Source organism: Carassius carassius, chromosome 34 (assembly GCF_963082965.1).
Source record: "Carassius carassius chromosome 34, fCarCar2.1, whole genome shotgun sequence".
NCBI classification, from domain to species: Eukaryota; Metazoa; Chordata; class Actinopteri; order Cypriniformes; family Cyprinidae; genus Carassius; species Carassius carassius.
This window is the reverse complement of record NC_081788.1, coordinates 13,086,121-13,153,237: the sequence shown is the minus strand read 5'-3', so window position 1 is coordinate 13,153,237 and position 67,117 is coordinate 13,086,121. Positions and strand designations below refer to the sequence as shown.

General features: G+C 39.7%; 42 non-coding genes across 42 annotated transcripts; all 42 read right to left on the bottom strand.

The window, feature by feature from the left end:
* Positions 1-24,170: 24,170 nt before the first annotated feature.
* trnai-uau (transfer RNA isoleucine (anticodon UAU)) lies at positions 24,171-24,264 on the bottom strand. Its single transcript has 2 exons — positions 24,227-24,264; positions 24,171-24,206 (listed from the first exon to the last, which is right to left on the bottom strand). It is a non-coding gene; the product is annotated as a tRNA-Ile (tRNA).
* A 909-nt stretch (positions 24,265-25,173) lies between these two features.
* On the bottom strand, positions 25,174-25,267 carry trnai-uau (transfer RNA isoleucine (anticodon UAU)). The gene is made up of 2 exons: positions 25,230-25,267; positions 25,174-25,209 (listed from the first exon to the last, which is right to left on the bottom strand). It is a non-coding gene; the product is annotated as a tRNA-Ile (tRNA).
* A 1,580-nt stretch (positions 25,268-26,847) lies between these two features.
* trnai-uau (transfer RNA isoleucine (anticodon UAU)) lies at positions 26,848-26,941 on the bottom strand. Its single transcript has 2 exons — positions 26,904-26,941; positions 26,848-26,883 (listed from the first exon to the last, which is right to left on the bottom strand). It is a non-coding gene; the product is annotated as a tRNA-Ile (tRNA).
* A 3,480-nt stretch (positions 26,942-30,421) lies between these two features.
* On the bottom strand, positions 30,422-30,515 carry trnai-uau (transfer RNA isoleucine (anticodon UAU)). The gene is made up of 2 exons: positions 30,478-30,515; positions 30,422-30,457 (listed from the first exon to the last, which is right to left on the bottom strand). It is a non-coding gene; the product is annotated as a tRNA-Ile (tRNA).
* Positions 30,516-31,134: 619 nt separating this feature from the next.
* On the bottom strand, positions 31,135-31,228 carry trnai-uau (transfer RNA isoleucine (anticodon UAU)). The gene is made up of 2 exons: positions 31,191-31,228; positions 31,135-31,170 (listed from the first exon to the last, which is right to left on the bottom strand). It is a non-coding gene; the product is annotated as a tRNA-Ile (tRNA).
* A 682-nt stretch (positions 31,229-31,910) lies between these two features.
* trnai-uau (transfer RNA isoleucine (anticodon UAU)) lies at positions 31,911-32,004 on the bottom strand. The gene is made up of 2 exons: positions 31,967-32,004; positions 31,911-31,946 (listed from the first exon to the last, which is right to left on the bottom strand). It is a non-coding gene; the product is annotated as a tRNA-Ile (tRNA).
* Positions 32,005-32,362: 358 nt separating this feature from the next.
* Positions 32,363-32,456, bottom strand: trnai-uau (transfer RNA isoleucine (anticodon UAU)). The gene is made up of 2 exons: positions 32,419-32,456; positions 32,363-32,398 (listed from the first exon to the last, which is right to left on the bottom strand). It is a non-coding gene; the product is annotated as a tRNA-Ile (tRNA).
* A 2,598-nt stretch (positions 32,457-35,054) lies between these two features.
* Positions 35,055-35,148, bottom strand: trnai-uau (transfer RNA isoleucine (anticodon UAU)). The gene is made up of 2 exons: positions 35,111-35,148; positions 35,055-35,090 (listed from the first exon to the last, which is right to left on the bottom strand). It is a non-coding gene; the product is annotated as a tRNA-Ile (tRNA).
* A 1,626-nt stretch (positions 35,149-36,774) lies between these two features.
* Positions 36,775-36,868, bottom strand: trnai-uau (transfer RNA isoleucine (anticodon UAU)). Its single transcript has 2 exons — positions 36,831-36,868; positions 36,775-36,810 (listed from the first exon to the last, which is right to left on the bottom strand). It is a non-coding gene; the product is annotated as a tRNA-Ile (tRNA).
* A 426-nt stretch (positions 36,869-37,294) lies between these two features.
* trnai-uau (transfer RNA isoleucine (anticodon UAU)) lies at positions 37,295-37,388 on the bottom strand. The gene is made up of 2 exons: positions 37,351-37,388; positions 37,295-37,330 (listed from the first exon to the last, which is right to left on the bottom strand). It is a non-coding gene; the product is annotated as a tRNA-Ile (tRNA).
* A 271-nt stretch (positions 37,389-37,659) lies between these two features.
* On the bottom strand, positions 37,660-37,753 carry trnai-uau (transfer RNA isoleucine (anticodon UAU)). The gene is made up of 2 exons: positions 37,716-37,753; positions 37,660-37,695 (listed from the first exon to the last, which is right to left on the bottom strand). It is a non-coding gene; the product is annotated as a tRNA-Ile (tRNA).
* Positions 37,754-38,228: 475 nt separating this feature from the next.
* On the bottom strand, positions 38,229-38,322 carry trnai-uau (transfer RNA isoleucine (anticodon UAU)). Its single transcript has 2 exons — positions 38,285-38,322; positions 38,229-38,264 (listed from the first exon to the last, which is right to left on the bottom strand). It is a non-coding gene; the product is annotated as a tRNA-Ile (tRNA).
* Positions 38,323-39,525: 1,203 nt separating this feature from the next.
* trnai-uau (transfer RNA isoleucine (anticodon UAU)) lies at positions 39,526-39,619 on the bottom strand. The gene is made up of 2 exons: positions 39,582-39,619; positions 39,526-39,561 (listed from the first exon to the last, which is right to left on the bottom strand). It is a non-coding gene; the product is annotated as a tRNA-Ile (tRNA).
* A 426-nt stretch (positions 39,620-40,045) lies between these two features.
* trnai-uau (transfer RNA isoleucine (anticodon UAU)) lies at positions 40,046-40,139 on the bottom strand. Its single transcript has 2 exons — positions 40,102-40,139; positions 40,046-40,081 (listed from the first exon to the last, which is right to left on the bottom strand). It is a non-coding gene; the product is annotated as a tRNA-Ile (tRNA).
* Positions 40,140-40,410: 271 nt separating this feature from the next.
* On the bottom strand, positions 40,411-40,504 carry trnai-uau (transfer RNA isoleucine (anticodon UAU)). The gene is made up of 2 exons: positions 40,467-40,504; positions 40,411-40,446 (listed from the first exon to the last, which is right to left on the bottom strand). It is a non-coding gene; the product is annotated as a tRNA-Ile (tRNA).
* A 995-nt stretch (positions 40,505-41,499) lies between these two features.
* On the bottom strand, positions 41,500-41,593 carry trnai-uau (transfer RNA isoleucine (anticodon UAU)). The gene is made up of 2 exons: positions 41,556-41,593; positions 41,500-41,535 (listed from the first exon to the last, which is right to left on the bottom strand). It is a non-coding gene; the product is annotated as a tRNA-Ile (tRNA).
* Positions 41,594-41,864: 271 nt separating this feature from the next.
* Positions 41,865-41,958, bottom strand: trnai-uau (transfer RNA isoleucine (anticodon UAU)). Its single transcript has 2 exons — positions 41,921-41,958; positions 41,865-41,900 (listed from the first exon to the last, which is right to left on the bottom strand). It is a non-coding gene; the product is annotated as a tRNA-Ile (tRNA).
* A 271-nt stretch (positions 41,959-42,229) lies between these two features.
* On the bottom strand, positions 42,230-42,323 carry trnai-uau (transfer RNA isoleucine (anticodon UAU)). Its single transcript has 2 exons — positions 42,286-42,323; positions 42,230-42,265 (listed from the first exon to the last, which is right to left on the bottom strand). It is a non-coding gene; the product is annotated as a tRNA-Ile (tRNA).
* Positions 42,324-43,666: 1,343 nt separating this feature from the next.
* trnai-uau (transfer RNA isoleucine (anticodon UAU)) lies at positions 43,667-43,760 on the bottom strand. Its single transcript has 2 exons — positions 43,723-43,760; positions 43,667-43,702 (listed from the first exon to the last, which is right to left on the bottom strand). It is a non-coding gene; the product is annotated as a tRNA-Ile (tRNA).
* A 426-nt stretch (positions 43,761-44,186) lies between these two features.
* On the bottom strand, positions 44,187-44,280 carry trnai-uau (transfer RNA isoleucine (anticodon UAU)). Its single transcript has 2 exons — positions 44,243-44,280; positions 44,187-44,222 (listed from the first exon to the last, which is right to left on the bottom strand). It is a non-coding gene; the product is annotated as a tRNA-Ile (tRNA).
* A 271-nt stretch (positions 44,281-44,551) lies between these two features.
* trnai-uau (transfer RNA isoleucine (anticodon UAU)) lies at positions 44,552-44,645 on the bottom strand. The gene is made up of 2 exons: positions 44,608-44,645; positions 44,552-44,587 (listed from the first exon to the last, which is right to left on the bottom strand). It is a non-coding gene; the product is annotated as a tRNA-Ile (tRNA).
* A 475-nt stretch (positions 44,646-45,120) lies between these two features.
* trnai-uau (transfer RNA isoleucine (anticodon UAU)) lies at positions 45,121-45,214 on the bottom strand. The gene is made up of 2 exons: positions 45,177-45,214; positions 45,121-45,156 (listed from the first exon to the last, which is right to left on the bottom strand). It is a non-coding gene; the product is annotated as a tRNA-Ile (tRNA).
* A 1,203-nt stretch (positions 45,215-46,417) lies between these two features.
* Positions 46,418-46,511, bottom strand: trnai-uau (transfer RNA isoleucine (anticodon UAU)). The gene is made up of 2 exons: positions 46,474-46,511; positions 46,418-46,453 (listed from the first exon to the last, which is right to left on the bottom strand). It is a non-coding gene; the product is annotated as a tRNA-Ile (tRNA).
* A 426-nt stretch (positions 46,512-46,937) lies between these two features.
* Positions 46,938-47,031, bottom strand: trnai-uau (transfer RNA isoleucine (anticodon UAU)). Its single transcript has 2 exons — positions 46,994-47,031; positions 46,938-46,973 (listed from the first exon to the last, which is right to left on the bottom strand). It is a non-coding gene; the product is annotated as a tRNA-Ile (tRNA).
* Positions 47,032-47,302: 271 nt separating this feature from the next.
* trnai-uau (transfer RNA isoleucine (anticodon UAU)) lies at positions 47,303-47,396 on the bottom strand. Its single transcript has 2 exons — positions 47,359-47,396; positions 47,303-47,338 (listed from the first exon to the last, which is right to left on the bottom strand). It is a non-coding gene; the product is annotated as a tRNA-Ile (tRNA).
* A 995-nt stretch (positions 47,397-48,391) lies between these two features.
* trnai-uau (transfer RNA isoleucine (anticodon UAU)) lies at positions 48,392-48,485 on the bottom strand. The gene is made up of 2 exons: positions 48,448-48,485; positions 48,392-48,427 (listed from the first exon to the last, which is right to left on the bottom strand). It is a non-coding gene; the product is annotated as a tRNA-Ile (tRNA).
* A 271-nt stretch (positions 48,486-48,756) lies between these two features.
* trnai-uau (transfer RNA isoleucine (anticodon UAU)) lies at positions 48,757-48,850 on the bottom strand. The gene is made up of 2 exons: positions 48,813-48,850; positions 48,757-48,792 (listed from the first exon to the last, which is right to left on the bottom strand). It is a non-coding gene; the product is annotated as a tRNA-Ile (tRNA).
* Positions 48,851-49,121: 271 nt separating this feature from the next.
* trnai-uau (transfer RNA isoleucine (anticodon UAU)) lies at positions 49,122-49,215 on the bottom strand. Its single transcript has 2 exons — positions 49,178-49,215; positions 49,122-49,157 (listed from the first exon to the last, which is right to left on the bottom strand). It is a non-coding gene; the product is annotated as a tRNA-Ile (tRNA).
* A 271-nt stretch (positions 49,216-49,486) lies between these two features.
* Positions 49,487-49,580, bottom strand: trnai-uau (transfer RNA isoleucine (anticodon UAU)). Its single transcript has 2 exons — positions 49,543-49,580; positions 49,487-49,522 (listed from the first exon to the last, which is right to left on the bottom strand). It is a non-coding gene; the product is annotated as a tRNA-Ile (tRNA).
* Positions 49,581-49,851: 271 nt separating this feature from the next.
* trnai-uau (transfer RNA isoleucine (anticodon UAU)) lies at positions 49,852-49,945 on the bottom strand. The gene is made up of 2 exons: positions 49,908-49,945; positions 49,852-49,887 (listed from the first exon to the last, which is right to left on the bottom strand). It is a non-coding gene; the product is annotated as a tRNA-Ile (tRNA).
* A 475-nt stretch (positions 49,946-50,420) lies between these two features.
* trnai-uau (transfer RNA isoleucine (anticodon UAU)) lies at positions 50,421-50,514 on the bottom strand. Its single transcript has 2 exons — positions 50,477-50,514; positions 50,421-50,456 (listed from the first exon to the last, which is right to left on the bottom strand). It is a non-coding gene; the product is annotated as a tRNA-Ile (tRNA).
* Positions 50,515-50,785: 271 nt separating this feature from the next.
* trnai-uau (transfer RNA isoleucine (anticodon UAU)) lies at positions 50,786-50,879 on the bottom strand. Its single transcript has 2 exons — positions 50,842-50,879; positions 50,786-50,821 (listed from the first exon to the last, which is right to left on the bottom strand). It is a non-coding gene; the product is annotated as a tRNA-Ile (tRNA).
* A 1,343-nt stretch (positions 50,880-52,222) lies between these two features.
* trnai-uau (transfer RNA isoleucine (anticodon UAU)) lies at positions 52,223-52,316 on the bottom strand. The gene is made up of 2 exons: positions 52,279-52,316; positions 52,223-52,258 (listed from the first exon to the last, which is right to left on the bottom strand). It is a non-coding gene; the product is annotated as a tRNA-Ile (tRNA).
* Positions 52,317-52,587: 271 nt separating this feature from the next.
* Positions 52,588-52,681, bottom strand: trnai-uau (transfer RNA isoleucine (anticodon UAU)). Its single transcript has 2 exons — positions 52,644-52,681; positions 52,588-52,623 (listed from the first exon to the last, which is right to left on the bottom strand). It is a non-coding gene; the product is annotated as a tRNA-Ile (tRNA).
* A 2,992-nt stretch (positions 52,682-55,673) lies between these two features.
* trnai-uau (transfer RNA isoleucine (anticodon UAU)) lies at positions 55,674-55,767 on the bottom strand. Its single transcript has 2 exons — positions 55,730-55,767; positions 55,674-55,709 (listed from the first exon to the last, which is right to left on the bottom strand). It is a non-coding gene; the product is annotated as a tRNA-Ile (tRNA).
* A 271-nt stretch (positions 55,768-56,038) lies between these two features.
* On the bottom strand, positions 56,039-56,132 carry trnai-uau (transfer RNA isoleucine (anticodon UAU)). The gene is made up of 2 exons: positions 56,095-56,132; positions 56,039-56,074 (listed from the first exon to the last, which is right to left on the bottom strand). It is a non-coding gene; the product is annotated as a tRNA-Ile (tRNA).
* A 271-nt stretch (positions 56,133-56,403) lies between these two features.
* Positions 56,404-56,497, bottom strand: trnai-uau (transfer RNA isoleucine (anticodon UAU)). Its single transcript has 2 exons — positions 56,460-56,497; positions 56,404-56,439 (listed from the first exon to the last, which is right to left on the bottom strand). It is a non-coding gene; the product is annotated as a tRNA-Ile (tRNA).
* Positions 56,498-56,768: 271 nt separating this feature from the next.
* Positions 56,769-56,862, bottom strand: trnai-uau (transfer RNA isoleucine (anticodon UAU)). Its single transcript has 2 exons — positions 56,825-56,862; positions 56,769-56,804 (listed from the first exon to the last, which is right to left on the bottom strand). It is a non-coding gene; the product is annotated as a tRNA-Ile (tRNA).
* Positions 56,863-57,337: 475 nt separating this feature from the next.
* trnai-uau (transfer RNA isoleucine (anticodon UAU)) lies at positions 57,338-57,431 on the bottom strand. Its single transcript has 2 exons — positions 57,394-57,431; positions 57,338-57,373 (listed from the first exon to the last, which is right to left on the bottom strand). It is a non-coding gene; the product is annotated as a tRNA-Ile (tRNA).
* Positions 57,432-57,702: 271 nt separating this feature from the next.
* On the bottom strand, positions 57,703-57,796 carry trnai-uau (transfer RNA isoleucine (anticodon UAU)). The gene is made up of 2 exons: positions 57,759-57,796; positions 57,703-57,738 (listed from the first exon to the last, which is right to left on the bottom strand). It is a non-coding gene; the product is annotated as a tRNA-Ile (tRNA).
* Positions 57,797-59,139: 1,343 nt separating this feature from the next.
* trnai-uau (transfer RNA isoleucine (anticodon UAU)) lies at positions 59,140-59,233 on the bottom strand. Its single transcript has 2 exons — positions 59,196-59,233; positions 59,140-59,175 (listed from the first exon to the last, which is right to left on the bottom strand). It is a non-coding gene; the product is annotated as a tRNA-Ile (tRNA).
* Positions 59,234-59,504: 271 nt separating this feature from the next.
* On the bottom strand, positions 59,505-59,598 carry trnai-uau (transfer RNA isoleucine (anticodon UAU)). The gene is made up of 2 exons: positions 59,561-59,598; positions 59,505-59,540 (listed from the first exon to the last, which is right to left on the bottom strand). It is a non-coding gene; the product is annotated as a tRNA-Ile (tRNA).
* Between the last annotated feature and the right edge of the window lie 7,519 nt (positions 59,599-67,117).

Below are 67,117 nucleotides of genomic sequence, written 5' to 3'. Positions count from 1 at the left end.
TGTCAGTCTGTAATGTTGGGAAGCTTTGCTCTTCGAAATAGGGAGAGTCATGAGGTGGAATATAGATTGCACAGAGATAAAGATTAGACTGATATATGATGGATTTCACTTCAAGCCAAATGGATGATTTTCCACTTTTAGCAACTTTAATCGATGTTTTAATCGAAATTTAAGACGATGTTTTAAATCGTCTTTGTGCCATATAAGTATTCCACCTGAGTCTCGGCCACATTTAATTTTAGAATTTTTTGATGAAGGAACCATAATTTCCTTGTATCCTATTGGACAATGTAAGGTCTCATTACTACGACACCACGTCTCATGAAAGATACAGATGTCCATGTCTGTTACACTGCTGAGTAAGTCTTGGTCTGCAGTCTTATTACCAAAAGTAGAAGAGTGCAGACCTTGTATATTCCAACAACTGATTTTAAATGATTTCATAAATAGGTGTGTGTGTGTGTGTGTGTGTGTGTGTGTGTGTGTGTGTGTGTGTGTGTGTGTGTGTGTGTGTGTGTGTGCTATGCAGGTTATGTCCTCAGCCTGGAGCAGATGACGTTGAGCAAATCAGGTCGGATCTGGTTGAGTTTAGCGGCTGCAGGGTTCTGTGTTTGTTGAGCGGCCGCTGCGTAGCTCTTGTGTTGGGATGGAGGTCCGGTGGTCCGTCTGGGCTCTGCTGGAGGACGAGGGCTTCTCTGTGTTGTGTAGCTCTTGTGTTGGGGTGGAGGTCCGGTGGTCCGTCTGGGCTCTGCTGGAGGACGAGGGCTTCTCTGTGTTGTGTAGCTCTTGTGTTGGGGTGGAGGTCTGGTGGTCCGTCTGGGCTCTGCTGGAGGACGAGGGCTTCTCTGTGTTGTGTAGCTCTTGTGTTGGGGTGGAGGTCTGGTGGTCCGTCTGGGCTCTGCTGGAGGATGAGGGCTTCTCTGTGGTGTGTAGCTCTTGTGTTGGGGTGGAGGTCTGGTGGTCCGTCTGGGCTCTGCTGGAGGACGAGGGCTTCGCCTGTTATCGGAGTTTCTGTTGTTTCTTGCTGTGTTTCCAAGGGCTGTGCTTTTCAGCACTCTGGCGAAGACTTTCACTCCTTGCTAATTGAGATGTATGTGGTCATACATATGATGAGGCTGTATGTGTTTGTGATGGGCGAGATGAACATTAGGAATGAGTGCGCAGCTTCTGGAGAGTTCCACATTATTCCCGTGGATGACGTGGAAAGGCACATCGGTGCGTTGCAGCAGTGTGGACAGAGTTACTCTAGCCTCTGGGAAGCGTTGTGTGGCTCTGATCGCCACCTCTCTCATCATAGGAGCCACACGGCCCTTCATGGCCTTTAAATCATTCGTCCCTGTGTGGATTATGATGCGCTTGTAGTTTTCATGTTTACTCTCTGACAGGATCTGAAAATCACTTCTTGTGTTTGGGCACCAGATTTTCTTGGCTCTCATGTTTGGTAGCAGAAGTCTCTCATTGACATATTTCCCGTTAGAGTCCGTCAGGATAAGAGCATGTGTTTCTCCCGGGTCCTGTGCAGAGGAGCTGTGGATCTGGGGTGCAGGATCAGTCGAGCAGTGAGGCTCTTCTTCCACTGGCTGCTGTTCAGGTTGAGGGTTTTCCATGAGCATCTCTGGACGAGTCAAGGGTCTCTCTCTCTCTCTCTCTCTCTCTCTCCACTAATAGAAATGGCTCCAGGAGAAGCTGAACCATCCAAGCTTGTGTCATCAAAACAACACATGATCACGAACAGACTATGTGAGTAGGGTGGGTAACCTAAAGTAAAGTTAGGGTGCAAACAAAAACACCATTTAAACAAATTGAAACATAATACAGGGACTTGAATTTGAGAATCAATTTTGTGAATCTGTTCATGAATCTACAAAACAAATTGATTCACTACACTGAATCAAACTTTCCAATGTTACAAGAGTGAGAGAGAACCGTTTAGGATGAACCAATTTACTAAAATGAATTAGACTTTCCATTACTACACATCCACCTTTTTACTAAGTAACCACTGAGTGTCGCATTGATGGATTCTAACTTCTGTTTGAATGCTGTCCTGTTCCTGTAGGATGCGGTACTGCTGTAATGGAAGATATGAGCAATATCTGTTATCAGCGGCGCTTACCCTGAGGCCGCTTCATGTCATCTACCCACTCATTAAACTTTGACAGTTGAGTCACTGCAAAAAGACAGTCATTGCTACATTGTAAAGTGATGGAACTATGGAGCAACATCCTTTTTAAATCTTAAATTTTCATAGGTTTAACCATTCATTATCAGCTCAGAAAATATGTTACTAGAAACACCAGAGACTGTAAATGTAAAGCATCATTACGGTCTGTGTCAGGCAAGACTTCTGCGCTCAGGAAAAAGGTGGATAAGAGAAAGAATCATTTTGGATGAACCGATTCATTATAATGAAAAGACACAACTGAAAATCACATTCTGATCAAACCGAATCTCAGAAAGCTTTTCCATTTTTGCTTCCTCTCAGCCCAGTGGAGTTGTACTGTAGGATGTATTCATTAATCTTAATTCAATAAAATACATAAGATTATGTCTATTCATAAGAGAAAACAACTGTACTATTATATATTATTTGACTGTGTGTAACTGCGGTCGCCGTGATTTTGTCAAGACTTGTTGTTGGAACATGTTGTAATTGGTGAAATCACATTCACAGTGTAACTGTACACACTGTAGAAAAGAGTGAACTATTTAAAGTTTGAAAAACACTCATATATGGAGAGAGACTGTACCTATGCTCAGGAGCTAGAAATGCATGTATGACAAGCTATTGATCATCCTTTAGGAACTCATATATGGTAAAAAAGAAAATGCCTTGTCCTAAAATAAAGTGCATATATGGATTTCTTTAAACAATTTCAGGTGTATATAGGAGAGTGCAAAACAGATATTTTGGATTGTTGCTTGCAATAAATCACTCAACTTTTGTTAATGAAAGTCTTTCTGGCTTCAAAACCTCTTCAGAACAATTATTTTGATTAAGAATTACTCCACAACAATACAACCAGTGAAAGGTACCAGTGACTGTATTAGAAAAGTTGGAACAAAACTCAGCCAATCCAATTTGAAGACCCAAACTAACCGTTGTATAATTATAATTAAATAATTATTTGAGTTTGTCTTCTCTCTCTCTCATGCTTCCTCTATCTGATAGGGTGTCCTGCTATTATGAGGATACCATTTGGTGTTTAACAATCACATAATTTTTCCATAATAGCTAAAGACTTTGAAATGGCTTGTAATGTTGACTCACTGAACTTTAAAGGCCACTCAAGAAGCAAAGACCAAACTGGCATTAAGTGACACTGGGTGTCCATTTAAAAGACAGAACATAATTTTTATCCTGGCACTCTTGGCATTTGAATGTATTAATGGGTTAATGGAGATAGCAATGTCCTCATAAATGTCCTGGCAAATTCCTGAATCCTGATCTTATCATGTCACACCTCCTCCATAATAGATCACAAAAATTAACATGCACAAAGCCATTCAACGCATTTGCTAGTGCACACACTTCTGCTTTCACATTTCTCAGACACTTCTCCATCAAAAGTGACTAACACTGAAGTTACATTGCTAGGATGTGCTAAGGGTTGAGTTAACATGCACTCTTGAAGTGTGCTTAAATGTATCGAATATATTCATGAAAGCATACATTTTTTTTGAAAGTATATATATATATATATAATTTTTGTACTTTCAAATAATATAATATTATTGAAATGGAAGGCAACTCACGTGTACTTTTGAGTGCACATTTATGACACACTGTAATAATGTCAAAAGTTTTAATTTAAATGAATAATTGTCTTAATAATCTTTGAAGTAAGTACGCTTTTTTGACCAACATACTACAATATATACCACATGTATTGTTATTATATTATTATAAATTTAACTGTAGTGCATTATTTAATATTCATTCAATTTCTTTAAAAAGTCATATTTTAAATGTATATTTGTCAATGTCAATGTATTACATTTTTTGTTTTGCATATTAATTATATTTTAGTTACCAGGAATTACCATATTAGCTACAATTTTTCAAAGACAAAAGAAGTAATTATGAAATTACATATAAAAATGTACAGAAGGAGTTACACTGCACTCACAATCACCAAGGTGCCAGACAAACAAGACTGAAAATCTCAAAAAATAAACTGTCTGCACACTTGAATCCTTAAAGCAAATTTAATCAACAAGGTTTCGGTCAAACGACCTACTTAAAATCTTACTTAATTTGGTCAGAAAGCACTTTTAAGTTCAACTAATGGCATTTAATATAAAGTAATATTTTATTTAATTGCAATATCATGTAATTAACTGTTCAAAAACATTACATTCAAGTTAACCTAAAGTATATTATTATTTTAAAATAAAATATTTTCATAATAACTACTCTTTTAAAAGTATGCTAAAGGGTCCTTATTTAATTATGAGTGGAACATATGAGTGGGAAAAATATTATGATATCATATAATCTGCTATGGACTTACAGATTCATCTCAATAAATTAGAATGTTGTGGAAAAGTTCAATTATTTCAGTAATTCAACTCAAGTTGTGAAACTTGTGTATTAAATAAATTAAATGCACACAGATTTAAGTAGTTTAAGTCTCTTGTTCTTGTAATTGTGATGATTTTGGCTCAAATTTAACAAAAACCCACCCATCTCAACAAATTAGAATATGGTGACATGCCAATCAGCTAATCAATTCAAAACACCTGCAAAGGTTTCTTGAGCCTTCAAAATGGTCTCTCAGTTTGGTTTACTAACCTACAAAATCATGGGGAAGACTGCTGATCTGACAGTTTTCCAGAAGACAATCATTTACACCCTTCACAAGAAGGGTAAGCCACAAACATTAATTGCTGTATAGAGTGCTGTATCCAAGCATGTTAACAGAAAGTTGAGTGGAAGGAAAAAGTGTGGAAGAAAAAGATGTACAACCAACCAAGAGCAAAATCGATTCAAGAATTTGAGTGAACTTCACAAGGAATGGACTGAGGCTGGGGTCAAGACAAACAGACATGTCAGGGAATTTGGCTACAGTTGTTGTATTCCTTTTGTTAAGCCACTCTGAACCACAGACAACGTCAGAGGCGTCTTGCCTGGGCTAAGGAGAAGAAGAACTGGACTGTTGCCCAGTGGTCCAAAGTCCTCTTTTCAGATGAGAGCAAGTTTTGTATTTCATTTGGAAACCAAGGTCCTAGAGTCTGGAGGAAGGGTGGAGAAGCTCATAGCCCAAGTTGCTTGAAGTCCAGTGTTAAGTGTCTGTGATGATTTGGGGTGCAATTTCATCTGCTGGTGTTGGTCCATTGCTTTTTTTAAAAACCAAAGTCACTGCACCCGTTTACCAAGAAATTTTGGAGCACTTCATGCTTCGTTCTGCTGACCAGCTTTTTGAAGATTTGGATTTGGCACCTGCACACACTGCCAAAAGCACCAAAAGTTGTTTAAATGACCATGGTGTTGGTGTGCTTGATTGGCCAGCAAATTCGCCAGAGCTGAACCCAATAGGGAATCTATGGGCTATTGTCAAGAGGAAAATGAGAAACAAGAGACCAAAAAATTGAGATGAGCTGAAGACCACTGTCAAATAAACTTGGGCCTCCATACCACCTAAGCAGTGCCGCAAACTGATCACCTCCATGCCACGCCAAATTGAGGCAGTAATTAAAGCAAAAGGAGCCCCTACCAAGTACTGAGTACATGTACAGTAAATGAAGATACTTTTCAGAAGGCCAAAAATTCACTAAAAAGTTTTTTTTTTTTTTTTTTTTTTTTTTTTTTTTTTTTATTGGTCTTATGAAGTATTCTAATTTGTTGAGATAGTGAATTTGGTGGGTTTTTGTTAAATGTGAGCCAGAATCATAACAATTAAAAGAACCAAAGACTTAAACTACTTCAGTCTGTGTGCATTGAATTTAATACACAAGTTTTTCAAATTGAGTTGAATTTTAAATACATGCTAAATGCTAAAGTTGCATCATTGGCACAGTGAGTCATCTCCCCTTTAGATACGTAGTCGGAAATCTAATGTGTTATGATGTCTCCTTCAGATCACATTCATGACTTCAAAACAATGAGCACTCCCCAGGAAGCTGAGCATATTCAGAGTGGAATATGAAATATATGAAATATATCCATTTCCTTTTCACCCCCCTCTCAACATCTAAGCATCATTTTCATCTAATTGCTCCCTCTGTTTTAGCAGCTCTTTGTTAGGGGCCACATGGGAGAGGGGGAAAATTACAGTCTACCTGATAATTAGCAAAGTTCACAGTAGAACTTGGATCTGTACAGAACTAGAGGCTCCAGAGCCGGCTTTCTATTAGCAACTAATTATGTCCGCCTCTTAGGGCTCCTACTGTGGTGGAGGTAGATGCTCCAACAGCAAAATCCAAATAAATAGAAGAGATAGAGAGAGAGAGAAAGAGAAAGAAATACTTAGACTTGCCTTCGTCTTTCTTTAAACCAAGGAATACAACTGACTCTAATGCTCCTGGTGTTTTACTATTTGTTTCAGACATAAATAGATTTTTTTTGGAAGTAGCAGTGGTGGTCACCATTACACACCACTCCAAATGGTGAGGCTTGTTCAGCTCATTTCACTCTTTAATTATTATAATGGCATTATCCATATCCTTCAATGTAACAAGGAAGAAAGAAACAGCTGAACGCAGTGGGCATTAAGTGCAGGTTTTTAATCCCCTGCAGTTGAAATACGTTACTATCTAAAGAAGACTTTATTGGTGATGCTATCATCATCACTGCAACAAATTATTACTGTAAGCGGGATGCATCAGCAAATGTCATCGCTTGTACATGTCGGGAGGCGAGATTATCTCCTCAGGGGCTTTATTGGATATAATTATGACTTCTGTGTTTGTTTGTTTTCATTTAGTTAAAAATGTTCTTACCCTGCTGAGCAGAGCGTTGTTTTGCACTGAAGTGCCGTGTGCACCATGTCACCTCACAAGATAGAAAGATAGATAGATAGACAGATAGACAGATAGACAGATAGATAGATAGATAGATAGATAGATAGATAGATAGATAGATAGATAGATAGATAGATAGATAGATAGATAGATAGACATTTATTTACAAACAATAAATCTGTTTGGTAAAATATTTCCCATATCTTTCTTGGAAGTTGCTGCTGTGAACCCGAGGGCCAAAAGAGGACAACTGAAGCCATCCAGAAATGATGTCTGGGCATTTGTGTCCATCTTGACGTGACTCTAGTGACACGGGGGGATTGTTTAGATTGCAGTCCAATAGAGTTGTGTCTAGCGAGCGAGCAGATGAGACTAAAGCAGAGGCAGTCATTATTTTCTGTGCAATTAGAGGGAACCTGAAGTCCTTGATAATGAGCGCAAAAAATGCCACATAATTAGAAATACACCACAAACACCATTATTGTCAGGAGAACACAGCCGTATAATGAAGCAATTATAAATGAGCGGCTGAACTCCTGTCATTAATTTCTGCTTTTAAGGGTGCAAGAAGATGAGCAGAGGCTAAATGTTTCAGAGAGAGTAAGTGCTGAAAGGGTGCTTAAGGGAGTCAGTGCCTTAAAAACCACTTGAGGTTTCCCACAACGGTCAGATTAAGCCTTAAGTGCCCTGTGGAAGACTCCTCTGAGCCCAAGTGTGAGGAAAAGAGCTTTGAGCATTAAATCCTAAACCGTTATGGCTGACACAAGGGACTTTGTAAATGTTTTTGTACACGTTTTAAAGCATGAAACGAGGGAACTGACCTTGATGTAGAAGCTCATTCTTGAGCTAACCAAAAATCAACCAAATCAACATTATTAAAAAGCATTTTAAAGAGCCAGCAAAGATTTGGATGATCTGCACTCTTCCAAATGAAGGGCTCAATTGAGTGTTTTTGCAGCAATGCCATTGAAGAACCATTTTGGGTTCCCCAAAAACCTTTCAGTAAACAGTTCTTAAATGAACTAATATTTTTTTTGTGTAAAGAACATTTAAATCATCTAAATAACTTTTTTCACTATAAAGAACTTTGTGCATTTAAAAGATCCCATGGATGTTAAAGGTTCTTCATGGAACCATCAATGGCAATAAAGAAACTTAATTTTTAAGAGTGTAATGTGCACTATCGATGGTAAAATGGGTGAGTTATATTCTTGAAATTAACAGAAAAGGTTCTTTATTGGCATCTATGCTTCTATGAAGTACCTTTAACATCCATGGGAACTTTCCATTTTATATAGGTTCTTTATAGTAGAAAAGGGTTCTTTAGATCATTAAAATGTTTTTTCACTAAAGTTCTTTAAAGAATTAATCACAGTGAGGTTTTTTGGGGACCCAAAAAAGTTTCTTCTGTGTAAAACTTTATTTCTGATTGTACATTGCTAATATTGATAGCATGTATGCTTAAAGGCAGAGATAAAACTTTCTTACGGCCACACTTGTAGGAAAGAGAAAAACTGCTCATCCACGAAAATAACTAAAACGTATTGATCTCACTTTGAAATGCACATGATGCTCTCTAGGGCTGCAACTAACAATTATTTTGATAATCGATTACTTGGCTGATTTTTTATTTTTTATTTTTTTATTAATCGATTTAATCAGATTAATAAAACACAAATTTCTTTATTTAAATTGTATTGACAAAAACAAACTATTCCTCATTCTGCCCTTGTGCCACCTGAATGCCATGAAAACATACAGTGCTTAACAATTTATTAGACCACCTTTCATAAGAGAAAACACAAATATTTTAGGAATCTGTCAAAAATAATTACTTTTAAATATGTTATTGTCATTTATTGGGCAAATAACAAACCAAAAGAACTAAAAACTATTTAATCAAATAATAACAAAAATGGCCTCCTTTCCCTTTGATAACAGCTTGCATGCTTGCAAAAAATACTTTTTATGTACTTTTTGAATAATTGGGTATCTGAATAAAAAACAAAGCACTTGACTATTTTTGCTGCCTTTCTTTCATAGATAACATAAATAAATTTATTTTAACATTAGAAATTGCCTACTAATGTAACTAAAGAGCTTATGCATATTGAAGGACTAACCAATACAGAAAGCTAAAAAATGATTTTGGTAATTATTAATACTGTTAGTTAAGAGCAGCAGTGGCACAAACCTTACAAAATTGGTTAAAAACCTTATAAACATAAATTTGTTAATCACTGTAGGCAATATAGTTTAAATCTCTAGATTACAAATTTAAATAATAAAGATAATTATGACAAATAAAATCAGTAAAGTTCTGCAGGAATGCAAGCACTTTGATCAGTCAGTCTCCACTTACTGTCATTTCTTTATCCTGTAAAAGCATCTGACATTTATATTCAGACAATTACACACTGCTGTCCCTTCAGTTTCTAGTACTCTCATAAATTACTTGCACTGCATGTTGACTTTTAAACATAAATGTAACAGATACAAACAACAGATATTAAATATAGCTGCAAGCAGCAATTAGGGGCCCAAGCACTCCAGCGGCAAAAATAGGACTTAAGCATGGCATGGAGCATCAGACCAAATGCAGCAATGAGTTATAAAAGCAATTTCAGGATGATTGTAATTGAAATGACTGAAAAATCATAAATCCAACCTCTAGTAATATGATTTAATGGCTTATCACTTTTGACCAACATGTGGCGTTGTAATCAAATCATCTTAGTGTGTTCTGTGTGAGGTGACAATGGCAGACACAAAGTTTGTTGTCATTATGTTATAGCTTTTCAAAGTTATAGCCTCAGACTCATTTTGGCACCATGACTAAAATTTGTAACTTCAATAAGTGATGTAGGAAGACTGTTCCATACCTTTGACCCTCTATATAATATACTAAACTCTGTTTGAGTCGTACGAGAGTAGGGAGGCCTGATAAGACAACCACTACGAGTTGGATACTGATGAAATTCATTATTAAAAATAAAGATATTACAAAGGTGCTGAGGAAATAACTTTTTTATGGAACCATAAACAAATAAAGCAATTTGAAGTTGATTTACTTGATAAACAGTAAGAATACTTGCCTGAGTAAACAGTGATTGGGAAGGGTGTCTACGATTTACACAAAATATTATTCTTAAAGCTCGCTTCTGATGTCAAAAAATAGATTCCAGTTTAGTTGGGTGGGTACTAGCCCAAGCAACATTGCAGTAATTTATATATGGGTATAACATTGAGTAATCATGACTGAAACTTTTTTGTTAATCAGGTGCCGTATTTTACCTAATATACCGACAACTTTGGCTATTTTTGTATTTGTGGCACTAATATGCGGTTTCCAAGATAAAGAGTCATCTAGTATAACACAGAGGAAACGAGCGGATCAAACATTGTTAATGGAGATATCATCAATTTGGATTTTCAACGAGGAATTAAATGAATCAGACTTGGTACCGAACAATATATAACTTGTTTTTTTTTATGTTTAGTGACAGTTTATTGGACTTGAACCTAGTAGATAACTTGTCAAGTTCTTCATTAACTAATTTTATTACAATTTCAGGGTTTTATGGGAGTAAAATAAAATAAAAATAAAATATAGTCTACAAATAAAATTTTAGAGAGTTTATTTGAGACGAGGCTTTCATCTTGCCTCGTGGTGCTGGATTGGCGGCCATCATCCTGTGCAATGGTGCTGTGTCGACGGCCACTCTGCGCAGCGGCGCTGGGCTGGCGGCCATCTTGGGCAGCGGCACTGGGCTGGCGGCCATCTTGTGCATGGGCACTGTCTCGGCAGACTTTCTCCTCCTTTCCCCTCTCGGTCCACAACGGTGAGACAGCGTCTCCCATCTGTTTCTCCCGAACCCAGGGTCGACGGAGGGCCATAGTGGAGAGTGATGCCGGACCTCCTCTCGACCACTCACTCCTGAGCGACCTCCCCTGGTCCCACAAAACACGACCAGGCGAGTACCCTCGAAACCATTCCTCTTCCGCTCAGTGACTGGGGAGGAAATATGAACAGACATACCGCTGGATCTTTTGGATTGAGTCCTTCTGTGACATTCGTGCACCAGAGAGACACAGGGAGAGAGAGAGATCCAATTGCAGATGTCTTTATTGAAGGGTAATCCAAATCGTGGTCGAACAAGCCAAGGTCAAAACCAAACAAGCAGTCCAAACAAATAAATGAATAAACAAAAGAGGGAACAGGAAAGGGAAAGGAATGGGAACTCAGAGGACGAGTAGGCAGGGATGAATCTCGGAAGACGAGAAGGCTGGCAACACGAAAGGTAAGGACTCCATACAAACAACAGGAAAAGACAGGTATTTATTGGGAGGCTAATGACAATAAAGTGACTGCACCTGGTGCAATTAACAGGAGTGCAATTACTGTGATGACAGGACAAGACTAGAGGAATTCTAGTGCCTACGGTGAAGTGCCTAAGGGGAAGTGAGCCCACTAGTGGACACCCAGGGAAACAGAGACTAGACAGCGTGACACTTTATGATAGCTGGAGTTATACACGGTTTTGACGATTTGAATTTCAAAGGCACTGATTGAAGAGGAAAACAAGATTCATAAGCCTGAGTAACATTCTTTATAAACAATGAAAAGGCCTCCTGAGTATCTACTTTTTGATAGAATTCACTCCATGATATTTGCCTTATAGCATGTCTAAAATTTATCAAATTTCTTTCACTGAAAATTCGTCTATATTCAATGTTTTGTGAAGGGGGACAATTTTCCATCTCGTTAAAAGTGATCAAAAATATGGGACAGTGATCAGCCACATCAATACACAGGACACCAGATTTCATAGTTTTGTTATACACATTAGTAAAAAAATATTATCTATGTGAGTTGCTGAGGTATTAGTCACTCTGGTGTGGACTGTAATCATAAGAATAAAATGGAATACATAGTGTCAGTAAATTATTTTATTAACATATTCCCCTGACTATTTTCAATATTAATGTTAAAATCACCCATTATGTAACAATTTTTTATTTTCATTAGAAATTATATCAAGTACATTTGAGATATCAGTAATAAATACAGCTAGGTCACAGTTAAGTGGCCTATAGACAGTGTTGGGAAGGTTACTTTGGAAATGTAATAGGTTACAGATTACAAGTTACCCTATTTAAAATGTAATAGTAGTGTAACTTTTTTAATTACTTTAATAAAGTAATGTAACTAATTACTTTTGAGTACATTTTGATTACTTTTATAAATTTCTAATGAATGTTAATTTGCAACTGTTAATCATCTTCAACCATTTTACACCATGCAGGTTTAACCTTAAAGTAGAGCTCAGTACTGTCAGACTTTCACCATCCTTCATCACCTGAATTAAGATGATCAAATTTGAACACATCCACCACACAATCAGACTTTAGTACTGCCTTTTACTTAGAGATTGCTCTGAAGTTCAAAGCAGATTTAAAATCAAAAGAACTAGTTTATAGATACTGTTTTTGAAACCAAATCTTTGCATAACTACAGGCATCTAACTGCATCTAACAACGGTTTGGGGAAAAATAGTTAATAAAAAAATAAAAGCATATACATCAACTCAAAAACGGTTATCTAATAAGCATGTGTCCTATTTTGTGTACTAAACTCCTGAAACATTGGTGTCTTTTTGAAACACTGCTGTCTCTTTGTATATGATATGATGATAGTTTCTCAAAATAAGTAAAAAATGCTCATGAAGTGACTGTTCTAGAGATTAATTTCCATGAGGGGCGGACTGGGAAAAAATAGGCTGGGAAATCTCACACTCATACACCCACAACCCATTTTGAAACATGGACAACCCTATTTTTTTTGGACCTGACATGAAAAAGATTTGAATCCTTAGGTTGGGGACTTGCAACGTAATTAAGAGTTCTCTCCTGAACTGCACCTTCACTTCCATTATCCTCCCATCTCTCTCATGACTTTAATACTGAAGATTTTTATTTGACCATGTTTTGTAAGTGTAATTTTGTTTTTTGGCAAATGAATTACCACTTGTATTTATTTTTACTACAAATTCCATAGTTAAACCACGGTTAGTGCCATACCATAGGCATTAATTTTCCTAAGGGTTGTGTTTTTGTATCCACTAGCTCCCCCTAAACCTATGATAAAATATGATGATTTGTCTGCTAACTTACTACTGTAACATTACAATAGATAATAATGACGTGGTTTATACAGTATTTTGAGTGATTGCGAGCAATGTGCTGCTGCTGCTTGACTAATTAAACAAAGACAAAACTACATTAGCATCTTTACAGATGAAACTGACCTGCACCTGAAACCCTGAACAGAAGTGTCGCTTCTCTGCTCCAGCTGTGCGCTTACACAGTTCACTCCGGTCTCTCTCTCTCGCATTGATTACTCGGAGTCTGATCCAAACCGTTCGGCGGAGGCGCGGAGAGCGCGCGAGCCCAATCATTGCCAGTCACGACTAACCGATTCATGATTTATTAGAATTTTAATTATCGAATGGCGGATTCGGAAATAATCGCTTTAGTATATTCGGCCTGCAATTATACAATAACAATATTAAAGTAGAAGTGCAAATCGTCTGCCAGGCCACCGGGAATAGTCCGGGTTCTCCCGATGTCCAGTCAGCGCCTGATTTCCACAGACACGCAGAACGTGCAGGATTCATATTCAGTCTTTTTGCGGCTTAATATTCACAGACATCAGTCCATATCGGGTTTTGATTCAAGTGTACTGACCTACTTTTGATTTATTCGTCCAAAATGTGGCATATTGCGTCCGCGTTAATTCCATTTTTATGACTGGATTCTATGAATGTGTTTTCCGCGTCTCGGAGATTATGGGCCATATGTCTTAGTGCAATTTGGGAAAGAAATAAACTGTATGTGGATGTGTGTAAATATTCAAATGTAATCCTCTTTGTAATCGTTACAATTTTCATAAGTAACTGTAATTTAATTACTCATTTTTTCTTAGTAACAGTAAATGATTACTGTTACATTTATTTTGTAATTGAATTACGTAACGCCATTACATGTAACTAGTTACTCCCCAACACTGCCTATAGATACATAAAATTATTGCTAATTTAGTTTCTACTGCTACTACTTCTGAAGAGGAAACCAAAAGCTTTTCAAAGTCACCTCTTTCTTTATAATATAGATTGGAATTTATAAACAGAGAAACCCCTCCACCAACCCTTCCCTATAGTCTTTCAAGTGAAAATGAATGGCTGTTTTGTCAGTCAGTCATGTTTCAGTAAGCTCTATCACATTAAAGGTATAATTTAAATTTTCAAGGCAAGTGGATAAACCCTCGACTTTTTTTGATAAACTACGAACATTAATAGGAAGGAAAGAAAGATTGTTTCCTGTACTAAGAGAATTTATCAAAGTTTTAAAAGTACTTTCACAATGGTATTCAGAGGAGCCAAAATAATTATTTTGTATTTGGAGAATATTGGTTTGGTCTGGGTCAGGGGAAATCATCATACATGTAGACTGAGTCAAAAGAAATCGTAACGCATGTACAATGAGAGGAATTATCTAAGCTTCACTTCGCTGGTAGTTGCCATCTGATGTAATTGACGGGGTTTAACTATGAGCCAATCATAGCTAATAACAACAAAGTTTCCCCTTTCTCTTGCCTCCTTCATAGCTGGAAACAGTTCGGCCCTCTTCTTCCTAATGCGATCTGAAAAATGTTAATTAACGTAGACTCCAGTGATTTTGAGACGAGTTTTTGCCTTTGTGAGAATAAGTTCTTTGTCCTTTTAGCGTAGAAATCTTACAACAATTGGTCTTGGTTTTGTTGTTTGCTGTTTCAAGTTTCCAAAACGATGAGCTCTTTCAATTTCAATAGATTTCAGGTCAATTTTAAGCTTGTCTTTAAAAAATTCCCTCACCTACTTATCAGAGTCTGGCCAAGATTCAAATGCGTTATCCTGGGTTAAACCGTCAATTATCAGATTATTTCTGCAACTCTGGCTATCAAGGGAATAAATTTTTAAGGCAAGATCATTCACTTCAGAGTCAGTGCACAGTGACTACGTTTACATGCTGTTAAAATTCGGGTTATGGTCGGGTTAAGGTCACTATTCGGGTTTCTGAAACATTCGGGATAACAAGTTTACATGCGTGAGCAGAGAGAGGTACTCCTGTATGCATGGAATGTGTAATCAGTCACCAATCCCGATGTAAACGGCGACGCACGGTTAGCGTCTGGACGTACGGACAACAAGACGCAATATGCGTCATTTCCGATTCTTCTTCCTGTATCCAAAGACAACAATAACAACAGCAGCAGCAGGCGGATAATGAATAGTTTGGGGCAGATAGCGATAGTCTTTGTTTGCGTTTTGGCACTGGTACTGATCCACCAGCAGCACTTGACACTACTGTGCCTCTATACTGCACGCGGGGTTTTTTATGCGCCGTCTCTACTCAAAAGACCAAGATTCCTTGCGAATAGAACATGCGCAGAACACACATTTTGATGGGGATATGCCGAAACGCGTTTACAAGACCAAATATTCGGGTTAGAAAAGGGGTACCCCAGGTATAATATCCCGGTTTTTAAAAACCGGGATATGAGCATATCCGGGTTTTTGCCGGTGTTTACATGGCCGTGCGCGACCGGATTATTGCTAATATCCCGATTTTGAACGGGTTATTGGCTGCATGTAAACGTAGTCAGTGAAGACAACTGCTGCAATTGAGCTTCAAATGAATTCACCTTTTCCTCCTTTACTCTTAAGATCGTAAATTTGAGCTTGGGAGAACTGAAGGCTGGACTTCACCTCTTGCACATCTTTAATGATCCCATCAATTCTAGTGCTTACAGAATCCAGCATTGTTTTAGTAAAAGATAAAAAGCTTGATTCTTGTCTGTCGAGCATATCAGTGTAAAACTTACTTTGATCTTCCAACATATCTTTCAAAGTGTCCATAGTCAAGTCAAGTCAAGTCACCTTTATTTATATAGCGCTTTAAACAAAATACATTGCGTCAAACCAACTGAACAACATTCATTAGGAAAACAGTGTGTCAATATTGCAAAATGATAGTTAAAGGCAGTTCATCATTGAATTCAGTGATGTCATCTCTGTTCAGTTAAATAGTGTCTGTGCATTTATTTGCAATCAAGTCAACGATATCGCTGTAGATGAAGTGACCCCAACTAAGCAAGCCAGAGGCGACAGCGGCAAGGAACCGAAACTCCATCGGTGACAGAATGGAGAAAAAAATCTTTGGGAGAAACCAGGCTCAGTTGGGGGGCCAGTTCTCCTCTGACCAGACGAAACCAGTAGTTCAATTCCAGACTGCAGCAAAGTCAGATTGTGCATAAGAATCATCTGTTTCCTGTGGTCTTGTCCTGGTGGTCCTCTGAGACAAGGTCTTTACAGTGGTTCTGTATCTGGGGCTCTATTTGTCCTGGTTTCCGCTGTCTTTCAGGGCAATAGAGGTTCTTTTTTAGGTGCTGATCCACCATCTGGTCTGGATACGTACTGGATCCGGGTGACTGCAGTGACCCTCTGATCTGGATACAGACTGGATCTGGTGGCTATGGTGACCTCGGAATAAGAGAGAAACAGACAAATATTAGCGTAGATGCCATTCTTCTAATGATGTAGCAAGTACATAGGGTGTTATGGGAAGTGTTCCCGGTTCCGGTTTACCTAATTAATGTAGCCTAAAAATCCTTTAACGGATTTGTATATTAAAAGCATATTAGTATGTTATGTGTAAGCCAGGTTGAAGAGATGGGTCTTTAATCTAGATTTAAATGGCAGAGTGTGTCTGCCTCCCGAACAATGTTAGGTGGGTTATTCCTGAGTTTAGGCGCCAAATAGGAAAAGGATCTGCCGCCCGCAGTTGATTTTGACATTCTAGGTATTATCAAATTGCCTGAGTTTTGAGAACGTAGCGGACGTAGAGGATTATAATGTAAAAGGAGCTTAATCAAATACTGAGGTGCTAAACCATTCAGGGCTTTATAAGTCATAAGCAACATTTTAAAATCAATACGATGTTTGATAGGGAGCCAGTGCAGTGTTGACAGGACCGGGCTAATATGGTCATACTTCCTGGTTCTAGGAAGAACTCTTGCTGCTGCATTTTGGACTAGCTGTAGTTTGTTTACTAAGAGTGCAGAACAACCACCCAATAAAGCATTACAATAATCTAACCTTGAGGTCATAAATGCATGGATTAACATTTCTGCATTTGACATTGAGAGCATAGGCTGTAATTTAGATATATTTTTGAGATGGAAAAATGCAGTTTTACAAATGCTAGAAACGTGGCTTTCTAAGGAAAGATTGCGATCAAATAGCACACCTAGGTTCCCAACTGATGACGAAGAATTGACAGAGCAACCATCTTAGACAGTGTTCTAGGTTATTACAAGCAGAGTTTTTATGTCCTATAAATTAACACCTCTGTTTTTTCAGAATTTAGCAGTAAGAAATTACTCGTCATCCAGTTTTTTATATCGACTATGCATTCCATTCATTTTTCAAATTGGTGTGTTTCACCGGGCCGTGAAGAAATATAGAGCTGAGTATCATCAGCATAACAGTGAAAGCTAACACCATGTTTCCTGATGATACCTCCCAAGGGTAACATATAAAGCGTGAAGAGTAGCGGCCCTAGTACTGAGCAATGAGGTACTCCATACTGCACTTGTGATCAATATGATACATCTTCATTCACTGCTACGAACTGATGGAGGTCATATAAGTACGATTTAAACCATGCTAATGCACTTCCATTAATGCCAACAAAGTGTTCAAGTCTATGCAAAAGAATGTTGTGGTCAATTGTGTCAAACGCAGCACTAAGATCCAATAAAACTAATAGAGAGATACACCCACGATCAGATGATAAGAGCAGATCATTTGTAACTCTAAGGAGAGCAGTCTCAGTACTATGATATGGTCTAAATCTTGACTGGAAATCCTCACATATGCCATTTTTCTCTAAGAAGGAATATAATTGTGAGGACACCACCTTTTCTAGTATCTTGGACAGAAAAGGGAAATTCGAGATTGGTCTATAATTAACTAGTTCTTTGGGGTCAAGTTGTGGTTTTTTGATGAGAGGCTTAATAACAGCAAGTTTGTAGGTTTTGGGGACATATCCTAATGACAATGAGGAATTAATAATAGTCAGAAGAGGATCTATGAGTTCTGTAAGCACCTCTTTTAGGAGCTTAGATGGTATAGGGTCTAACATACATGTTGTTGGTTTAGATAATTTAACAAGTTTATACAATTCTTCCTCTCCTATAGTAGAGAATGAGTGGAACTGTTCCTCAGGGGGTCTATAGTGCACTGTCTAATGCGATACTGTAGCTGACGGCTGAATGGTTTCAATTTTATCTCTAATGGTATCGATTTTAGAAGTAGTTCATAAAGTCATTACTGCTGTGGTGTTAGGAAATGTCAACACTTGTTGAGGCTTTATTTTTCGTTAATTTAGCCACTGTATTGAATAAATACCTGGGGTTATGTTTGTTTTCTACTAAAAGAGAAGAAAAGTAATCAGATCTAGCAGTTTTTAATGCTTTTCTGTAGGATAGGTTACTTTCTCGCCAAGCAATACGAAATACCTCTAGTTTTGTTTTCCTCCAGCTGCACTCCATTTTTCGGGCTGCTCTCTTTAGGGTGCGAGTATGCTCATTATACCATGGTGTCAAAACTGTTTTCCTTAACCTTCCTTAAGCATAAAGGAGCAACTGTATTTAGAGTGCTAGAAAAGAGAGAGTCCATAGTTTCTGTTGCATCATCAAGTTGTTCTGAGGTTTTGGATATGCTAAGGAATTTGGATACATCAGGAAGATAACTAAAAAAGCAGTCTTTTGTGGTATAAGTGATGGTTCTTCCATACTTGTAACAAGAAGTAGAATTTACAAATTTGGCTATATGAAGTTTGCACAAAACTAAATAATGATCTGAGATATCATCACTTGGCTGCATAATTTCAACACTATCAACATCAATTCCATGTGACAGTATTAAATCTATTAATATAATAGTAATATAATCCTCTTCTTTGTGAAGTGCTTTCTTACTGCTACTTCGTGACATGATTAGGCCTACCTGTTGTTGTTGGATAACTGTGGGTTAAGTAGAGGCCCAAAGCCTGGCCAGGTGATCCACTCAGGCAAAATCAGTCAGTAAGAGGAAGAGCTCAGTAATCCTGCGTTTGTCACAATCGTCTTGGTCCGAGAGCCTTATACGGTTTGGTTTTGTCTTGGTTTCTTGCCTCTGATCAGAAATGTTTTTTCAATGTATTGAAGCCACACCAAATCTTTCCAGCAAATTTTTTCATGTGCTAAACGAAAACTGTATTGTGCATCAACACGAAGTCAATAACTTTGTGCCAGCTTGGTCTAAAGGTGATCCGAGTGAAATTTGGTTGAAAATCAGACCAACGATCTAGGAAGAGTTCTAAAAAGTAGGTTGTCATCATGAATCAAAATAGTGGACAAGGAAGTTCAGCCAATATTGGTAAAATTGGTATTGGTGTTCTCGTCATGATGCAAGGAATGTATCAACATTGGTCCAATTACAATAGGTTAATGTAAGCAAAACTTATAAGCATTTTTCTAAATTTCATCATAACTTTTGACCACATGGTGGCACTGCCCCCAAACATTTTGTGTACCATGAGGGTATGGAGCCGAAGATTTTTGTAATTCATTCCGTTAAGATGCGCTAAAGCATTCATAAAATAAAGCATTTTATAACATAATTAAAAATGTCTGATGCCCAAAATTGCTGACATTGGAAAACTGCCGAATCTGTGAATTTAACGAGACCGGTTTTGTGACATTTGGCCAAAGCATTCAGAAGTTATGAGCAAAAATGTGCTTTTTTCATATCTCCTGACTACTAGGGGGCACAGCGCCGAAACACTGCAGGTAGTCTCAGGTTATGCTTGTTAAAACACACATTTGAAATAGTGAAAAAATTAAACCTTACGATTTTTGAATTTTGGTGTTCTTTCAACTCGGCATGAGCCAAGGAATCAGAGGAAAAAATAATTTTTAATTTGTTGTTTACGGTTAAAATTGATTAGCATAAAAGTTTTGAAAATTTAGACAAGTGGTGGCGCTAGAGAGTTTGAGTTAGAGACTCCAAATTTGCTATGGTAAATTTTCTCTCTGTCCTCTATCAGTGTGCCAAATTTCACAACTTTTCCCGCAAGTGGTTCAATGGGCTGCCATAGGCTTGCTCTGGAAGAAAAAATCACGCTAATGGATAGAATATGTGCTTAAGCACCTACGATGCCTGACCCCTAAATATTAGATAAAAGATATCAAACTCACAAACTGGGCATTGCTCTGCTGCAAACTGTCTTATACAAACCTCACACTGACTGATTGTACAGCTGGAGCTGTTGACTCAAATGCGTATTACTAAATGCCATGGTCTTTAGTCAGACTGGTTTTGAAAGCTACAACATGACCTTTCTTTGATAGTGATAACATTAATCCAGTTTTCACCTGATCATTTATGTTAGGCGTCAGACTCCATTGCTTTGGAAAGTCTCTCGCTTTCTAAAGCCTTGCTCCAGGTAAGGCTTGATCTCACAACCTCTGCATTGGTCTGCTGCATGTGTCTCATAAGAATCATGGTGACAGATTGAATTACTGGAGTTATTGACTCAAATGCATAATACCAAAGACTCTGACCTTTAGTTACGGTGATCTTTTTAAATTAATCCATTAACTTTCCTCTAACAAATTGCAACCATCTGATTTTCAAATGATTGTTTATGTTATGCTTTGAACTCCATTGTTAGTGAAATGTCTCTCATTTCCTAAAACTTTCCTTCAGGTTAGGCACAAACTCACAGCCTTGGCATTATACTGCTACATACTGTCTTACAAGCAACACACATTGACCAATTGTGCAACTGGAGCAGTTGATAGAATCTCACTGAGTACAACCAATCTCTATCGTTAAGCTATGGCCTGCTTTGCTACTGAAATGTCTCTTAATTTCTATACCTTGCTCCAGGTGAGGCTCAAACTCACAACCTCAGCATTGCTCTGCTGCGTACTGACTTAAAGGTAGCATGCTGACCAATTGCACCATTGGAGCTGCTGGCTGGCTGACCAATTGCACCATTGGAGCTGCTGGCTGGCTGGCTGGCTGGCTGGCTGGCTGGCTGCACCACTGAAGCTTTTGATTACTTTCTTCTAAGTGATAAAAGGAGTGTAACATTCAACTGACCATTTATGCAAGGATTCAAATTCCATTGCTTTTGAATGTCTTTCTAAAACATTGCTCCAGATGAGGCTTGACTTCACATTGCTCTGCTGAATACTGTCTTATAAGTACTGCACGCTGACAGATTGTGCCACTAGAGCTACTGACTGCTTGGCCGATTGCACTACTGGAGCTATTGACTCAAATGCATATTACCAAACACTATGGTCTTTAGATAAACTGATTTTAAAAACTACATTGTGACCGTTCTACTAAGTAATAACTATATCTTATTTTTTTAACTGATCGTTTATGTTAGGTTTCGAACTCCATTGCTACTGAAATGTCTCTCACTTTCTAAAACCTTGCTCCAGGTGAGGCTTGAGCTCAGCATTGCTCTGCTGAATACTGTCTTATAAATACACCGTGCTCACCGCTTGCGCTACTGGAGCTATTGACTAAGCGTGCCATTGGAGGTTTTGACCAATTACACTACTGGAGCTGTTGACTCAAACGCATATTACCAAACACTAACTGATTACAGACATCTGATCTTCAACCAATCTTTAATATTAAGCCATGATCTTAGCTGGTGATTGATTGTTTGATTGATTACTGTCTTATAAGCATCCCGCTCACCGATTGCACCACTGGAGCTGATGACTAGTTGAGACATTGTACCTTTTGACCGAATGCACTACTGGAGCTGTTGACTCAACTGCATATTACTGAACACTATGGTCTTTAGTCACACTGATCTTCAAAACTACACTGTGATCTTTCTTCTAGGTAAAAACATGAATCTTAATTTCAACTGATCGTATATGTTAGGCTATGAAGTCCATTGCTAAAGAAATGTCTCTCGCTTTCTAAAACCTTGCTCTGGGTGAGGCTCGACCTCACAACCTAGGCATTGCTCTGCTGAATACTGTCTTATAAGTACCACACGCTGAGCGAACACGCCACTGGAGCTGACTACATTGATCATCTGAATACTGTCTTATCAGAAACGTAGTTGAGACATTGTACCTTTTGACCGAATGCACTACAGGAGCTGTTGACTCAACTGCATATTCCTGAACAGTACGGTCTTTAGTCAGACTGATTTTCAAAACTACACCGTGATCTTTATTCTAGGTAAAAACATGAATCTTGATTTCAACTGATCGTATATGTTAGGCTATGAACTCCATTGTTACTGAAATGTCTCTAACTTTCTAAAAGCTTGCTCCAGGTGAGGCTCGAACTCAAAACCTCAGCATTGCTCTGCTGAATACTGTCTTATAAGTACCATGTGCTGACCGATTACGCCACTGGAGCTGACACTTTGGTGCGCCATTGTAGTTTTTGACCGATTGCACTACTGGAGCTGTTGACTCAAATGCATATTACCAAACACTAACTGATTACAGACATCTGCTCTTCAACCAATCTTTAATATTAAGCCATGACCTTAGCTGGTGATTGATTGTTTGATTGATTATTGTCTTATAAGCATCGCGCTCACCGATTGCACCACTGGAGCTGATGACTAGTTGAGACATTGTACCTTTTGACCGAATGCACTACTGGAGCTGTTGACTCAACTGCATATTACTGAACACTATGGACTTTAGTCAGATTTTCAAAACTACACTGTGATCTTTCTTCTAGGTAAAAACATGAATCTTAAGTTCAACTGATCGTATATGTTAGGCTATGAAGTCCATTGCTACTGAAATGTCTCTCGCTTTCTGAAACCTTGCTCTTGGCGAGGCTCGACCTCACAACCTAGGCATTGCTCTGCTGAATACTGTCTTATAAGTAAAGTACGCTGATGCCACTGGAGCTGGTGACAGAACCTTGCTTGAAGATGGGCATTCAATAGTAGGCTGGTTTCAATGAGACTGATCTTTCAGAACACCCTGTGAACTTTCTTCTAACAGATATCTGATTTTCAACCTATATTTAATGTGAAGCCACCTCGGCATTGCTCTGCTGAATACTGTCTTATAAGTACCGAGCGCTGACCGATTGCGCCACTGGAGCTGACGTCTTGGTGCGCCATTGTAGTTTTTGACCAATTGCACTATTGGAGCTGTTGACTCAAATGCATATTACCAAACACTAACTGATTACAAACATTGGCTCTTCAACCAATCTATAATATTAAGCCATGACCTTAGCTGGTGATTGATTGTTTGATTGATTACAGTCTTATAAACATTGCGCTCACCAATTGCACCACTGGAGCTGATGACTCAACTGCATATTACTGAACAGTATGGTCTTTAGTCAGACTGATTTTCAAAACTACACCGTGATCTTTCTTCTAGGTAAAAACATGAATCTTGATTTCGACTGATTGCATATGTTAGGCTATGAAGTCCATTGCTACTGAAATGTCGCTCGCTTTCTAAAACCTTGCTCCAGGTGAGGCTTGAACTCACAACCTCAGCATTGCTCTGCTGAATACTGTCTTATAAGTACAGCGTGCTGGCCGATTACGCCACTGGAGCTGACATTGTAATGCGCCATTGTAGTTTTTGACCAATTGCACTACTGGAGCTATTGACTCAAATGCATATTACCAAACACTAACTGATTACAGACATCTGCTCTTCAACCAATCTTTAATATTAAGCCATGACCTTAGCTGGTGATTGATTGTTTGATTGATTACTGTCTTATAAGCATCGCGCTTACCGATTGCACCACTGGCGCTGAGCGATCGCGCCACTGGAACTGACTACATTGATCAGCTGAATAATGTCTTATAAGTAACGTAGTTGAGACATTGTACCTTTTGACCGAATGCACTACTGGAGCTGTTGACTCAACTGCATATAACTGAACAGTATGGTCTTTAGTCAGACTGATTTTCAAAACTACACCGTGATCTTTCTTCTAGGTAAAAACATGAATCTTAATTTCAACTGATCTTATATGTTAGGCTATGAAGTTCATTGCTACTGAAATGTCTCTAGCTTTCTAAAAACTTGCTCCAGGTGAGGTTTGAACTCACAACCTCAGCATTGCTCTGCTGAACACTGTCTTATAAGTGCCGTGCGCTGACCGATTGCACCACTGGAGCTGACACCTTGGTGCGCCATTGTAGTTTTTGACCGATTGCACTATTGGAGCTTTTGACTCAAATGCATATTACCAAACACTAACTGATTACAGACATCTGCTCTTCAACCAATCTTTAATATTAAGCCATGACCTTAGCTGGTGATTGATTGTTTGATTGATTACTGTCTTATAAGCATCGCGCTTACCGATTGCACCACTGGAGCTGATGACTAGTTGAGACATTGTACCTTTTGACCGAATGCACCACTGGAGCTGATGACTCAACTGCATATTACTGAATAGTATGGTCTTTAGTCAGACTGATTTTCAAAACTACACCGTGATCTTTCTTCTAGGTAAAAACATGAATCTTAAGTTCAACTGATCGTATATGTTAGGCTATGAAGTCCATTGTTACTGAAATGTCTCTCGCTTTCTGAAACCTTGCTCTTGGTGAGGTTCAACCTCACAACCTAGGCATTTCTCTGCTGAATACTGTCTTATATGTACCACACGCTGAGAGATCGCTCCACTGGGGCTGACAACATTGATCAGCTGAATACTACCTCATAAGTAAAGCACGCTGATGCCACTGGAGCTGGTGACAGAACCTTGCTTGAAGATGGGCATTCAAAAGTAGGCTGGTTTCAATGAGACTGATCTTTCAGAACACCCTGTGAACTTTCATCTAACTGATAACAGATATCTGATTTTTAACCTATATTTAATATGAAGACATTTGCGCTCACCAATTACACCACTGGAAATGATGACTCAACTGCATATTACTGAACAGTATTTTCTTTAGTCAGATTGATTTTCAAAACTACACCGTGATCTTTCTTCTAGGTAAAAATATGAATCTTGATTTCGAATGTTAGGCTATGAAGTCTATTGCTACTGAAATGTCGCTCGCTTTCTAAAACCTTGCTCCAGGTGAGGCTCGAACTCATAACCTCGGCATTGCTCTGCTGAATACTGTCTTATAAGTACCGCACGCTGACCGATTGTGCCACTGGAGCTGACTACATTGATCAGCTGAATACTGTCTTATAAGTAACGTAGTTGAGATATTGTACCTTTTGACCGAATGCACTACTAGAGCTGTTGACTTAACTGCATATTACTGAACAGTATGGTCTTTAGTCAGACTGATTTTCAAAACTACATCGTGATCTGTCTTCTGGGTAAAAACATGAATCTTAAATTCGACTGATTGTATATATTAGTCTATGAAGTACATTGCTACTGAAATGTCACTTGCTTTCTAAAACCTTGCTCCAGGTGAAGCTCGAACTCACAACTTCGGCATTGCTCTGCTGAATACTGTCTTATAAGTACCGTGCTGGCTGATTGCGCCACTGGAGCTGAGATCGTAATGCGCCATTGTAGTTTTTGACCGATTGCACTACTGGAGCTGTTGACTCAAATGCATATTACCAAACACTAACTGATTACAGACATCTGCTCTTCAACCAGTCTTTAATATTAAGCCATGACCTTAGCTGGTGATTGATTGTTTGATTGATTACTGTCGTATAAACATTGCGCTCACCAATTAAACCACTGGAACTGATGACTCAACTGCATATTACTGAACAGTATTTTCTTTAGTCAGACTGATTTTCAAAACTACACCGTGATCTTTCTTCTAGGTAAAAACATGAATCTTGATTTCGAATGTTAGGCTATGAAGTCTATTGCTACTGAAATGTCGCTCGCTTTCTAAAACCTTGCTCGAGGTGAGGCTTGAACTCATAACCTCGGCATTGCTCTGCTGAATACTGTCTTATAAGTACCGCGCGCTGGCTGATTGCGCCACTGGAGATGACTTTGTGATGCGCCATTGTAGTTTTTGACCGATTGCACTACTGGAGCTGTTGACTCAAATGCATATTACCAAACACTAACTGATTACAGACATCTGCTCTTCAACCAATCTTTAATATTAAGCCATGACCTTAGCTGGTGATTGATTGTTTGATTGATTACTGCGTTATAAGCATCGCGCTCACCGATTGCACCACTGGAGCCCATGACTAGTTGAGAAATTGTACCTTTTGACCGAATGCACTACTGGAGCTGTTGACTCAACTACATATTACTGAACAGTATGGTCTTTAGTCAGACTGATTTTCAAAACTACACTGTGATCTATCTTCTAGGGAAAAACATGAATCTTAATTTCAACTGATCGTATATGTTAGGCTATGAAGTACATTGCTACTGAAATGTCTCTCGCTTTCTAAAACCTTGCTCTGTGTGAGGCTCGACCTCACAACCTAGGGATTGCTCTGCTGAATACTGTCTTATAAGTACCGCACGCTGACCGATTGCGCTACTGGAGCTGACTACATTGATCAGCTGAATACTGTCTTATAAGTAACGTAGTTGAGACATTGTACCTTTTGACCGAATGCACAACTAGAGCTGTTGACTTAACTGCATATTACTAAACAGTATGGTCTTTAGTCAGACTGATTTTCGAAACTACACTGTGGTCTTTCTTCTAGGTAAAAACACAAATCTTGATTTCAACTGATCGTATATGTCAGGCTATGAACTCCATTGCTACTGAAATGTCTCTAGCTTTCTAAAATCTTGCTCCAGGTGAGGCTTGAACTCACAACCTCGGCATTGCTCTGCTGAATACTGTCTTATAAGTACCGCACGCTGACCGATTGCGCCACTGGAGCTGACATCTTGGTGCTCCATTGTAGATTTTGACAGATTGCACTATTGGAGCTGTTGACTCAAATGCATATTACCAAACACTAACTGATTACAGACATCTGCTCTTCAACCAATCTTTAATATTAAGCCATGACCTTAGCTGGTGATTGATTGTTTGATTGATTACTGTCGTATAAACATTGCGCTCACCAATTACACCCCTGGAACTGATGACTCAACTGCATATTACTGAACAGTATTTTCTTTAGTCAGACTGATTTTCAAAACTACACCGTGATCTTTCTTCTATGTAAAAACATGAATCTTAATTTCGACTGATTGTATATTTTAGTCTATGAAGTACATTGCTACTGAAATGTCGCTCGCTTTCTAAAACCTTGCTCTTGGTGAGGCTCGACCTCACAACCTAGGTATTGCTCTGCTGAATACTGTTTTATAAGTACCACACGCTGAGCGATCGCACCACTGCAGCTGACTACATTGATCAGCGGAATACTGTCTTATAAGTAAAGCACGCTGATGCCACTGGAGCTGGTGACATAACCTTGCTTAAAGATGGGCATTCAATAGTAGGCTGGTTTCAATGAGACTGATCTTTCAGAACACCCTGTGAACTTTCATCTAACTGATTACAGATATCTGATTTTCAACCTATATTTAATATGAAGACATGACCTGCTTTGCTACTGAAATGTCACTTACTTTCTAAAACCTTGCTCCAGGTGAGGCTCAAACTCACAACCTTGGCATTGCTCTGCTGAATACTGTCTTATAAGTACCGCGCATTGACCGATTGCGCCACTGGAGCTGATGTTTTGGGGCACCATTGTAGTTTTTGACCGATTGCACTATTGGAGCTGTTGACTAGTTGAAACATTGTACCTTTTGACCGAATGCACTACTGGAGCTGTTGACTCAACTGCATATTACTGAACACTATGGACTTTAGTCAGACTGATTTTCAAAACTACACCGTGATCTTTCTTCTACAACCCGAATTCCGGAAAAGTTGGGACGTTTTTTAAATTTTAATAAAATGAAAACTAAAAGACTTTCAAATCACATGAGCCAATATTTTATTCACAATAGAACATAGATAACATAGCAAATGTTTAAACTGAGAAAGTTTACAATTTTATGCACAAAATGAGCTCATTTCAATTTTGATTTCTGCTACAGGTCTCAAAATAGTTGGGACGGGGCATGTTTACCATGGTGTAGCATCTCCTTTTCTTTTCAAAACAGTTTGAAGACGTCTGGGCATTGAGGCTATGAGTTGCTGGAGTTTTGCTGTTGGAATTTGGTCCCATTCTTGCCTTATATAGATTTCCAGCTGCTGAAGAGTTTGTGGTCGTCTTTGACATATTTTTCGTTTAATGATGCGCCAAATGTTCTCTATAGGTGAAAGATCTGGACTGCAGGCAGGCCAGGTTAGCACCCGAACTCTTCTACGACGAAGCCATGCTGTTGTTATAGCTGCAGTATGTGGTTTTGCATTGTCCTGCTGAAATAAACAAGGCCTTCCCTGAAATAGACGTTGTTTGGAGGGAAGCATATGTTGCTCTAAAACCTTTATATACCTTTCAGCATTCACAGAGCCTTCCAAAACATGCAAGCTGCCCATACCGTATGCACTTATGCACCCCCATACCATCAGAGATGCTGGCTTTTGAACTGAACGCTGATAACATGCTGGAAGGTCTCCCTCCTCTTTAGCCCGGAGGACACGGCGTCCGTGATTTCCAACAAGAATGTCAAATTTGGACTCGTCTGACCATAAAACACTATTCCACTTTGAAATAGTCCATTTTAAATGAGCCTTGGCCCACAGGACACAACGGCGCTTCTGGACCATGTTCACATATGGCTTCCTTTTTGCATGATAGAGCTTTAGTTGGCATCTGCTGATGGCACAGCGGATTGTGTTTACCGACAGTGGTTTCTGAAAGTATTCCTGGGCCCATTTAGTAATGTCATTGACACAATCATGCCGATGAGTGATGCAGTGTCGTCTGAGAGCCCGAAGACCACGGGCATCCAATAAAGGTCTCCGGCCTTGTCCCTTACGCACAGAGATTTCTCCAGTTTCTCTGAATCTTTTGATGATGTTATGCACTGTAGATGATGAGATTTGCAAAGCCTTTGCAATTTGACGTTGAGGAACATTGTTTTTAAAGTTTTCCACAATTTTTTTACGCAGTCTTTCGCAGATTGGAGAGCCTCTGCCCATCTTTACTTCTGAGAGACTCTGCTTCTCTAAGACAAAGCTTTTATTGCTAATCATGTTACAGACCTGATATCAATTAACTTAATTAATCACTAGATGTTCTCCCAGCGGAATCTTTTCAAAACTGCTTGCTTTTTTAGCCATTTGTTGTCCCCGTGCCAACTTTTTTGAGACCTGTAGCAGGCATTAAATTTTAAATGAGCTAATTAAGTGGATAAAAGTGTAAAATTTCTCAGTTTAAACATTTGCTACGTTATCTATGTTCTATTGTGAATAAAATATTGGCTCATGTGATTTGAAATTCCTTTAGTTTTCATTTTATTAAAATTTAAAAAACATCCCAACTTTTCCGGAATTCGGGTTGTAGGTAAAAACATGAATCTTAAGTTCAACTGATCGTATATGTTAGGCTATGAAGTCCATTGCTACTGAAATGTCTCTCGCTTTCTAAAACCTTGCTCTTGGTGAGGCTCGACATCACAACCTAAGCATTGCTCTGCTGAATACTGTCTTATAAGTTCCACATGCTGAGCGATCCCACCACTGGAGCTGACTACATTGATCAGCTGAATACTGTCTTATAAGTAATGTAATTGAGACATTGTACCTTTTGACCGAATGCACTACTGGAGCTGTTGACTCAACTGCATATTACTGAACAGTATGGTCTTTAGTCAGACTGATTTTCAAAACTACACCGTGATCTTTCTTCTAGGTAAAAACACGAATCTTGATTTCAACTGATCGTATACGTCAGGCTATGAACTGCATTGCTACTGAAATGTCTCTAGCTTTCTAAAACCTTGCTCCAGGTGAGACTCGAACTCAAAACCTCAGGTCTTATAAGTAACGCACGCTGACCGATTGCGCCACTGGAGCTGACAGCTTGGTGCGCCATTGTAGTTTTTGACAAATTGCACTATTGGAGCTGTTGACTCAAATGCATATTACCAAACACTAACTGATTACAGACATCTGCTCTTCAACCAATCTTTAATATTAAGCCATGACCTTAGCTGGTGATTGATTGTTTGATTGATTACTGTCTTATAAGCATCACGCTTACCGATTGCACCACTGGAGCTGATGACTCAACTGCATATTACTGAACAGTATGGTCTTTAGTCAGACTGATTTTCAAAACTACACCGTGATCTTTCTTCTAGGTAAAAACACGAATCTTGATTTCAACTGATCATATATGTGAGGCTATGAACTCCATTGCTACTGAAATGTCTCTAGCTTTCTAAAACATTGTTCCAGGTGAGGCTTGAACTCACAACCTCGGCATTGCTCTGCTGAATACTGTCTTATAAGTACCGCATGCTGACCGATTGCGCCACTGGAGCTGATGTTTTGGGGCACCATTGTAGTTTTTGACCGATTGCACTATTGGAGCTGCTGACTAGTTGAAACATTGTACCTTTTGACCGATTGCACTATTGGAGCTGTTGACTCAACTACATATTACTGAACAGTATGGTCTTTAGTCAGACTGATTTTCAAAACTACACCGTCATCTGTCTTCTGGGTAAAAACATGAATCTTAAATTCAACTGATTGTATATTTTAGTCTATGAAGTACATTGCTACTGAAATGTCGCTCGCTTTCTAAAACCTTGCTCCAGGTGAAGCTCGAACTCACAACTTCGGCATTGCTCTGCTGAATACTGTCTTATAAGTATCGCACGCTGACCAATTGCGCCACTGGAGCTGACTACATTGATCAGCTAAATACTGTCTTATAAGTAACGTAGTTGAGACATTGTACCTTTTGACCGAATGCACTACTGGAGCTGTTGACTTAACTGCATATTACTGAACAGTATGGTCTTTAGTCAGACTGATTTTCGAAACTACACCGTGATCTTTCTTCTAGGTAAAAACACAAATCTTGATTTCAACGTATCGTATATGTCAGGCTATGAACTCCATTGCTACTGAAATGTCTCTAGCTTTCTAAAATCTTGCTCCAGGTGAGGCTCGAACTCACAACCTCGGCATTGCTCTGCTGAATACTGTCTTATAAGTACTGCACGCTGACCGATTGTGCCACTGGAGCTGACATCTTGGTGCACCATTGTAGATTTTGACCGATTGCACTATTGGAGCTGTTGACTCAAATGCATATTACCAAACACTAACTGATTACAGACATCTGCTCTTCAACCAATCTTTAATATTAAGCCATGACCTTAGCTGGTGATTGATTGTTTGATTGATTACTGTCGTATAAACATTGCGCTCACCAATTACACCACTGGAACTGATGACTCAACTGCATATTACTGAACAGTATTTTCTTTAGTCAGACTGATTTTCAAAACTACACTGTGATCTTTCTTCTAGGTAAAAACATGAATCTTGATTTCGAATGTTAGGCTATAAAGTCCATTGCTACTGAAAAGTCGCTTGCTTTCTGAAACCTTGCTCCAGGTGAGGCTCAAACTCATAACCTCGGCACTGCTCTGCTGAATACTGTCTTATAATTACCGCGCGCTGGCTGATTGCGCCACTGGAGCTGACATCGTGATGCGCCATAGTAGTTTTTTGACCGATTGCACTACTGGAGCTGTTGACTCAAATGCATATTACTGAACAGTATGGTCTTTAGTCAGGCTGATTTTCAAAACTACACCGTGATCTTTCTTCTAGGTAAAAACACGAATCTTGATTTCAACTGATCATATATGTTAGGCTATGAACTCCATTGCTACTAAAATGTCTCTAGCTTTCTAAAACATTGCTCCAGGTGAGGCTCAAACTCACAACCTCGGCATTGCTCTGCTGAATACTGTCTTATAAGTACCGCGGGCTGACCGATTGCGCCACTGGAGCTGATGTTTTGGGGCACCATTGTAGTTTTTGACCGATTGCACTATTGGAGCTGTTGACTAGTTGAAACATTGTACCTTTTGACCGAATGCACTACTGGAGCTGTTGACTCAACTGCATTTTACAGAACAGTATGGTCTTTAGTCAGACTGATTTTCAAAACTACACCGTGATCTTTCTTCTAGGTAAAAACACGAATCTTGATTTCAACTGATCGTATAAGTCAGGCTTACAATATATTTATTGTAAGAATACACGGTGTAGAAGTATTCTTAAAAACACGAATCTTGATTTCAACTGATCGTACACGTCAGGCTATGAACTCCATTGCTACTGAAATGTCTCTAGCTTTCTAAAACCTTGCTCCAGGTGAGGCTCGAACTCACAACCTCGGCATTGCTCTGCTGAATACTGTCTTATAAGTACCGCGCGCTGACCGATTGCGCCACTGGAGCTGACATCTTGGTGCACCATTGTAGTTTTTGACCGATTGCACTATTGGAGCTTTTGACTCAAATGCATATTACCAAACAATAACTGATTACAGACATCTGCTCTTCAACCAATCTTTAATATTAAGCCATGACCTTAGCTGGTGATTGATTGTTTGATTGATTACTGTCTTATAAACATTGTGCTCACCAATTACACTACTGGAGCTGATGACTCAACTGCATATTAATGAACAGTATCGTCTTTAGTCAGACTGATTTTCAAAACAACAACGTGATCTTTCTTCTAGGTAAAAACATGAATCTTGATTACGACTGATTGTATATGTTAGGCTATGAAGTCTATTGCTAAAGAAATGTCGCTCGATTTCTAAAACCTTGCTCCAGGTGAGGCTCAAACTCACAACCTCAACATTGCTCTGCTGAATACTGTCTGATAAGTACCGCGCGCTGGCCGATTGTGCCACTGGAGCTGACTTTGTGATGCGCGATTGTAGTTTTTGACCGATTGCACTACTGGAGCTGTTGACTCAAATGCATATTACCAAACACTAACTGATTACAGACATCTGCTCTTCTACCAATCTTTAATATTAAGCCGTGACCTTAGTTGGTGATTGATTGTTTGATTGATTACTGTCTTATAAGCATCGCGCTCACCGATTGCACCACTGGAGCTGATGACTAGTTGAGACATTGTACCTTTTGACCGAATGCACTACTGGAGCTGTTGACTCAACTGCATATTACTGAACAGTATGGTCTTTAGTCAGACTGATTTTCAAAACTACACCGTGATCTTTCTTCTAGGTAAAAACAAGAATCTTGATTTCAACTGATCTTATACGTCAGGCTATGAACTCCATTGCTACTGAAATGTCTCTAGCTTTCTAAAACCTTGCTCCAGGTGAAGCTTGAACTCACAACCTCGGAATTGCTCTGCTGAATACTGTCTAATATGTACCGCACGCTGACCGATCGCACCACTGGAGCTGACTACATTGATCAGCTGAATACTGTCTTGTAAGTAACGTAGTTGAGACATTGTACCTTTTGACCGTATGCACTACTGGAGCTTTTGACTCAACTGCAAATTACTGAACAGTATAGTCTTTAGTCAAACTGATTTTCAAAACTACACCGTGATCTTTCTTCTAGGTAAAAACACGAATCTTGATTTCAACTGATCGTCTACGTCAGGCTATGAACTCCATTGCTACTGAAATGTCTCTACTCACAATGTCGAACTCACAACCTCGGAATTACTCTGCTGAATACTGTCTTATAAGTACCGCACGCTGACCGATTGCGCCACTTGAGCTGACATCTTGGTGCGCCATTGTAGTTTTTGACCGATTGCACTATTGGAGCTGTTGACTCAAATGTATATTACCAAACACTAACTGATTACAGACATCTGCTCTTCAACCAATCTTCAATATTAAGCCATGACCTTAGCTGGTGATTGATTGTTTGATTGATTACTGTCTTATAAGCATCGCGCTTACCGATTGCACCAGTGGAGCTGATGACTAGTTGAGACATTGTACCTTTTGACCGAATGCACTACTGGAGCTGTTGACTAAACTGCATATTACTGAACAGTATGGTCTTTAGTCAGACTGATTTTCAAAACTACACCGTGATCTTTCTTCTAGGTAAAAACATGAATCTTAATTTCGACTGATTGTATATTTTAGTCTATGGAGTACATTGCTACTGAAATGTCGCTCGCTTTCTTAAAACTTGCTCCAGGTGAAGCTCAAACTCACAACTTCTGCATTGCTCTGCTGAACACAGTCTTATAAGTACCGCACTGGCTGATTGCGCCACTGGAGCTGACATCGTGATGGGCCATTTTAGTTTTTGACCGATTGCACTACTGGAGCTGTTGACTCAAAAGCATATTACCAAACACTAACTGATTACAGACATCTGCTCTTCAACCAATCTTTAATATTAAGCCATGACCTTAGCTGGTGATTGATTGTTTGATTGATTATTGTCTTATAAGCATCGCGCTCACCGATTGCACCACTGGAGCTGATGAGTAGTTGAGACATTGTACCTTTTGATCGAATACACTACTGGAGCTGTTGACTCAACTGCATATTACTGAACACTATGAACTTTAGTCAGACTGATTTTCAAAACTACACCGTGATCTTTCTTCCAGGTAAAAACGTGAATCTTAAGTTCCACTGATCGTATATGTTAGGCTATGAAGTCCATTGCTACTGAAATGTCTCTCGCTTTCTAAAACCTTGCTATTGGTGAGGCTCGACCTCACAACCTAGGCATTGCTCTGCTGAATACTGTCTTATACGTACCACACGCTGAGCGATCGCACCACTGGGGCTGACAACATTGATCAGCTGAATACTGTCTTATAAGTAAAGCACGCTGATGCCACTGGAGCTGGTGACAGAACCTTGCTTGAAGATGGGCATTCAAAAGTAGGCTGGTTTCAATGAGACTGATCTTTCAGAACACCCTGTGAACTTTCATCTAACTGATGACAGATATCTGATTTTCAACCTATATTTAATATGAAGACATGACCTGCTTTGCTACTGAAATGTCACTTGCTTTCTAAAACCTTACTCCAGGTGAGGCTCGAACTCACAACCTCGGCATTGCTCTGCTGAATACTGTCTTATAAGTACCGCGCGCTGACCGATTGCGCCACTGGAGCTGACAGCATGATGCGCCATTGTAGTTTTTGACTACAATGGACTACAATGACTACAATCGGAGCTGTTGACTCAACTACATATTACTGAACAGTATGGTCTTTAGTCAGACTGATTTTCAAAACTACACCGTGATCTGTCTTCTGGGTAAAAACATGAATCTTAAATTCGACTGATTGTATATTTTAGTCTATGAAGTACATTGCTACTGAAATGTCGCTCACTTTCTAAAACCTTGCTCCAGGTGAAGCTCGAACTCACAACTTCGGCATTGCTCTGCTGAATACTGTCTTATAAGTACCGCGCTGGCTGATTGCGCCACTGGAGCTGACATCGTGATGCGCCATTGTAGTTTTTGACCGATTGCACTACTGGAGCTGTTGACTCAAATGCATATTACCAAACACTAACTGATTACAGACATCTGCTCTTCAACCAATCTTTAATATTAAGCCATGACCTTAGCTGGTGATTGATTGTTTGATTGATTACTGTCGTATAAACATTGCGCTCACCAATTACACCACTGGAACTGATGACTCAACTGCATATTACTGAACAGTATTTTCTTTAGTCAGACTGATTTTCAAAACTACACCGTGATCTTTCTTCTAGGTAAAAACATGAATCTTGATTTCGATTGTTAGGCTATGAAGTCTATTGCTACTGAAATGTCGCTCGCTTTCTAAAACCTTGCTCCAGGTGAGGCTCGAACTCATAACCTCGGCATTGCTCTGCTGAATACTGTCTTATAAGTACAGCGCGCTGGCTGATTGCACCACTGGAGATGTCTTTGTGATGCGCCATTGTAGTTTTTGACCGATTGCACTACTGGAGCTGTTGACTCAAATGCATATTACCAAACATTAACTGATTACAGACATCTGCTCTTCAACCAATCTTTAATATTAAGCCATGACCTTAGCTGGTGATTGATTGTTTGATTGATTACTGTGTTATAAGCATCGCGCTCACCGATTGCACCACTGGAGCCCATGACTAGTTGAGAAATTGTACCTTTTGACTGAATGCACTACTGGAGCTGTTGACTCAACTACATATTACTGAACAGTATGGTCTTTAGTCAGACTGATTTTCAAAACTACACTGTGATCTTTCTTCTAGGGAAAAACATGAATCTTAATTTCAACTGATCGTATATGTTAGGCTATGAAGTACATTGCTACTGAAATGTCTCTCGCTTTCTAAAATCTTGCTCTGGGTGAGGCTCGACTTCACAACCTAGGCATTGCTCTGCTGAATACTGTCTTATAAGTACCGCACGCTGACTGATTGCGCCACTGGAGCTGACTACATTGATCAGCTGAATACTGTCTTATAAGTACCGCACGCTGACCGATTGCGCCACTGGAGCTGACTACATTGATCAGCTGAATACTGTCTTATAAGTAACGTAGTTGAGACATTGTACCTTTTGACCGAATGCACTACTGCAGCTGTTGACTTAACTGCATATTACTAAACAGTATGGTTTTAGTCAGACTGATTTTCGAAACTACACCGTGATCTTTCTTCTAGGTAAAAACACAAATCTTGATTTCAACTGATCGTATATGTCAGTCTATGAACTCCATTGCTACTGAAATGTCTCTAGCTTTCTAAAACCTTGCTCCAGGTGAGGCTCGAACTCACAACCTCGGCATTGCTCTACTGAATAGTGTCTTATAAGTACCGCACGCTGACCGATTGCGCCACTGGAGCTGACATCTTGGTGCACCATTGTAGATTTTGACCGATTGCGCTATTGGAGCTGTTGACTCAAATACATATTACCAAACACTAACTGATTACAGACATCTGCTCTTCAACCAATCTTTAATATTAAGCCATGACCTTAGCTGGTGATTGATTGGTTGATTAATTGCTGTCTTATAAGCATCGCGCTTACCGATTGCACCACTGGAGCTGATGACTAGTTGAGACATTGTACCTTTTGACCGAATGCACTACTGGAGCTGTTGACTCAACTGCATATTACTGAACAGTATGGTCTTTAGTCAGACTGATTTTCAAAACTACACCGTGATCTTTCTTCTAGGTAAAAACACGAATCTTGATTTCAACTGATCATATATGTTAGGCTATGAACTCCATTGCTACTGAAATGTCTCTAGCTTTCTAAAACCTTGCTCCAGGTGAGGCTCGAACTCACAACCTCGGCATTGCTCTGCTGAATACTGTCTTATAAGTACCGCGCGCTGACCGATTGCGCCACTGGAGCTGATGTTTTGGGGCACCATTGTAGTTTTTGACCGATTGCACTATTGGAGCTGTTGACTAGTTGAAACACTGTACCTTTTGACCGAATGCACTACTGGAGCTGTTGACTCAACTGCATATTACTGAACAGTATGGTCTTTAGTCAGACTGATTTTCAAAACTACACCGTGATCTTTCTTCTAGGTAAAAACACGAATCTTGAATTCAACTGATCGTATACGTCAGGCTATGAACTGCATTGCTACTGAAATGTATCTAGCTTTCTAAAATCTTGCTCCAGGTGAGACTCGACCTCACAACCTCGACATTGCTCTGCTGAATACTGTCTTATAAGTATCGCGCGCTGACCATTGGCGCCACTGGAGCTGATGTTTTGTGGCACCATTGTAGTTTTTGACCGATTGCACTATTGGAGCTGTTGACTAGTTGAAACATTGTACCATTTGACAGATTGCACTACTGGAGCTGTTGACTCAAGTGCATATTACCAAACACTAACTGATTACAGACATCTGCTCTTCAACCAATCTTTAATATTAAGCCATGACTTAGCTGGTGATTGATTGTTTGATTGATTACTGTGTTATAAGCATCGCGCTCAACGATTGCGCCACTGGAGCTGACGACTAGTTGAGAAATTGTACCTTTTGACCGAATGCACTACTGGAGCTGTTGACTCAACTGCATATTACTGAACAGTATGGTCTTTAGTCAGACTGATTTTCAAAACTACACCGTGATCTTTCTTCTAGGTAAAAACATGAATCTTAATTTCAACTGATCGTATATGTTAGGCTATGACGTCCAATGCTACTGAAATGTCTCTCGCTTTCTAAAACCTTGCTCCAGGTGAGGCTCGAACTCACAACCTCGGCATTGCTCTGCTGAATACTGTCTTATAAGTACCACGCGCTGACCGATTGCGCCACTGGAGCTGATGTTTTGGGGCACCATTGTAGTTTTTGACCGATTGCACTATTGGAGCTGTTGACTAGTTGAAACATTGTACCTTTTGAATGAAGGCACTACTGGAGCTGTTGACTCAACTGCATATTACTGAACACTATGGTCTTTAGTCAGACTGATTTTCAAAACTACACCGTGATCTGTCTTCTGGGTAAAAACATGAATCTTAAATTCGACTGATTGTATATTTTAGTCTATGAAGTACATTGCTACTGAAATGTCGCTCGCTTTCTAAAACCTTGCTCCAGGTGAAGCTCGAACTCACAACTTCGGCATTGCTCTGCTGAATACTGTCTTATAAGTACCGCGCTGGCTGATTGCGCCATTGGAGATGTCTTTGTGATGCGCCATTGTAGTTTTTGACCGATTGCACTACTGGAGCTGTTGACTCAAATGCATATTACCAAACACTAACTGATTACAGACATCTGCTCTTCAACCAATCTTTAATATTAAGCCATGACCTTAGCTGGTGATTGATTGTTTGATTGATTACTGTGTTATAAGCATCGCGCTCACCGATTGCACCACTGGAGCCCATGACTAGTTGAGAAATTGTACCTTTTGACTGAATGCACTACTGGAGCTGTTGACTCAACTACATATTACTGAACAGTATGGTCTTTAGTCAGACTGATTTTCAAAACTACACTGTGATCTTTCTTCTAGGGAAAAACATGAATCTTAATTTCAACTGATCGTATATGTTAGGCTATGAAGTACATTGCTACTGAAATGTCTCTCGCTTTCTAAAACCTTGCTCTGGGTGAGGCTCGACTTCACAACCTAGGCATTGCTCTGCTGAATACTGTCTTATAAGTACCGCACGCTGACTGATTGCGCCACTGGAGCTGACTACATTGATCAGCTGAATACTGTCTTATAAGTACCGCACGCTGACCGATTGCGCCACTGGAGCTGACTACATTGATCAGCTGAATACTGTCTTATAAGTAACGTAGTTGAGACATTGTACCTTTTGACCGAATGCACTACTGCAGCTGTTGACTTAACTGCATATTACTAAACAGTATGGTTTTAGTCAGACTGATTTTCGAAACTACACCGTGATCTTTCTTCTAGGTAAAAACACAAATCTTGATTTCAACTGATCGTATATGTCAGTCTATGAACTCCATTGCTACTGAAATGTCTCTAGCTTTCTAAAACCTTGCTCCAGGTGAGGCTCGAACTCACAACCTCGGCATTGCTCTACTGAATAGTGGCTTATAAGTACCGCACGCTGACCGATTGCGCCACTGGAGCTGACAGCTTGGTGCACCATTGTAGATTTTGACCGATTGCGCTATTGGAGCTGTTGACTCAAATACATATTACCAAACACTAACTGATTACAGACATCTGCTCTTCAACCAATCTTTAATATTAAGCCATGACCTTAGCTGGTGATTGATTGGTTGATTGATTGCTGTCTTATAAGCATCGCGCTTACCGATTGCACCACTGGAGCTGATGACTAGTTGAGACATTGTACCTTTTGACCGAATGCACTACTGGAGCTGTTGACTCAACTGCATATTACTGAACAGTATGGTCTTTAGTCAGACTGATTTTCAAAACTACACCGTGATCTTTCTTCTAGGTAAAAACACGAATCTTGATTTCAACTGATCGTATACGTCAGGCTATGAACTCCATTGCTACTGAAATGTCTCTAGCTTTCTAAAACCTTGCTCCAGGTGAGGCTCGAACTCACAACCTCGGCATTGCTCTGCTGAATACTGTCTTATAAGTACCGCGCGCTGACCAATTGCGCCACTGGAGCTGATGTTTTGGGGCACCATTGTAGTTTTTGACCGATTGCACTATTGGAGCTGTTGACTAGTTGAAACATTGTACCTTTTGACCGAATGCACTACTGGAGCTGTTGACTCAACTGCATATTACTGAACAGTATGGTCTTTAGTCAGACTGATTTTCAAAACTACACCGTGATCTTTCTTCTAGGTAAAAACACGAATCTTGATTTCAACTGATCGTATACGTCAGGCTATGAACTGCATTGCTACTGAAATGTCTCTAGCTTTCTAAAATCTTGCTCCAGGTGAGACTCGAACTCACAACCTCGGCATTGCTCTGCTGAATACTGTCTTATAAGTATCGCGCGCTGACCGTTGGCGCCACTGGAGCTGATGTTTTGTGGCACCATTGTAGTTTTTGACCGATTGCACTATTGGAGCTGTTGACTAGTTGAAACATTGTACCATTTGACAGATTGCACTACTGGAGCTGTTGACTCAAGTGCATATTACCAAACACTAACTGATTACAGACATCTGCTCTTCAACCAATCTTTAATATTAAGCCATGACTTAGCTGGTGATTGATTGTTTGATTGATTACTGTGTTATAAGCATCGCGCTCAACGATTGCACCACTGGAGCTGACGACTAGTTGAGAAATTGTACCTTTTGACCGAATGCACTACTGGAGCTGTTGACTCAACTGCATATTACTGAACAGTATGGTCTTTAGTCAGACTGATTTTCAAAACTACACTGTGATCTTTCTTCTAGGTAAAAACATGAATCTTAATTTCAACTGATCGTATATGTTAGGCTATGACGTCCAATGCTACTGAAATGTCTCTAGCTTTCTATAACCTTGCTCCTGGTAAGGCTCGAACTCACAACCTCGGCATTGCTCTGCTGAATACTGTCTTATAAGTACCACGCGCTGACCGATTGCTCCACTGGAGCTGACATCTTGGTGCACCATTGTAGATTTTGACCGATTGCACTATTGGAGCTGTTGACTCAAATGCATATTACCAAACACTAACTGATTACAGACATCTGCTCTTCAACCAATCTTTAATATTAAGCCATGACCTTAGCTGGTGATTGATTGGTTGATTGATTACTGTCTTATAAGCATCGCGCTTACCGATTTCACCACTGGAGCTGATGACTAGTTGAGACATTGTACCTTTTGACCGAATGCACTACTGGAGCTGTTGACTCAACTGCATATTACTGAACAGTATGGTCTTTAGTCAGACTGATTTTCAAAACAACACCGTGATCTTTCTTCTAGGTAAAAACACAAATCTTGATTTCAACTGATCGTATATGTTAGGCTATGAAGTCCATTGCTACTGAAATGTCTCTAGCTTTCTAAAACCTTGCTCCAGGTGAGGCTCGAACTCACAACCTCGGCATTGCTCTGCTGAATACTGTCTTATAAGTACCGCGCGCTGACCGATTGCGCCACTGGAGCTGATGTTTTGGGGCACCATTGTAGTTTTTGACCGATTGCACTATTGGAGCTGTTGACTAGTTGAAACATTGTACCTTTTGACCGAATGCACTACTGGAGCTGTTGACTCAACTGCATATTACTGAACAGTATGGTCTTTAGTCAGACTGATTTTCAAAACTACACCGTGATCTTTCTTCTAGGTAAAAACACGAATCTTGATTTCAACTGATCGTATACGTCAGGCTATGAACTGCATTGCTACTGAAATGTCTCTAGCTTTCTAAAACCATGCTCCAGGTGAGACTCGAACTCACAACCTCGGCATTGCTCTGCTTTATACTGTCTTATAAGTACCGCGCGCTGACCGTTGGCGCCACTGGAGCTGATGTTTTGCGGCACCATTGTAGTTTTTGACCGATTGCACTATTGGAGCTGTTGACTAGTTGAAACATTGTACCTTTTGACCGAATGCACTACTGGAGCTGTTGACTCAACTGCATATTACTGAACAGTATGGTCTTTAGTCAGACTGATTTTCAAAACTACACTGTGATCTTTCTTCTAGGTAAAAACACGAATCTTGATTTCAACTGATCGTATACATCAGGCTATGAACTGCATTGCTACTGAAATGTCTCTAGCTTTCTAAAACCATGCTCCAGGTGAGACTCGAACTCACAACCTCGGCATTGCTCTGCTGAATACTGTCTTATAAGTACCGCGCGCTGACCGTTGGCGCCACTGGAGCTGATGTTTTGCGGCACCATTGTAGTTTTTGACCGATTGCACTATTGGAGCTGTTGACTAGTTGAAACATTGTACCATTTGACAGATTGCACTACTGGAGCCGTTGACTCAAGTGCATATTACCAAACACTAACTGATTACAGACATCTGCTCTTCAACCAATCTTTAATATTAAGCCATGACTTAGCTGGTGATTGATTGTTTGATTGATTACTGTGTTATAAGCATCGCGCTCAACGATTGCACCACTGGAGCTGACGACTAGTTGAGAAATTGTACCTTTTGACCGAATGCACTACTGGAGCTGTTGACTCAACTGCATATTACTGAACAGTATGGTCTTTAGTCAGACTGATTTTCAAAACTACACCGTGATCTTTCTTCTAGGTAAAAACATGAATCTTAATTTCAACTGATCATATATGCTAGGCTATGACGTCCAATGCTACTGAAATGTCTCTCGCTTTCTAAAACCTTGCTCTGGGTGAGGCTCGACCTCACAACCTAGGCATTGCTCTGCTGAATACTGTCTTATAAGTACCACACACTGAGCGATCGCGCCACTGGAGCTGACTACATTGATCTGCTGAATACTGTCTTATAAGTAACGTAGTTGAGACATTGTACCTTTTGACCGAATGCACTACTGTAGCTGTTGACTTAACTGCATATTACTGAACAGTATGGTCTTTAGTCAGACTGATTTTTGAAACTAAACCGTGATCTTTCTTCTAGGTAAAAACACGAATCTTGATTTCAACTGATCGTATATGTCAGGCTATGAACTCCATTTCTACTGAAATGTCTCTAGCTTTCTAAAACCTTGCTCCATGTGAGGCTCGAACTCACAACATCGGCATTGCTCTGCTGAACACAGTCTTATAAGTACCGCACGCAGGCTGATTGCGCCGCTGGAGCTGACATCGTGATGCGCCATTGTAGTTTTTGACCGATTGCACTACTAGAGCTGTTGACTCATATGCATATTACCAAACACTAACTGATTACAGACATCTGCTCTTCTACCAATCTTTAATATTAAGCCATGACCTTAGCTGGTGATTGATTGTTTGATTGATTACTGTCTTATAAGCATCGCGCTCACCGATTGCACCACTGGAGCTCATGACTAGTTGGGACATTGTACCTTTTGACCGTATGCACTACTGCAGCTGTTGACTCAACTGCATATTACTGAACAGTATGGTCTTAAGTCAGACTGATTTTTAAAACTACACCGTGATCTTTCTTCTAGGTAAAAACACGAATCTTGATTTCAACTGATCGTATATGTTAGGCTATGAACTCCATTGCTACTGAAATGTCTCTAGCTTTCTAAAACCTTGCTCCAGGTGAGGCTCGAACTCACAACCTCGGCATTGCTCTGCTGAATACTGTCTTATAAGTACCGCACGCTGACCGATTGCGCCACTGGAGCTGACATCTTGGTGCACCATTGTAGATTTTGACCGATTGCGCTATTGGAGCTGTTGACTCAAATACATATTACCAAACACTAACTGATTACAGACATCTGCTCTTCAACCAATCTTTAATATTAAGCCATGACCTTAGCTGGTGATTGATTGGTTGATTAATTGCTGTCTTATAAGCATCGCGCTTACCGATTGCACCACTGGAGCTGATGACTAGTTGAGACATTGTACCTTTTGACCGAATGCACTACTGGAGCTGTTGACTCAACTGCATATTACTGAACAGTATGGTCTTTAGTCAGACTGATTTTCAAAACTACACCGTGATCTTTCTTCTAGGTAAAAACACGAATCTTGATTTCAACTGATCATATATGTTAGGCTATGAACTCCATTGCTACTGAAATGTCTCTAGCTTTCTAAAACCTTGCTCCAGGTGAGGCTCGAACTCACAACCTCGGCATTGCTCTGCTGAATACTGTCTTATAAGTACCGCGCGCTGACCGATTGCGCCACTGGAGCTGATGTTTTGGGGCACCATTGTTGTTTTTGACCGATTGCACTATTGGAGCTGTTGACTAGTTGAAACACTGTACCTTTTGACCGAATGCACTACTGGAGCTGTTGACTCAACTGCATATTACTGAACAGTATGGTCTTTAGTCAGACTGATTTTCAAAACTACACCGTGATCTTTCTTCTAGGTAAAAACACGAATCTTGAATTCAACTGATCGTATACGTCAGGCTATGAACTGCATTGCTACTGAAATGTATCTAGCTTTCTAAAATCTTGCTCCAGGTGAGACTCGAACTCACAACCTCGACATTGCTCTGCTGAATACTGTCTTATAAGTATCGCGCGCTGACCATTGGCGCCACTGGAGCTGATGTTTTGTGGCACCATTGTAGTTTTTGACCGATTGCACTATTGGAGCTGTTGACTAGTTGAAACATTGTACCATTTGACAGATTGCACTACTGGAGCTGTTGACTCAAGTGCATATTACCAAACACTAACTGATTACAGACATCTGCTCTTCAACCAATCTTTAATATTAAGCCATGACTTAGCTGGTGATTGATTGTTTGATTGATTACTGTGTTATAAGCATCGCGCTCAACGATTGCGCCACTGGAGCTGACGACTAGTTGAGAAATTGTACCTTTTGACCGAATGCACTACTGGAGCTGTTGACTCAACTGCATATTACTGAACAGTATGGTCTTTAGTCAGACTGATTTTCAAAACTACACCGTGATCTTTCTTCTAGGTAAAAACATGAATCTTAATTTCAACTGATCGTATATGTTAGGCTATGACGTCCAATGCTACTGAAATGTCTCTCGCTTTCTAAAACCTTGCTCCAGGTGAGGCTCGAACTCACAACCTCGGCATTGCTCTGCTGAATACTGTCTTATAAGTACCACGCGCTGACCGATTGCGCCACTGGAGCTGATGTTTTGGGGCACCATTGTAGTTTTTGACCGATTGCACTATTGGAGCTGTTGACTAGTTGAAACATTGTACCTTTTGAATGAAGGCACTACTGGAGCTGTTGACTCAACTGCATATTACTGAACACTATGGTCTTTAGTCAGACTGATTTTCAAAACTACACCGTGATCTGTCTTCTGGGTAAAAACATGAATCTTAAATTCGACTGATTGTATATTTTAGTCTATGAAGTACATTGCTACTGAAATGTCGCTCGCTTTCTAAAACCTTGCTCCAGGTGAAGCTCGAACTCACAACTTCGGCATTGCTCTGCTGAATACTGTCTTATAAGTACCGCGCTGGCTGATTGCGCCATTGGAGATGTCTTTGTGATGCGCCATTGTAGTTTTTGACCGATTGCACTACTGGAGCTGTTGACTCAAATGCATATTACCAAACACTAACTGATTACAGACATCTGCTCTTCAACCAATCTTTAATATTAAGCCATGACCTTAGCTGGTGATTGATTGTTTGATTGATTACTGTGTTATAAGCATCGCGCTCACCGATTGCACCACTGGAGCCCATGACTAGTTGAGAAATTGTACCTTTTGACTGAATGCACTACTGGAGCTGTTGACTCAACTACATATTACTGAACAGTATGGTCTTTAGTCAGACTGATTTTCAAAACTACACTGTGATCTTTCTTCTAGGGAAAAACATGAATCTTAATTTCAACTGATCGTATATGTTAGGCTATGAAGTACATTGCTACTGAAATGTCTCTCGCTTTCTAAAACCTTGCTCTGGGTGAGGCTCGACTTCACAACCTAGGCATTGCTCTGCTGAATACTGTCTTATAAGTACCGCACGCTGACTGATTGCGCCACTGGAGCTGACTACATTGATCAGCTGAATACTGTCTTATAAGTACCGCACGCTGACCGATTGCGCCACTGGAGCTGACTACATTGATCAGCTGAATACTGTCTTATAAGTAACGTAGTTGAGACATTGTACCTTTTGACCGAATGCACTACTGCAGCTGTTGACTTAACTGCATATTACTAAACAGTATGGTTTTAGTCAGACTGATTTTCGAAACTACACCGTGATCTTTCTTCTAGGTAAAAACACAAATCTTGATTTCAACTGATCGTATATGTCAGTCTATGAACTCCATTGCTACTGAAATGTCTCTAGCTTTCTAAAACCTTGCTCCAGGTGAGGCTCGAACTCACAACCTCGGCATTGCTCTACTGAATAGTGGCTTATAAGTACCGCACGCTGACCGATTGCGCCACTGGAGCTGACAGCTTGGTGCACCATTGTAGATTTTGACCGATTGCGCTATTGGAGCTGTTGACTCAAATACATATTACCAAACACTAACTGATTACAGACATCTGCTCTTCAACCAATCTTTAATATTAAGCCATGACCTTAGCTGGTGATTGATTGGTTGATTGATTGCTGTCTTATAAGCATCGCGCTTACCGATTGCACCACTGGAGCTGATGACTAGTTGAGACATTGTACCTTTTGACCGAATGCACTACTGGAGCTGTTGACTCAACTGCATATTACTGAACAGTATGGTCTTTAGTCAGACTGATTTTCAAAACTACACCGTGATCTTTCTTCTAGGTAAAAACACGAATCTTGATTTCAACTGATCGTATACGTCAGGCTATGAACTCCATTGCTACTGAAATGTCTCTAGCTTTCTAAAACCTTGCTCCAGGTGAGGCTCGAACTCACAACCTCGGCATTGCTCTGCTGAATACTGTCTTATAAGTACCGCGCGCTGACCAATTGCGCCACTGGAGCTGATGTTTTGGGGCACCATTGTAGTTTTTGACCGATTGCACTATTGGAGCTGTTGACTAGTTGAAACATTGTACCTTTTGACCGAATGCACTACTGGAGCTGTTGACTCAACTGCATATTACTGAACAGTATGGTCTTTAGTCAGACTGATTTTCAAAACTACACCGTGATCTTTCTTCTAGGTAAAAACACGAATCTTGATTTCAACTGATCGTATACGTCAGGCTATGAACTGCATTGCTACTGAAATGTCTCTAGCTTTCTAAAATCTTGCTCCAGGTGAGACTCGAACTCACAACCTCGGCATTGCTCTGCTGAATACTGTCTTATAAGTATCGCGCGCTGACCGTTGGCGCCACTGGAGCTGATGTTTTGTGGCACCATTGTAGTTTTTGACCGATTGCACTATTGGAGCTGTTGACTAGTTGAAACATTGTACCATTTGACAGATTGCACTACTGGAGCTGTTGACTCAAGTGCATATTACCAAACACTAACTGATTACAGACATCTGCTCTTCAACCAATCTTTAATATTAAGCCATGACTTAGCTGGTGATTGATTGTTTGATTGATTACTGTGTTATAAGCATCGCGCTCAACGATTGCACCACTGGAGCTGACGACTAGTTGAGAAATTGTACCTTTTGACCGAATGCACTACTGGAGCTGTTGACTCAACTGCATATTACTGAACAGTATGGTCTTTAGTCAGACTGATTTTCAAAACTACACCGTGATCTTTCTTCTAGGTAAAAACATGAATCTTAATTTCAACTGATCGTATATGTTAGGCTATGACGTCCAATGCTACTGAAATGTCTCTAGCTTTCTATAACCTTGCTCCTGGTAAGGCTCGAACTCACAACCTCGGCATTGCTCTGCTGAATACTGTCTTATAAGTACCACGCGCTGACCGATTGCTCCACTGGAGCTGACATCTTGGTGCACCATTGTAGATTTTGACCGATTGCACTATTGGAGCTGTTGACTCAAATGCATATTACCAAACACTAACTGATTACAGACATCTGCTCTTCAACCAATCTTTAATATTAAGCCATGACCTTAGCTGGTGATTGATTGGTTGATTGATTACTGTCTTATAAGCATCGCGCTTACCGATTTCACCACTGGAGCTGATGACTAGTTGAGACATTGTACCTTTTGACCGAATGCACTACTGGAGCTGTTGACTCAACTGCATATTACTGAACAGTATGGTCTTTAGTCAGACTGATTTTCAAAACAACACCGTGATCTTTCTTCTAGGTAAAAACACAAATCTTGATTTCAACTGATCGTATATGTTAGGCTATGAAGTCCATTGCTACTGAAATGTCTCTAGCTTTCTAAAACCTTGCTCCAGGTGAGGCTCGAACTCACAACCTCGGCATTGCTCTGCTGAATACTGTCTTATAAGTACCGCGCGCTGACCGATTGCGCCACTGGAGCTGATGTTTTGGGGCACCATTGTAGTTTTTGACCGATTGCACTATTGGAGCTGTTGACTAGTTGAAACATTGTACCTTTTGACCGAATGCACTACTGGAGCTGTTGACTCAACTGCATATTACTGAACAGTATGGTCTTTAGTCAGACTGATTTTCAAAACTACACCGTGATCTTTCTTCTAGGTAAAAACACGAATCTTGATTTCAACTGATCGCATACGTCAGGCTATGAACTGCATTGCTACTGAAATGTCTCTAGCTTTCTAAAACCATGCTCCAGGTGAGACTCGAACTCACAACCTCGGCATTGCTCTGCTGAATACTGTCTTATAAGTACCGCGCGCTGACCGTTGGCGCCACTGGAGCTGATGTTTTGCGGCACCATTGTAGTTTTTGACCGATTGCACTATTGGAGCTGTTGACTAGTTGAAACATTGTACCTTTTGACCGAATGCACTACTGGAGCTGTTGACTCAACTGCATATTACTGAACAGTATGGTCTTTAGTCAGACTGATTTTCAAAACTACACTGTGATCTTTCTTCTAGGTAAAAACACGAATCTTGATTTCAACTGATCGTATACATCAGGCTATGAACTGCATTGCTACTGAAATGTCTCTAGCTTTCTAAAACCATGCTCCAGGTGAGACTCGAACTCACAACCTCGGCATTGCTCTGCTGAATACTGTCTTATAAGTACCGCGCGCTGACCGTTGGCGCCACTGGAGCTGATGTTTTGCGGCACCATTGTAGTTTTTGACCGATTGCACTATTGGAGCTGTTGACTAGTTGAAACATTGTACCTTTTGAATGAAGGCACTACTGGAGCTGTTGACTCAACTGCATATTAATGAACAGTATGGTCTTTAGTCAGACTGATTTTCAAAACTACACCGTGATCTTTCTTCTAGGTAAAAACACGAATCTTGATTTCAACTGATCGTATACGTCAGGCTATGAACTGCATTGCTACTGAAATGTCTCTAGCTTTCTAAAACCATGCTCCAGGTGAGACTCGAACTCACAACCTCGGCATTGCTCTGCTGAATACTGTCTTATAAGTACCGCGCGCTGACCGTTGGCGCCACTGGAGCTGATGTTTTGCGGCACCATTGTAGTTTTTGACCGATTGCACTATTGGAGCTGTTGACTAGTTGAAACATTGTACCTTTTGACCGAATGCACTACTGGAGCTGTTGACTCAACTGCATATTACTGAACAGTATGGTCTTTAGTCAGACTGATTTTCAAAACTACACTGTGATCTTTCTTCTAGGTAAAAACACGAATCTTGATTTCAACTGATCGTATACGTCAGGCTATGAACTGCATTGCTACTGAAATGTCTCTAGCTTTCTAAAACCATGCTCCAGGTGAGACTCGAACTCACAACCTCGGCATTGCTCTGCTGAATACTGTCTTATAAGTACCGCGCGCTGACCGTTGGCGCCACTGGAGCTGATGTTTTGCGGCACCATTGTAGTTTTTGACCGATTGCACTATTGGAGCTGTTGACTAGTTGAAACATTGTACCATTTGACAGATTGCACTACTGGAGCTGTTGACTCAAGTGCATATTACCAAACACTAACTGATTACAGACATCTGCTCTTCAACCAATCTTTAATATTAAGCCATGACTTAGCTGGTGATTGATTGTTTGATTGATTACTGTGTTATAAGCATCGCGCTCAACGATTGCACCACTGGAGCTGACGACTAGTTGAGAAATTGTACCTTTTGACCGAATGCACTACTGGAGCTGTTGACTCAACTGCATATTACTGAACAGTATGGTCTTTAGTCAGACTGATTTTCAAAACTACACCGTGATCTTTCTTCTAGGTAAAAACACGAATCTTAATTTCAACTGATCGTATATGTTAGGCTATGACGTCCAATGCTACTGAAATGTCTCTCGCTTTCTAAAACCTTGCTCCAGGTGAGGCTCGAACTCACAACCTCGGCATTGCTCTGCTGAATACTGTCTTATAAGTATCGCGCGATGACCGATTGCGCCACTGGAGCTGATGTTTTGGGGCACCATTGTAGTTTTTGACCGATTGCACTATTGGAGCTGTTGACTGGTTGAAACATTGTACCTTTTGACCGAATGCACTACTGGAGCTGTTGACTCAACTGCATATTACTGAACAGTATGGTCTTTAGTCAGACTGATTTTCAAAACTACACCGTGATCTTTCTTCTAGGTAAAAACACGAATCTTGATTTCAACTGATCGTATACGTCAGGCTATGAACTGCATTGCTACTGAAATGTCTCTAGCTTTCTAAAACCATGCTCCAGGTGAGACTCGAACTCACAACCTCGGCATTGCTCTGCTGAATACTGTCTTATAAGTACCGCGCGCTGACCGTTGGCGCCACTGGAGCTGATGTTTTGCGGCACCATTGTAGTTTTTGACCGATTGCACTATTGGAGCTGTTGACTAGTTGAAACATTGTACCATTTGACAGATTGCACTACTGGAGCCGTTGACTCAAGTGCATATTACCAAACACTAACTGATTACAGACATCTGCTCTTCAACCAATCTTTAATATTAAGCCATGACTTAGCTGGTGATTGATTGTTTGATTGATTACTGTGTTATAAGCATCGCGCTCAACGATTGCACCACTGGAGCTGACGACTAGTTGAGAAATTGTACCTTTTGACCGAATGCACTACTGGAGCTGTTGACTCAACTGCATATTACTGAACAGTATGGTCTTTAGTCAGACTGATTTTCAAAACTACACCGTGATCTTTCTTCTAGGTAAAAACATGAATCTTAATTTCAACTGATCATATATGCTAGGCTATGACGTCCAATGCTACTGAAATGTCTCTCGCTTTCTAAAACCTTGCTCTGGGTGAGGCTCGACCTCACAACCTAGGCATTGCTCTGCTGAATACTGTCTTATAAGTACCACACACTGAGCGATCGCGCCACTGGAGCTGACTACATTGATCTGCTGAATACTGTCTTATAAGTAACGTAGTTGAGACATTGTACCTTTTGACCGAATGCACTACTGTAGCTGTTGACTTAACTGCATATTACTGAACAGTATGGTCTTTAGTCAGACTGATTTTTGAAACTAAACCGTGATCTTTCTTCTAGGTAAAAACACGAATCTTGATTTCAACTGATCGTATATGTCAGGCTATGAACTCCATTTCTACTGAAATGTCTCTAGCTTTCTAAAACCTTGCTCCATGTGAGGCTCGAACTCACAACATCGGCATTGCTCTGCTGAACACAGTCTTATAAGTACCGCACGCAGGCTGATTGCGCCGCTGGAGCTGACATCGTGATGCGCCATTGTAGTTTTTGACCGATTGCACTACTAGAGCTGTTGACTCATATGCATATTACCAAACACTAACTGATTACAGACATCTGCTCTTCTACCAATCTTTAATATTAAGCCATGACCTTAGCTGGTGATTGATTGTTTGATTGATTACTGTCTTATAAGCATCGCGCTCACCGATTGCACCACTGGAGCTCATGACTAGTTGGGACATTGTACCTTTTGACCGTATGCACTACTGCAGCTGTTGACTCAACTGCATATTACTGAACAGTATGGTCTTAAGTCAGACTGATTTTTAAAACTACACCGTGATCTTTCTTCTAGGTAAAAACACGAATCTTGATTTCAACTGATCGTATATGTTAGGCTATGAACTCCATTGCTACTGAAATGTCTCTAGCTTTCTAAAACCTTGCTCCAGGTGAGGCTCGAACTCACAACCTCAGCATTGCTCTGCTGAATACTGTCTTATAAGTACCACGCGCTGACCGATTGCGCCACTGGAGCTGATGTTTTGGGGCACCATTGTAGTTTTTGACCGATTGCACTATTGGAGCTGTTGACTAGTTTAAACATTGTACCTTTTGAATGAAGGCACTACTGGAGCTGTTGACTCAACTGCATATTACTGAACACTATGGACTTTAGTCAGACTGATTTTCAAAACTACACCGTGATCTTTCTTCTAGGTAAAAACGTGAATCTTAAGTTCAACTGATCATATATGTTAGGCTATGAAGTCCATTGCTACTGAAATGTCTCTCGCTTTCTAAAACCTTGCTCCAGGTGATGCTCGAACTCACAACCTCGGCATTGCTCTGCTGAATACTGTCTTATAAGTACCGCGCGCTGACCGATTGCGCCACTGGAGCTGACAGCTTGATGCGCCATTGTAGTTTTTGACCGATTGCACTATTGGAGCTGTTGACTCAACTACATATTACTGAACAGTATGGTGTTTAGTCAGACTGATTTTCAAAACTACACCGTGATCTGTCTTCTAGGTAAAAACATGAATCTTAATTTCGACTGATTGTATATTTTAGTCTATGAAGTACATTGCTACTAAAATCTCACTCGCTTTCTAAAACCTTGCTCCAGGTGAAGCTCGAACTCACAACTTCAGCATTGCTCTGCTGAATACTGTCTTATAAGTACCACGCACTGACCGATTGCTCCACTGGAGCTGATATCTTGGTGCACCATTGTAGATTTTGACCGATTGCACTATTGGAGCTGTTGACTCAAATGCATATTACCAAACACTAACTGATTACAGACATCTGCTTTTCAACCAATCTTTAATATTAAGCCATGACCTTAGCTGGTGATTGATTGGTTGATTGATTACTGTCTTATAAGCATCGCGCTTACCGATTTCACCACTGGAGCTGATGACTAGTTGAGACATTGTACCTTTTGACCGAATGCACTACTGGAGCTGTTGACTCAACTGCATATTACTGAACAGTATGGTCTTTAGTCAGACTGATTTTCAAAACAACACCGTGATCTTTCTTCTAGGTAAAAACACAAATCTTGATTTCAACTGATCGTATATGTTAGGCTATGAAGTCCATTGCTACTGAAATGTCTCTAGCTTTCTTAAACTTTGCTCCAGGTGAGGTGCGAACTCACAACCTCGGTACTGCTCTGCTGAATACTGTTTTATAAGTTCCGCGTGCTGACCGATTGCGCCACTGGAGCTGTGTCTTGGTGCGCCATTGTAGTTTTTGACAGATTGCACTACTGGAGCTGTTGACTCAAATGCATATTACCAAACTCTAACTGATTACAGACATCTGCTCTTCAACCAATCTTTAATATTAAGCCATGACCTTAGCTGGTGATTGATTGTTTGATTGATTACTGTCTTATAAACATTGCGCTCACCAATTGCACCACTGGAGCTGATGACTCAACTGCATATTACTGAACAGTATGGTCTTTAGTCAGACTGATTTTCAAAACTACACAGTGAAACTACATTGCGCTCACCAATTGCACCACTGGAGCTGATGACTCAAGTGCATATTACTGAACAGTATGGTCTTTTGTCAGACTGATTTTCAAAACTACACCGTGATCTTTCTTCTAGGTAAAAACATAAATCTTAAGTTCAACTGATCGTATATGTTAGGCTATGAAGTCCATTGCTACTGAAATGTCTCTCGTTTTCTAAAACCTTGCTCTGAGCGAGGCTCGACCTTACAACCTCGGCATTGCTTTTCTGAATACTGTCTTATAAGTACCACACGCTGAGCGATTGCGCCACTGGAGCTGACTACATTGAACAGCTGAATACTGTGTTATAAGTACCGTGCGCTGCCCTATTGCCATTACCACTGGAGCTGACGTCTTGGTGCACCATTGTAGTTTTTGACCGATTGCACTACTGGAGCTGTTGACTCAAACACATATTACCAAATACTAACTGATTATAGACATCTGATCTTCAACCAATCTTTGATATTAAGCCATGACCTTAGCTGGTGATTGATTGTTTGATTGATTACTGTCTTATATGTACAGCACACTCACAGATTGTGCCACTGGAGCTGATGAATAGTTGAGCCATTGTAGCTTTTGACCGAATGCACTTCTGGAGCTGTCAACTCGACACATACAGATGCATCTCAATAAATTAGAATGTCGTGGAAAAGATAATTTATTTCAGTAATTCAAACTCAAATTGTGAAACTCGTGTATTAAATAAATTCAGTGCGCGACTGAACCCAGCTGGCATTTTAACGTAGAGTCAGCGTTGAATCAACGTCAGGCGTCAGTGTTGGATAACCATTGGATTTTGTTTAGATTTTGCAAATCTAATCAACGTTGAAATAGCAACGTCATTCCAACGTCAATCTAATCAACGTTGAAATAGCAACGTCATTTCAACGTCATGTTTCTCAACATAGGTGAATTTGCCAACATTGAATCAATATTGATTTTAGTTTAGATTTTGCAAATCCAATCAACGTTGAAATAGCAACGTCATTCCAACATCACGTTTCTCAACATAGGTGAATTTGCCAACATTGAATCAATATTGATTTTAGTTTAGATTTTGCAAATCCAGTCAACGTTAAAATTTCAACGTCACTAAAGTCCTGCTTTTCAACAGTTTATTTTGTTAAACTGTTTTCACTAAAGTATTGATGTGTTCAACAGCAAGAACAAACACTTGAAATGGATACATAAACACTAAGTTTGTGGACATTCAGAGTCAGCTAGGAAAAGCCAATTGGTAAAAGCAAGACCAGGAAGAAGATTAATAAAGACATTTCACTGATGAAGAAACATGCTTTATTATGGCAAGTGTGCCAACATTTCACACAAACGCGCGTCAAACTAGAAGAACGGCCCAAACATTGGGCCACATTGAACACGGCTGGTTATCTTTCCTTTTTTCTGCCACCGCCACCCATCCTCTCTGGTGCATATTTTAAATATTTGGCCATGTGTTCTGAAGATGACGACACAGACCCACTTCGTGCATGCGCAATTTTCTGGAACCGTAAGAGCCAATAGAATCCAGTTCTAGTCACCGCCTTTAATTGTGTGATGGACAACCGCCGTCCTCCAATCAAGTCCTTATAATTGCTCTCAGTAAAAAAGGCTTTTATATGCTTTTACTAGGCTTTTATATGCTTTTATATTTATATAGTTTTTGACCGATTGCACTATTGGAGCTGTTGACTCAACTGCATATTACTGAACAGTATGGTCTTAAGTCAGACTGATTTTTAAAACTACACCGTGATCTTTCTTCTAGGTAAAAACACGAATCTTGATTTCAACTGATCGTATATGTTAGGCTATGAACTCCATTGCTACTGAAATGTCTCTAGCTTTCTAAAACCATGCTCCAGGTGAGACTCGAACTCACAACCTCGGCATTGCTCTGCTGAATACTGTCTTATAAGTACCGCGCGCTGACCGTTGGCGCCACTGGAGCTGATGTTTTGCGGCACCATTGTAGTTTTTGACCGATTGCACTATTGGAGCTGTTGACTAGTTGAAACATTGTACCTTTTGACCGAATGCACTACTGGAGCTGTTGACTCAACTGCATATTACTGAACAGTATGGTCTTTAGTCAGACTGATTTTCAAAACTACACTGTGATCTTTCTTCTAGGTAAAAACACGAATCTTGATTTCAACTGATCGTATACATCAGGCTATGAACTGCATTGCTACTGAAATGTCTCTAGCTTTCTAAAACCATGCTCCAGGTGAGACTCGAACTCACAACCTCGGCATTGCTCTGCTGAATACTGTCTTATAAGTACCGCGCGCTGACCGTTGGCGCCACTGGAGCTGATGTTTTGCGGCACCATTGTAGTTTTTGACCGATTGCACTATTGGAGCTGTTGACTAGTTGAAACATTGTACCTTTTGAATGAAGGCACTACTGGAGCTGTTGACTCAACTGCATATTACTGAACAGTATGGTCTTTAGTCAGACTGATTTTCAAAACTACACCGTGATCTTTCTTCTAGGTAAAAACACGAATCTTGATTTCAACTGATCGTATACGTCAGGCTATGAACTGCATTGCTACTGAAATGTCTCTAGCTTTCTAAAACCATGCTCCAGGTGAGACTCGAACTCACAACCTCGGCATTGCTCTGCTGAATACTGTCTTATAAGTACCGCGCGCTGACCGTTGGCGCCACTGGAGCTGATGTTTTGCGGCACCATTGTAGTTTTTGACCGATTGCACTATTGGAGCTGTTGACTAGTTGAAACATTGTACCTTTTGACCGAATGCACTACTGGAGCTGTTGACTCAACTGCATATTACTGAACAGTATGGTCTTTAGTCAGACTGATTTTCAAAACTACACTGTGATCTTTCTTCTAGGTAAAAACACGAATCTTGATTTCAACTGATCGTATACGTCAGGCTATGAACTGCATTGCTACTGAAATGTCTCTAGCTTTCTAAAACCATGCTCCAGGTGAGACTCGAACTCACAACCTCGGCATTGCTCTGCTGAATACTGTCTTATAAGTACCGCGCGCTGACCGTTGGCGCCACTGGAGCTGATGTTTTGCGGCACCATTGTAGTTTTTGACCGATTGCACTATTGGAGCTGTTGACTAGTTGAAACATTGTACCATTTGACAGATTGCACTACTGGAGCTGTTGACTCAAGTGCATATAACCAAACACTAACTGATTACAGACATCTGCTCTTCAACCAATCTTTAATATTAAGCCATGACTTAGCTGGTGATTGATTGTTTGATTGATTACTGTGTTATAAGCATCGCGCTCAACGATTGCACCACTGGAGCTGACGACTAGTTGAGAAATTGTACCTTTTGACCGAATGCACTACTGGAGCTGTTGACTCAACTGCATATTACTGAACAGTATGGTCTTTAGTCAGACTGATTTTCAAAACTACACCGTGATCTTTCTTCTAGGTAAAAACACGAATCTTAATTTCAACTGATCGTATATGTTAGGCTATGACGTCCAATGCTACTGAAATGTCTCTCGCTTTCTAAAACCTTGCTCCAGGTGAGGCTCGAACTCACAACCTCGGCATTGCTCTGCGGAATACTGTCTTATAAGTATCGCGCGATGACCGATTGCGCCACTGGAGCTGATGTTTTGGGGCACCATTGTAGTTTTTGACCGATTGCACTATTGGAGCTGTTGACTGGTTGAAACATTGTACCTTTTGACCGAATGCACTACTGGAGCTGTTGACTCAACTGCATATTACTGAACAGTATGGTCTTTAGTCAGACTGATTTTCAAAACTACACCGTGATCTTTCTTCTAGGTAAAAACACGAATCTTGATTTCAACTGATCGTATACGTCAGGCTATGAACTGCATTGCTACTGAAATGTCTCTAGCTTTCTAAAACCATGCTCCAGGTGAGACTCGAACTCACAACCTCGGCATTGCTCTGCTGAATACTGTCTTATAAGTACCGCGCGCTGACCGTTGGCGCCACTGGAGCTGATGTTTTGCGGCACCATTGTAGTTTTTGACCGATTGCACTATTGGAGCTGTTGACTAGTTGAAACATTGTACCATTTGACAGATTGCACTACTGGAGCCGTTGACTCAAGTGCATATTACCAAACACTAACTGATTACAGACATCTGCTCTTCAACCAATCTTTAATATTAAGCCATGACTTAGCTGGTGATTGATTGTTTGATTGATTACTGTGTTATAAGCATCGCCCTCAACGATTGCACCACTGGAGCTGACGACTAGTTGAGAAATTGTACCTTTTGACCGAATGCACTACTGGAGCTGTTGACTCAACTGCATATTACTGAACAGTATGGTCTTTAGTCAGACTGATTTTCAAAACTACACCGTGATCTTTCTTCTAGGTAAAAACATGAATCTTAATTTCAACTGATCATATATGCTAGGCTATGACGTCCAATGCTACTGAAATGTCTCTCGCTTTCTAAAACCTTGCTCTGGGTGAGGCTCGACCTCACAACCTAGGCATTGCTCTGCTGAATACTGTCTTATAAGTACCACACACTGAGCGATCGCGCCACTGGAGCTGACTACATTGATCTGCTGAATACTGTCTTATAAGTAACGTAGTTGAGACATTGTACCTTTTGACCGAATGCACTACTGTAGCTGTTGACTTAACTGCATATTACTGAACAGTATGGTCTTTAGTCAGACTGATTTTTGAAACTAAACCGTGATCTTTCTTCTAGGTAAAAACACGAATCTTGATTTCAACTGATCGTATATGTCAGGCTATGAACTCCATTTCTACTGAAATGTCTCTAGCTTTCTAAAACCTTGCTCCATGTGAGGCTCGAACTCACAACATCGGCATTGCTCTGCTGAACACAGTCTTATAAGTACCGCACGCAGGCTGATTGCGCCGCTGGAGCTGACATCGTGATGCGCCATTGTAGTTTTTGACCGATTGCACTACTAGAGCTGTTGACTCATATGCATATTACCAAACACTAACTGATTACAGACATCTGCTCTTCTACCAATCTTTAATATTAAGCCATGACCTTAGCTGGTGATTGATTGTTTGATTGATTACTGTCTTATAAGCATCGCGCTCACCGATTGCACCACTGGAGCTCATGACTAGTTGGGACATTGTACCTTTTGACCGTATGCACTACTGCAGCTGTTGACTCAACTGCATATTACTGAACAGTATGGTCTTAAGTCAGACTGATTTTTAAAACTACACCGTGATCTTTCTTCTAGGTAAAAACACGAATCTTGATTTCAACTGATCGTATATGTTAGGCTATGAACTCCATTGCTACTGAAATGTCTCTAGCTTTCTAAAACCTTGCTCCAGGTGAGGCTCGAACTCACAACCTCGGCATTGCTCTGCTGAATACTGTCTTATAAGTACCACGCGCTGACCGATTGCGCCACTGGAGCTGATGTTTTGGGGCACCATTGTAGTTTTTGACCGATTGCACTATTGGAGCTGTTGACTAGTTTAAACATTGTACCTTTTGAATGAAGGCACTACTGGAGCTGTTGACTCAACTGCATATTACTGAACACTATGGACTTTAGTCAGACTGATTTTCAAAACTACACCGTGATCTTTCTTCTAGGTAAAAACGTGAATCTTAAGTTCAACTGATCATATATGTTAGGCTATGAAGTCCATTGCTACTGAAATGTCTCTCGCTTTCTAAAACCTTGCTCCAGGTGATGCTCGAACTCACAACCTCGGCATTGCTCTGCTGAATACTGTCTTATAAGTACCGCGCGCTGACCGATTGCGCCACTGGAGCTGACAGCTTGATGCGCCATTGTAGTTTTTGACCGATTGCACTATTGGAGCTGTTGACTCAACTACATATTACTGAACAGTATGGTGTTTAGTCAGACTGATTTTCAAAACTACACCGTGATCTGTCTTCTAGGTAAAAACATGAATCTTAATTTCGACTGATTGTATATTTTAGTCTATGAAGTACATTGCTACTAAAATCTCACTCGCTTTCTAAAACCTTGCTCCAGGTGAAGCTCGAACTCACAACTTCAGCATTGCTCTGCTGAATACTGTCTTATAAGTACCACGCACTGACCGATTGCTCCACTGGAGCTGATATCTTGGTGCACCATTGTAGATTTTGACCGATTGCACTATTGGAGCTGTTGACTCAAATGCATATTACCAAACACTAACTGATTACAGACATCTGCTTTTCAACCAATCTTTAATATTAAGCCATGACCTTAGCTGGTGATTGATTGGTTGATTGATTACTGTCTTATAAGCATCGCGCTTACCGATTTCACCACTGGAGCTGATGACTAGTTGAGACATTGTACCTTTTGACCGAATGCACTACTGGAGCTGTTGACTCAACTGCATATTACTGAACAGTATGGTCTTTAGTCAGACTGATTTTCAAAACAACACCGTGATCTTTCTTCTAGGTAAAAACACAAATCTTGATTTCAACTGATCGTATATGTTAGGCTATGAAGTCCATTGCTACTGAAATGTCTCTAGCTTTCTTAAACTTTGCTCCAGGTGAGGTGCGAACTCACAACCTCGGTACTGCTCTGCTGAATACTGTTTTATAAGTTCCGCGTGCTGACCGATTGCGCCACTGGAGCTGTGTCTTGGTGCGCCATTGTAGTTTTTGACAGATTGCACTACTGGAGCTGTTGACTCAAATGCATATTACCAAACTCTAACTGATTACAGACATCTGCTCTTCAACCAATCTTTAATATTAAGCCATGACCTTAGCTGGTGATTGATTGTTTGATTGATTACTGTCTTATAAACATTGCGCTCACCAATTGCACCACTGGAGCTGATGACTCAACTGCATATTACTGAACAGTATGGTCTTTAGTCAGACTGATTTTCAAAACTACACAGTGAAACTACATTGCGCTCACCAATTGCACCACTGGAGCTGATGACTCAAGTGCATATTACTGAACAGTATGGTCTTTTGTCAGACTGATTTTCAAAACTACACCGTGATCTTTCTTCTAGGTAAAAACATAAATCTTAAGTTCAACTGATCGTATATGTTAGGCTATGAAGTCCATTGCTACTGAAATGTCTCTCGTTTTCTAAAACCTTGCTCTGAGCGAGGCTCGACCTTACAACCTCGGCATTGCTTTTCTGAATACTGTCTTATAAGTACCACACGCTGAGCGATTGCGCCACTGGAGCTGACTACATTGAACAGCTGAATACTGTGTTATAAGTACCGTGCGCTGCCCTATTGCCATTACCACTGGAGCTGACGTCTTGGTGCACCATTGTAGTTTTTGACCGATTGCACTACTGGAGCTGTTGACTCAAACACATATTACCAAATACTAACTGATTATAGACATCTGATCTTCAACCAATCTTTGATATTAAGCCATGACCTTAGCTGGTGATTGATTGTTTGATTGATTACTGTCTTATATGTACAGCACACTCACAGATTGTGCCACTGGAGCTGATGAATAGTTGAGCCATTGTAGCTTTTGACCGAATGCACTTCTGGAGCTGTCAACTCGACACATACAGATGCATCTCAATAAATTAGAATGTCGTGGAAAAGATAATTTATTTCAGTAATTCAAACTCAAATTGTGAAACTCGTGTATTAAATAAATTCAGTGCGCGACTGAACCCAGCTGGCATTTTAACGTAGAGTCAGCGTTGAATCAACGTCAGGCGTCAGTGTTGGATAACCATTGGATTTTGTTTAGATTTTGCAAATCTAATCAACGTTGAAATAGCAACGTCATTCCAACGTCAATCTAATCAACGTTGAAATAGCAACGTCATTTCAACGTCATGTTTCTCAACATAGGTGAATTTGCCAACATTGAATCAATATTGATTTTAGTTTAGATTTTGCAAATCCAATCAACGTTGAAATAGCAACGTCATTCCAACATCACGTTTCTCAACATAGGTGAATTTGCCAACATTGAATCAATATTGATTTTAGTTTAGATTTTGCAAATCCAGTCAACGTTAAAATTTCAACGTCACTAAAGTCCTGCTTTTCAACAGTTTATTTTGTTAAACTGTTTTCACTAAAGTATTGATGTGTTCAACAGCAAGAACAAACACTTGAAATGGATACATAAACACTAAGTTTGTGGACATTCAGAGTCAGCTAGGAAAAGCCAATTGGTAAAAGCAAGACCAGGAAGAAGATTAATAAAGACATTTCACTGATGAAGAAACATGCTTTATTATGGCAAGTGTGCCAACATTTCACACAAACGCGCGTCAAACTAGAAGAACGGCCCAAACATTGGGCCACATTGAACACGGCTGGTTATCTTTCCTTTTTTCTGCCACCGCCACCCATCCTCTCTGGTGCATATTTTAAATATTTGGCCATGTGTTCTGAAGATGACGACACAGACCCACTTCGTGCATGCGCAATTTTCTGGAACCGTAAGAGCCAATAGAATCCAGTTCTAGTCACCGCCTTTAATTGTGTGATGGACAACCGCCGTCCTCCAATCAAGTCCTTATAATTGCTCTCAGTAAAAAAGGCTTTTATATGCTTTTATATTGTCAACAACAGTATGTGCCATATCTCATATAACAAAAAATAATTCACATGCCTCAACAAGAAGAACATAATAAAAAAAATAGATATACATTATAAAAATTCCATAGGATTACAATGCAATTTATACTTTAGGTCAGCACTCATTATATTTTATTATTTATGTTATGTTAAAATGTTAAAGGAGCATTAATTACTTTAATTGCTTTACTATTTTATGATTTTGACATCACATCTACATTTAATTTCAAGCACTATAAAAAGAGAGCTTTACCTTGCATTTATGAATGTGAAATTTACATAGAAATAAAATAAATTTTAAAATAAAACCAAACTCTTTTAAAGAGCGATCCTTTAATACACACACAAAAAAAAATCACGTTTGTAAGATAAAGAAAATGTTTTTAAAATATTATCAGCAATGAAAATCTTCACCGCAAGACCAAAAATGAGAAATTGTTTCAGTGGAGCATTCACAGAAAGAGCATTTTAAATAATTTAAATTTGTGTAGGAATACCTTTGTAGGATAACCTTATGAGGAGGAATTTTTGAGGTAATGACCAAACTTGAGTCCAATTTACATTATTAAAGAAATTGTTCCAGTAGAAATTGTCTCTCTTAAAAACATGGATCTAATTTTAAAATTGTTAGGCTTTAACTCTGAGAAACAGATATTGCCGACAGGTATGTTCAGGTCTAGGAGGACAGACAGAGAGTGTGGATGATACACTGCTTTTGAACAGCATCTGTACACCTGTAGGTATATTGCCTTAAAGCCCCTTAGAATTATTTTAATAGTTCAGTTCTAACCCTAACCTAAACCCTAACCCTAGTACTGAGTCTGCAAATGTATAAATTCCCTTCAATATTAAATAACTAATTCACTAACAACCCATTACTAAACCAAATAATGAAAAAAATAAAGACTTATTTCTATTCAAAATATCATTATTGCAGAAAAAACAAACGTTTAATTCAGAGTTGATCTTTCAACGTTGTATCATTATTCATGTATCAACACTTTTTCAACAGTTAATTGATCAGCATTGTTTGGGTGTTGGAACATTATTTTTCTACTGATATATTTCAACAAAATGTTTAAAAGTCATGGTTGTAAAAATAATGTTGATTTGACGTAAAACTCAAAAATGTATTTTTATTTCTATGTTGAATCCGTAGTGAGTCAACAACACCACTTCAACTATTTAGTGTTTAACGTTGTTTTGACGTTGAATTAATGTTACTTAACAAACGTTTAATTCAGAGTTGATTTTTCAACGTTGTATCATTATTCATGCATCAACACTTTTTCAACAGTTAATTGATCAGCATTGTTTGGATGTTGGAACAACGTTATTTTTCTACTGACATATTTCAACAAAATGTTTAGAAGTCATGGTTGTAAAAATAATGTTGATTTGACGTACAACTCAAATTTTATTTATATTTCTATGTTGAATCCATAGTGAGTTAACAACACCATTTCAACCATTTGGTGTTCAACGTTGTTTTGACGTTGAATTAATGTTTTTTCTTAAACTGACATTATTTCAACCACATTTAAACGTTTAAGGTCAGTCGAATGCCAGCTGGGAAGTAGTTTAAGTCTCAGGTTATTTTAATTGTGATGATTTTGTCTCACATTTAACAAAAACCCACCAATTCACTATCTCAACAAATAGCCTACTTCATAAGACCAATAAAAAAAAATGTTTAGTGAATTGTTAGCATTCTGGAAAGTATGTTGATTTATTGTACATGTACTCAATACTTGGTAGGTGCTCTTTTTGCTTTTATTACTGCCTCAATTCAGCGTGGAATGGAGTTGATTAGTTTGTGGCACTGCTGAGGTGGTATGGAAGCCCAGGTTTCTTTGACAGTGGCCTTCAGCTCATCTGCATTTTTTGGTCTCTTGTTTCTCATTTTCCTCTTGACAATACCCCATAGATTCTCTATGAGGTTCAAGTCTGGTGAGTTTGCTGGCCAGTCAAGCACACCAACACCATGGTCATTTAACCAACTTTTGGTGCTTTTGGCAGTGTAGGCAGGTGCCTAATCCTGCTGGAAGATGAAATCACCATTTTCAAAAAGCTGGTGAGCAGAAGGAAGCATGAAGTGCTCGAAAATTTCTTGGTAAACGGGTGCAGTGACTTTGATTTTCAAAAAACACAATGGACTAACACCAGCAGATGACATTGAACCCCAAAATCATCATAGACTGTGGAAACTTAACTCTGGACTACAAGCAACTTGGGTTATGAGCTTTTCCACCCCTTCCTCCAGACTTTAGGACATTGGTTTCCAAATGAAATACAAAACTTGCTCTCATCTGAAAAGAGGACTTTGGACCACTGGGCAACAGTCCAGTTCTTCTTCTCCTTAGCCCAGGTAAGAGGCCTCTGACGTTGTCTGTGTTTCAGGAATGGCTTAACAAGAGGAATACAACAACTGTAGCCAAATTCCTTGACACGTCTGTATGCCTTGACCCCAGCCTCAGTCCATTCCTTGTGAAGGTCTCTCAAATTCTTGAATCGATTTCACTTGACAATCCTACATGAGAACATCTTTACTAAAACAGCAAATGCTGAAGGAATGGTAACAAGTTCATCATTTTATCAGTGTCTCTCCAAAAAGTCACAGCCCCTGCCCTTTAGTCTGATCTAGGTGAGAAACTAATACAAATAACAAAAGCAAACAACATAATTACTAAAACTTAAAAATTAAAATGAAAATTGAAAATTTAAAAATAAAAGTAATAAATACTATGATAGTATATACATAATACAAAAACAACACTAGTGTGCATGTGTAGAAATGTCCTAAATGTATTGTCAAAGATGGCATTATTACATAAAAAAAAAGTTTTCTTTTCCCTTGAAACGCTACAAAAATCATGTTCAGATTATGATTATTTCCACTATGACAGTATATGCATGAAATTATAAAGCTGTCATTATATTTTAGGGTACTATTATAGTTTGGGCCCTTGGCATTGAAAAATGAATAAACCCTTGTCCTAAATAATGCCTTCTGCTCCATAAAACATAATTTTGCCCTAATACAACTGACGCTCTCTGCTACTTTTCACAACCCAGTTGTATCAACATGGCCCTTTGCCGCACTGTCATCTAGAGCTCTTCTATGAGCAGATTCCTGCATGAAAAGTTTCAGCCATCCAGTGAAGTCAGGACTGAGGAGATGTGTCTTTCACTGCTAAGAGATGTTCATCATTCTTGATCCGAGTCTGTCTGGCCCTGGTGTTTTAGTGCCTCTTGCTATTAGGCAGAATTGGCAGGCCAAGAAGGTTGCAAATAGCAGAAATGCATGAAATTAATGTGGGCATCATGTGTGTGTGCATGATGGGAGAGAGCAAGTGAAGTGTGGCCGTCATTTAATCTGCAATTTAACAGTTTAGGCTGCACCTTGTTTCAATAGAGCAACGGTGTCTCATCTCTTCCATTGCAGCCTCTCTCTCTCATTCGCTCTTTCTCTGCATGCACCTCTTAATGTAGTTTGACAGCGTGGGGCCGGAAGGAGTGGGAGAGATATGGTGGAGATGTATTTTTTATTGTTATTTTTATTATTTCTGAAAACCCTCAATTAATATATAGCGTTGTCATCCCCTCCATGGGCGAGCGTCTACAGCTGCGTGACAGAGAGAGAAAGAGAGAGAGAGAGCGCCTGTGGAGGCTTATGTGTCATATAGGGCTGAGGTCACACTCTCAGATCGTTTGCTTTGGGAACGTGCATGCACAAACATGCACATCTCTTCTATAACACTGAGAAAATTCATTTCAGGGCAATCAATGCTTAATTGGCATTTTTCCCATTAGGCCTCTCTATTAATGTCTTTTAAAATCAGATTTGTATGAGTTGTGAGCTAGTTCCTGTTATATTTCCCATTTTAGAAGCCTAATCGAATTACCTCACTGGGCTTCTGTGGAATGGTATTTTTCTATATCCATGACAATATTCAATTTAAATGGCCTCCCTGCTAAACAGGTTGACAAGCATAGTGTATTAATCTTAGTGCAATATCTCCTGAAATGACATGCAATCTGCAACCTGTTTTGTTGCGTTTATGTGCCCAGATGTCTGCGAATGAAGTGTCCATCATGACGTGGAAAAAAAGGCAGCCATGGTTTTGGTAGAAATCGCTATGAGTTGTTCAGTTTTGTTTTGCTGTAAATAGCATTAAGTATTAAATTGCTTAAAAGTTACAGTGAAGACATCATGACATTGAGAAAAAAAGGCAAACCCACACATGGTTTTGGGGTAAAACTGTCTCAGTGTCTTTGCCGGTGTTTTTTTTTTTTGTTTTGTTTTTTTTTTAGAAATTTACAATAAAGACATTTAAAATATTTTTTTCCTTTTTAAAGGAATTAATACTTTTATTCAGCAAGGATGCATTAAATTGTCTCCTGAAATGACATGAAATCTGCATTAAAAGGATGCACTTTTTCAAGATAACCTAACTATGCAACTCCTCCTCACTGCACATTGTTTACATCTCTGCACATCATCTGTTTAGCAGTTTCTTTGTATCATCTCTACACATCATCTGTGTAGTAGTTTGATATATTTCATTATTTGTATTTAATTATCTTATTTTTATTATTATTATTATTATTATTATTAAAATTATTATTATTACTATTATGATATTTCATTATTTGTATTTAGTTTTCTCTTTTTTTCACAGTTTAACTTTCACTTGTATGTGAGAAATAAAACCTTGAATTTTGATAAATTTAT